The 72,089-nt window shown below is 44.4% G+C and overlaps 2 protein-coding genes across 2 annotated transcripts; one reads left to right on the top strand and one right to left on the bottom strand.

The window, feature by feature from the left end:
* Positions 1–37,969: 37,969 nt before the first annotated feature.
* LOC123406287 (very-long-chain 3-oxoacyl-CoA reductase 1) lies at positions 37,970–40,417 on the top strand. Its single transcript, XM_045099777.1, has 3 exons — positions 37,970–38,717; positions 39,172–39,241; positions 39,927–40,417. The coding sequence occupies exons 1-3, from the start codon at positions 38,068–38,070 to the stop codon at positions 40,182–40,184; spliced, it is 978 nt and encodes a 325-aa protein (XP_044955712.1). The 5' UTR covers positions 37,970–38,067; the 3' UTR covers positions 40,185–40,417.
* A 243-nt stretch (positions 40,418–40,660) lies between these two features.
* LOC123406286 (uncharacterized membrane protein At3g27390-like) lies at positions 40,661–46,128 on the bottom strand. The gene is made up of 10 exons (XM_045099774.1): positions 45,131–46,128; positions 44,158–44,266; positions 43,770–43,962; positions 43,323–43,459; positions 42,560–42,848; positions 42,342–42,448; positions 42,113–42,257; positions 41,608–41,806; positions 41,284–41,524; positions 40,661–41,194 (listed from the first exon to the last, which is right to left on the bottom strand). The coding sequence occupies exons 1-10, from the start codon at positions 45,222–45,224 to the stop codon at positions 40,945–40,947; spliced, it is 1,764 nt and encodes a 587-aa protein (XP_044955709.1). The 5' UTR covers positions 45,225–46,128; the 3' UTR covers positions 40,661–40,944.
* Between the last annotated feature and the right edge of the window lie 25,961 nt (positions 46,129–72,089).

Below are 72,089 nucleotides of genomic sequence, written 5' to 3'. Positions count from 1 at the left end.
TGGCCATCAACAATATTTATAAAGACAACTTATAGACTAAGTTCATGACAATTAAGTTCATTTAATCAAATTAAGTATGAACTCCCACTTAAATCGACATCCCTCTAGTCATCTAAGTGATACATGATCCATGTTGACTAACCCGTGTTCGATCATCACGTGAGACGGACTAGTCACCATGGTGAGCAACTTCATGCTGATCGTATTCAACCATACGACTCATGTTCTACCTTCGGTCTCTTGTATTCGAGGTCATGTCTGTACATGCTAAGCTCGTCGAGTCAACCTAGGTGTTTCGCGTGTGTAAATCTGGCTTACACCCGTTGTATGCGAACGTTAGAATCTATCACACCCGATCATCACGTGGTGCTTCGAGACAACGGACCTTCGCAACGGTGCACACTTAGGGGAATACGTTCTCGAAATTTTAAGAGGGATCATCTTATTATGCTACCTTCGTTCTAAGCAATAAGATGTAAAACATGATAAACATCACAATGCAATCATATAGTGACATGATATGGCCATTATCATCTTTGCTCTTTCGATCTCCATCTTCAGGCATCGCATGATCATCATCGTCACCGACGTGACACCATGATCTCCATCATCATGATCTCCATCATCGTGTCTCCGTGAAGTCGTCACGCCAACTACTATTTTCACTACTACTATAGCTAACCATTAGCAATGAAGTAAAAGTAATAAGCACATGGCGTTGCATCTCATACAATAAATTAAGACAACTCCTATGGCTCCTGCCGGTTGTCATACTCATCGACATGCAAGTCATGAAACCTATTACAATAACATGATCATCTCATACATCATACATGCAACATCACAACTTTGGCCATATCACATCACATGTCAAACCATGCAAAAACAAGTTAGACGTCCTCTAATTGTTGTTGCAAGTTTTACATGGCTGATTTGGGTTTCTAGCAAGAACGCCTTCTTACCTACGTGACAGCCACAATGATGATATGCCAAAGATATTTTCCCTTCATAAGGACCCTTTTCATCAAATCCAATCCGACTAGAGTAGGAGAGACAGACACCCGCTAGCCACCTTTATGCACGGTGTGCATGTCTGTCGGTGGAACCAGTCTCACGTAAGCGTACGTGTAAAGTCGGTCCGGGCCGCTTCATCCCACAATACCGCCGGAAAAGAATAAGACTAGTAGCGGAAAGCAAATTGACAAATCATCACCCACAACTTTTGTGTTCTACTCGTGCATAGAATCTACGCATAGAAAACCTGGCTCGGAAGCCACTGTTGGGTAACGTAGCATAAATTCAAAATTTTCCTACGCATATTCAGATCTTCCTATGGAGAGACCAGCAACGAGAGAGGGGTAAGAGCATCTTCATACCTTTGAAGATCTCTAAGCGGAAGCATTACTAGAACGCGGTTGATGGAGTCGTACTCCCAGCGATTCGGATCGCGGTGTGATTCCGGTCTAGTGCCGAACTACGGCACCTCCGCGTTCAACACACGTGCAGCCCGGTGACGTCTCCCGCACCTTGATCCAGCAAGGAGGAGGGAGAGGTTGGGGAAGAACTCCAGCAGCACGACGGCGTGGTGTCGATGGAGAGACGAGGTCTCCCGGCAGGGCTTCGCCAAGCACCGGCAGAGAGGAGGAGGAGGAAGGGCAGGGCAGCGCTGAGAGAGAGAGAAAACCGTGTGCCAAAACAGCCCCGAAACCTCAACTATATATAGGGGGAGGGGGAGGGAGCGCAGCCCTTGGGTTCCCACCCCCAAGGGGTGCGGCATCCCCAGATGGGAGAGAGGGCGGCGGCCAGGGCAGGGAGGAGGGGTGGTGCGCACCCCTGGTGGGCCATAGGCCCACCTGGCTTAGGGTTTGCCCCCCCTCCCTCTCCCCTGCGCATTCGGCTGAGTGGGGAGGCGCAAAAGCCCACCTAGGGGCTGGTTCCCTTCCCCACTTGGCCCATCTTACCTCCCGGGGTCGTTGCCCCCCTTCGGTGGACCGCCGGGGCCACCTCCGGTGGTCCTGGTGGTCCCGGTACATTACCCGTGATGCCCGAAACACATCCGGTGTACGAAACCATCCGTCCTATATATCAATCTTTACCTCCGGACCATTCCGGAGCTCCTCGTGACGTCTGGGATCTCATCCGGGACTCCGAACAACTTTCGGTAACCTCGTATAACAATTCCCTATAACCCTAGCGTCACCGAACCTTAAGTGTGTAGACCCTACGGGTTCGGGAGACAGGCAGACATGACCGAGACACCTCTCCGGCCAATAAACATCAGCGGGGTCTGGATACCCATGGTGGCTCCCACTTGCTCCACGATGATCTCATCGGATGAACCACGATGTTAAGGATTCAATCAATCCCGGATACGATTCCCTTTGTCTGTCGGTATAGAACTTGCCCGAGATTCGATCGTCGGTATACCTATACCTTGTTCAATCTCGTTACCGGTAAGTCTCTTTACTCATTCCGTAGCACGTCATCGTGTGACTAACTCCTTAGTCACATTGAGCTCATGATGATGTTCTACCAAGTGGGCCCAGAGATACCTCTCCGTCACACGGAGTGACAAATCCCGATCTCGATTCGTACCAACGCAACAGACACTTTCAGAGGTACCCGTAGTGCACCTTTATAGTCACCCAGTTACGTTGTGACGTTTGATACACCCAAAGCACTCCTACGGTATCCGGGAGTTGCACAATCTCACGGTCGAAGGAAAATATACTTGACATTAGAAAAGCTTTAGCATACGAACAATGCGATCTAGTGTTATGCTTAGGATTGGGTCTTGTCCGTCACATCATTCTCCCAATGATGTGATCCCGTTGTCAATGACATCTAATGCCCATGATCAGGAAACCATGATCATCTATTGACTAACGAGCTACCCAACTAGAGGCTTGCTAGGGACACATTGTGATCTATTTATTCACACATGTATTAATGTTTCGTGTTAATACAATTATAGCATGAACAATAGACGATTATCATGAACAAGGAAATATGATAATAACTATTTTATTATTGCCTCTAGGGCATATTTTCAACATCTTCTTCTTGCTCCAGCTTCAGATTTTCACCACGCCACCGTCGTCGCAGTCCCATCACCGGCGAGTCAGATCTAGGACCATCACACCGTGCGGCTTCACCTCCGTCATGTGAATCTCCTCTACCATCGTCAGCATCGTCAGGTAAGTTCTCTTCTGCCCATTAGATCTATCCATGAGCCATCTCCATTAATGGCGTTCATCAAAGTTCATCCTGTTCTTATCACCATCGTTGTCCTGTTTAGCGCTTTACTGAACCTCTTCCACAAGTAGATTGCGGTAGATATGGTGATTCGGTTTCATGCATAATATCATTTAGATGCTTCGTGAGATCTGTAGGTAGAACTGTCACCGCTTCCATACCTTGTAGTCTTCTAGGGTTACTGAATTTTTTCCCTTTCCGAATCATTTGTAGATCCAAATTTTTAGGCGATTAGATAGAAACATATTTATCCCACACTTGGTAGGAAATCTGAAATCTTCACCCATGTGCAAGCCGCCCTTACTTTATGCCGGCTTCTTAGATAGGATTGTAACCCACCCACTTTTGCAAGTCATCTATCCTTTAAATGGCGTATTACATTAAGGTGGCTTGAACTTCATAGGTTGTTTTTTCACTATAAATTAGAATCTCCCAAAGTAGTTTCCTCTAAGATCCCTTGTTCGTCACAAAACCTGTTTATCGTTTGAATAACCCACCAAATACACCTTTGCAACACCTTGAAATTCAAACTTGAAATCTCAAAAAGTCAAGTCCAAAGTAGCTACTATCTCAGAGTCAAGTCCATATTTAGCGCTAAAATCACAAAAAGTATTTGTTTCGGCAAAGGATTTAACGCAATCAAACTTGAAATTCATACCTGAGTCCTTACCTTCATCAAACTCCCAATCTTCAGAGTTGCGTTTAATTCTTTCCAATAAACTCCATTTGACGTCAGTATCTCTCTTCATAAAAGACCCGATACAAGAAGTGTCAAGCATGGTGCGATCATCATGAGAAAGCCGAGCATAGAAGTTCTGAATGATAATTTCTCTCGAGAGCTCATGGTTGGCGCATGAATATAACATTGTTTTAAGCCTCCCCCAAGCTTGAGCGATGCTTTATCTGTCACGAGGCCAAAAATTATAAATATAATCCCGATCACGATGTACTATATGCATAGGATAAAACTTTTGATGAAATTCCAATTTCAACTGGTTGTAGTTCCATGATCCAGTATCATCACATAGCCTATACCATGTCAACGCCTTATCCCTCAAAAATAAGAGAAAGACCTTCTTCTTGACCTCATCCTCAGGCAAACCTGCAAGCTGAAATAAACCACAAACTTCATCTACATAGATTAGATGCAAGTCTGGATGTGATGTTCCATCTCCTGTAAAAGGATTAGCCAGCAGTTTCTCAAGCATACCCGAAGGAAATTCATAGAAAATATTTTCAGTAGGTGCAGCAGGTTGAGGAGAAACTCTTTGTGCTTCCGTTCGAGGTGAAGATACCCCGAACAAGCTCCTCAAAGGATTAGTTTCCATAGTAACAAGTGACAATAAATTTCAGCACACTATATAAATGTTTCCTTACCAAAGGCGCTTCACTCCACGGCAACGACGCCACAAAGGAGTCTTGATGACCCACAAGTATAGGGGATCTGTCGTAGTCCTTTCCATAAGTAATATTGTCGAGCCCAACGAGGAGCACAAGGATCTGACAAGTGGTTTTCAGCAAGGTAATCTCTGCAAGCATTGAAATTATCGGTAACAGATAGTTGTGTGGTAAGATGATTCGTAGCAAGTAGCAAGTAACAATAGTAACAACGGTGCAGCAAAGTGGCCCAATCCCTTTTGTAGCAAGGGACAAACCTGGACAAACTCTTATAGGAGGTAAAGCGCTCCCGAGGACACATGGGAATTTCTGTCAAGCTAGTTTTCATCATGTTCAAATGATTCGCGTTTGCTACTTTGATAGTTTGATATGTGGGTGGACCGGTGCTTGGGTGCTGCCCTTGCTTGGACAAGCCTCCCACTTATGATTAACCCCTCTCGCAAGCATACGCAACTACGAAAGAAGAATTAAGACAAAGTCTAACCATAGCATTAAACTAGTGGATCCAAATCAGCCCCTTACGAAGGAACACATAAACTAGGGTTTAAGCTTCTGTCACTCTAGCAACCCATCATCTACTTACTACTTCCCAATGCCTTCCTCTAGGCCCAAATAATGGTGAAGTGTTATGTAGTCGATGTTCACATAACACCACTAGAGGAGAGACAACATACAACACATCAAAATATCGAACGAATACCAAATTCACATGACTACTTATAGCATGACTTATCCCATGTCCTCAGGAACAAAAGTGACTACACAAAGCATAATAATATTCATGACCAGAAAGGTATTGAATAGCATCAAGGGTCTGAAAATATAATCTTCCACCAAGTAATCTAACTAGCATCAACTACAAAGAGTAATTAACACTACCAGCAACCTTACAGGTACCAATCGGAGTCGCGAGGTGGAGATTGGTTACAAGAGATGAACTAGGGTTTGGAGATGAGATGGTGCTGATGAAGATGTTGATGGTGATGAGTCCCCTCCGATGAGAGGAGTGTTGGTGATGACGATGGCGACGTTTCCCTGTCCGGGTGGGAAGTTTCCCCGCCAGGACGACCCTGCCGGAGCTCTAGATTGGTTCTGCTCAAGTTCCGCCTCATGGCGGTGGCGATTCCTCCCGAAAGCCACCTCTTGATGTTTTCGGAACGAAACCCTCCTTATAGCAAAAGAGGGGGACTGAGGGCCAACAGGGATCCCACAAGCCCCCTAGGCGGCGCCAGGGGGGTAGGCCCCGCCTAGCAGGCTTGTGGCCTCCTGCTGGCTCTCCTCTGGTACTTCTTCGGCCTAGTATTTTTTATAAATTCCAAAATATATCCTCGTTGATTTTCACGGCTTTTGGTGTTGCGCAGAATAGGTATCTCAAACTTGCTCCTTTTTCAGGCCATAATTCCAGCTGCCGGCATTCTCCCTCTTCGTGTAAACCTTGCAAAATAAGAGAGAAAAGGCATAAGTATTGTACCGTGAAGTGTAATAACAACCCATAAAGCGATAAATATCAACATAAAAGCATGATGCAAAATGGACGTATCAACTCCCCCAAGCTTAGACCTTGCTTGCCTCAAGCGAAAGCCGAGATCAATAAATATGTCCACATATTTAGAGAGAGAGAGGTGTCGACAAAACAAGATACGGACATGCAGGCATCATGATCATAGTTAGAATAGCAATACCAATATATAATCTCTCATGCTAAAGTGATAATTCCTTCACAAAGTAAAGTAAGGATCAAGAACCTTACTGAGAATTAACAACCAATAGCCTATAGTCATTGAAGCAATTGTAATTTATCATAACATCGAAAAGAGCCACATAGGAGCTTGTAAAGCAAATCCACATACTCAATCATCCTTTCATCTTCTACAATTGCTACAACTAACGTGGTACTCATGAGATCAAAGTTTCAGTCGGACACAGAGAAAGATAGGGGCGTATAGTTTCGCCTCCCAACTGCTTACCTCAAGGGTAATGTCAACAATAATAATTCATGAATACTTACTTTCAAGTTGACATATGAATATAGATCTTTCCCTAGCATATGAAGTTAGCCAACATAAAGGCGAAGTAAGGAATTGGTGTAGATCACCATGACTCTTTCAAGGGCAAAAAGTAAAGGTACAAGATAGGCCCTTCGTAGAGGGAAGCAGAGGTTGTCATGCGCTTTTGAGGTTGGGACGTGTGTCCTCTTAGTGTGAAGGAACGTCACTTTATATTGCCTCCTGTGATAAAGAACTTTATTATGCAGTCTGTTGCTTTTATGTCTTCCTCATCACAGGTTCGTACAAAGCTTATTTTCCATGCACTAATAGATCATACATATTTAGGGAGCAATTTTTATTGCTTGCATCGATGACAACTTACTTGAGGGATCTTATTCAATCCATAGGTAGGTATGGTGGACTCTCATGGCACAACTAGGTTGAATGTTTATGGATGCACAAGTAGTATCTCTACTTGGTGCGGGAGTTTTGGCTGATATGGGGTGGAAGCAATCGTCACATGCTAAGGGATCTCTAGTCATATAATCATTGTTCGGAACCAAGCAAACATAATTCATTATGTTGTCTTCCTTGTTCAACATCTACTTCTAATCATGTAATAGTTTAGTGAGTGTTCACAATCATAGATGGTATCCCAGATGATATATTTATATGTGAACCTCTCATTCTTTATCACTTCCTATTAATTGCAACAATGACCAAGGTCTACGTTTGTCTACCCTCAACAAGTTTCAATCATCATTCTTTTTATATGTGAAGTCATCACTTCCCATAAGATCATTACATGATCTTTCATGCTTTTGTTCTTTTATCATTCTCTTCTTTCAGATCATGGCATGAAGCAAGGCCCTTAACTAAGAGACTCTTTATTATATGGCTCACGAGCTCGAATACATCGGGGGTGACACAAAGCAAAACTCAAGCCTAAAACACTAAGAACTTTATTCTACTAGAGAAAGATAAAACCAAAAAGGATCGAACTAAGAAAAGGTAAAGGCAAAAGATGTGATGGTGATACGATACCGGGGCAACTCCACCAAGCTTGGCACAAGCCAAGGGGATTGCCCATACCCATGCTTAGTTGTCTTCCTTTGGAGGTGATGGTGGTGGAGTTGTTGCAACCTGGGTTTGATCCTTCGTCTTCCAAGGCATAGGTGCTCCATCATGGAAAGATGACCGAGTCTCCGGAATCCTCAAATCTGTAGCCAACCGTATTAATTTAAATCTATACTCATACTCACAATTTTGGTTTTGCAGGTCATAGATCTGGGATTGGAGGTGATCAATTATGTCATAGAGCCTCGAGAGATGCTTCCCGATGTCATTGGCATCAATCTTGTGCTTGTTGGTGAACTCTGTGATCATCATGTGGTTGGCGTTGAGTCCACGCTCCACCATCCCTTGGCACTTGAATACTTGTTGCTCCATAGCTTCGAGCCTCGCCTCCATGCTTCCGGTCTTCTTGGGCCCCTCAACATCACGGATGTGCAGCATCCCCTCACGCATCTCGATAGATTGAGGGTGTTGCAGCACTCCCGTGAGGTAGGGATTGATGACCTTCTCGAAGATCTTGTCCTTCGGAGCTTTTGGGGATGCCATAGCAATCTAGATCTGCAGCAGAAACAGGCTCGAAACAAAAACAGAGGAAATTTGCGTGATACGAGGGTCAGACCTTTCGGGAGAATATATAATGATTTTTCCCAACCAGAAGGAGTACTCCGCAAGAAAATGGAGTCCGGGAGGCACACGAGGTGGTCACAAGCCCCCCAGGCGCGGCCAGGGGTGGCCCGCGCCTGGCAGGCTTGTCGCCTCCTCGTGCGCTTTCTGGACTACTTTAAATTTTTCTATTTTTCTAAAAATTCCAAAACGGAGAAAAATTCCTACTGGAAAAGTTTTGGAGTCGGTTTACTTACCGAATCACATACCTCTTCATTTTCGGAGTCTGAAACATGCTCATAAATATCCCTTATGTACTCCTCCGGAGTTATGGTATTGATAATATTGCTTTCAACATTTATGGGAGTACCTAAGATATAATGTTTGATTCTTTGCCCATTTACCACTCTCAGAAAATTACCTTCCGTGTTGTTGATCTTGATGGCACCAGAACAATATACTTCCTCAACAATGTAAGGACCTTCCCATTTAGAGAGAAGCTTGCCTACAAAAAATCTTAAACGTGAATTATATAGCAAGACATAATCACCTACATTAAACTCGCGTTTCTGTATCCTTTTATCATGCCACCTCTTAACCTTTTCTTTGAACAACTTGGCATTTTCATATGCCTGAGCTCTCCATTCATCAAGTGAGCTTATATCAAATAACCTCTTCTCACCAGCAAGTTTGAAATCAAAGTTGAGCTCTTTGATTGCCCAATAAGCCTTATGCTTTAGCTCAAGAGGTAAATGACATGCTTTATCGTAAATCATTTTGTACGGAGACATGCCCATGTGATTCTTATAAGCAGTTCTATAAGCCCACAATGCATCATCAAGCTTCTTAGACCAATTCTTTCTAGACCTATTGACAGTCTTTTGCAAAATTAGTTTAATCTCTCTATTGCTTAGCTCTACCTGACCACTGGACTGAGGATGATAGGGAGATGCAATTCTATGATTGACATCATACTTAGCAAGCGTTTTACGGGAAGTACCATGAGTGAAATGTGAACCACCATCAGTCATTAGATATCCAGGGACTCCAAATCTAGGGAAAATAACTTCTTTAAGCATCCTGATAGAAGTGTTATGATCAACACTACTAGTTGGGATAGCTTCTACCCACTTAGTAACGTAATCAACAGCAACTAGGATATGAGTATACCCGTTGGATTTTGGAAAAGGTCCCATATAATCAAAGCCCCAAACATCAAATGGTTCAATGACAAGTGAATAATTCAGAGGCATTTCCTGACGTTTACTGATATTACCTATCCTTTGACATTCGTCACAAGACAAGACAAACTTACGGGCATCCTTGAAGAGACTGGGCCAATAGAAACCTGATTGCAATACCTTGTGTGCAGTTCCATCTCCCGCATGGTGTCCTCCGTAAGCCTAGGAGTGACACTTCTGTAGGATCTGTCCCTGTTCATGTTCAGGTACACAACATCTAATAACACCATCTACTCCTTCCCTATAAAAGTGAGGATCATCCCAAAGTAATGTCTCAAATCAAAGAGGAATTTCTTCTTTTGCTGGTATGTGAAACTAGGTAGTATATATTTGGCGACGATATAGTTTGCATAATTAGCATACCACGATGTACTACGTGAAGTATTGATGACATTCAATCGCTCATCAGGAAAGCTATCATCAATAGGTTGTGGGTCATCAAGAACATTCTCCAACCTAGACAAGTTATCTTCTATGGGGTTATCGACAACATGCAAATCAAATTCTTGTAGCAAGAGAACCCATCTGATAAGTCTAGGTTTAGCGTCTTTCTTTTCCATGAGGTACTTAATAGCAGCGTGATCAGTGTGAATAGTGACTTTAGAATCAACTATGTAAGATCTGAACTTTTCACATGCAAACACGACTGCTAAAAATTCCTTTTCAGTAGTAGCATAGTTTCTTTGGGAACTGTCTAGAGTTTTACTAGCATAGTGAATAACATTCAACTTCTTATCAACTCTTTGTCCTAGGACAGCGCCAACAACATAATCACTAGCATCACACATAATTTCAAAAGGTAAGTTCCAATCAGGTGGTTGAACAATATGCTTAGTTATCAAGGTCTTCTTAAGTATTTCGAAGGCTTCCTCACAATCATCGTCAAAAACAAAAGGAATATCCTTTTGCAAGAGATTGGTAAGAGGCCTAGAAATCTTAGAGAAGTCTTTAATGAACCTTCTATAGAAACCAGCATGACCAAGGAAACTTCTTATACCTTTGATATCTGTGGGGCATGGCATTTTCTCGATTGCATCAACCTTAGCCTTATCGACTTCAATACCTCTTTCAGAAATTTTATGTCCTAAGACGATGCCTTCATTAACCATAAAGTGGCACTTCTCCCAATTCAAGACAAGATTGGTATCTTTACATCTCTGCAAGACTCGATCAAGGTTGCTGAGGCAATCATCAAAAGAAGGCCCGTAAACGGAGAAGTCATCCATGAAAACCTCAACAATCTTTTCCCAAAAGTCAGAGAATATAATCATCATACATCTTTGAAAGGTGGAAGGTGCATTACATAAGCCAAAAGGCATACGTCTGTAAGCAAAGGTACCAAAAGGGCAGGTGAAAGTGGTTTTCTCCTGATCAGATTGTGCAACAGGTATTTGGGAGAAACCATAATAACCATCTAGAAAGCAGAAGTGTGTGTGTTTAGACAGTCTTTCTAGCATTTGGTCGATAAAAGGCAAAGGGTAATGATCTTTCCTAGTGGCTTTATTCAATTTCCTAAAATCGATCACCATCCTATAGCCAGTAATAATCCTCTGTGGGATCAATTCATCTTTATCATTAGGGACAACGGTAATACCTCCCTTCTTAGGGATGCAATGCACCGGACTCACCCAATCACAATGAGCAACAGGATAGATAATACCCGCTTCCAGGAGCTTTAGTATTTGTTTTCGTACTACCTCTTTCATCTTAGGATTTACTCTCTGTTGATGATCGGCAACTGGTTTGGAATCAGGATCGGTTTTAATATTGTGCTGGCATAGAGTGGGACTAATGCCCTTAAGATCATCAAGAGTATATCCAATAGCAGCACGGTGCTTCCTCAGAGTTTTTAGTAACTTCTTTTCTTCATGCTCTGAGAGGCTACCACTAATTATAACAGGACATATCTCTTTTTCATCGAGATAAGCATACTTAAGAGTATCAGGCAACTATTTAAGCTCGAACACAGGATCACCCTTTGGTGGGGGTGGATCTCCAAGCAGTTCAACATGCAAATTATTCTTAAGGATAGGATATTGTTCAAAGATAACTCTATCTATCTCATCCCTTTCATCCATATGCATATCATTTTCATGCTCAAGAAAGTATTGCTCTAAGGGATCAGTAGGAGGCACGGCAATAGAAGCTAGGGCAATAAATTCATCCTTACTAGGCAAATCTTTTTCATGAGGTTGTCTACCAAACTTGGAGAAATTGAACTCATGTGACACACCTTCAAAGCCAACAGTGACAGTTTGCTTCTCACAGCAATATGAGCATTGACAGTATTGAGGAAGGGTCTGCCAAATATGATGGGACAAAAGCTATCTTTTGTGGTAGCAAGAACGAGAAAATCAGTAGGATACTTCGTTTTACCACACAAGACTTCAACATCCCTAACAATTCTCATGGGGCAGATAGTATCTCTATTGGCATCAATAGGTTCCATCTCAACAGGTGCAATCTCGTCTTTAATTTCATCATATAAAGATTGAGGTATTGCACTAACACTAGCACCCACGTCACATAAACCATGATAAGAATGATCTCCTATCTTAACAGAAACAACATGCGTGCCAACAACAGGCCTATGTTTGTCTCTAGCATGTGGTTTAGCAATTCTAGCAGCATCTTCACAGAAGTGAATATCATGGCCATCAACATTGTCGGACAGCAGATCTTTGATAATAGCAATGCTAGGTTCAACTCTAATTTGCTCAGTGGGTGTAGGTGTTCTAATGTAGCCCCTACGTATCCCAGTTGAAACTTTAGAATGATCCTTTATCCTAACAAGGAAAGGTGGTTTCTCAATGTAAGCACTGGGGACAATAGGATCATTATAAGCGATGAATTTCTCTTCAACTGGATTGGGTTTAAATACATTTACTTCTAAGGGAGGATGATATTTAAACCACTTCTCTTTAGGCAGATCAATATGAGCAGCAAATGATTCACACAATGAAGCTACTATCTCAGAGTCAAGTCCATATTTAGCGCTAAAATCACAAAAAGTATTTGTTTCGGCAAAGGATTTAACGCAATCAAACTTTAAATTCATACCTGACTCCTTACCTTCATCAAACTCCCAATCTTCAGAGTTGTGTTTAATTCTTTCCAATAAATTCCATTTGAAGTCAATATCTCTCTTCATAAAAGAATCGGTACAAGAAGTGTCAAGCATGGTGCGATCATCATGAGAAAGCCGAGCATAGAAGTTCTGAATGATAATTTCTCTCAAGAGCTCATGGTTGGGGCATGAATATAACATTGTTTTAAGCCTCCCCCAAGCTTGAGCGACTCTTTATCTGTCACGAGGCCAAAAATTATAAATATAATTCCGATCACGATGTACTAGATGCATAACATAAAACTTTTGATGAAATTCCAATTTCAACCGGTTGTAGTTCCATGATCTAGTATCATCACATAGCCTATACCATGTCAAAGCCTTATCCCTCAAAGATAAGGGAAAGACCTTCTTCTTGACCTCATCCTCGGGCAAACCTGCAAGCTTAAATAAACCACAAACTTCATCTACATAGATTAGATGCAAGTCTGGATGTGATGTTCCATCTCCTGTAAAAGGATTAGCCAGCAGTTTCTCAAGCATACTGATGTTTGCTGTGTACCCCTGGCGATTGTGCCAGAAACACTCCTACTACGGCAAGTTGGTATTCCCTCGAAGCGGAAAGGGTGATGTAGCACAGCGACGGTAAGTATTTCCCTCAGTTTGAGAACCAAGGTATCAGTCCGGTGGAAGAGTATCTCACCAACCTGCACAAACACAAAAGCTTGCACCCAATGCTATGAAGGGGTTGTCAATCCCTTATAGATTGTTTGCCAAGTGAGAATTGAAAGTAACAAAGTAACAAAGCAAAGTAAAAGCGGAGTTGTAAACGATGGATGTGAATAGACCCGGGGGTCGTAGTGTTTACTAGTGGCTTCTCTCATGAAAGCAAGTAGACGGTGGGTGAACAAATTACTGCCGAGCAATTGATAGAACTGTGCAGAGTCGTGACGATATCTATGCAATGATTATATCTATAGGCATCACGTCCGAAACAAGTAGACCGATACTTTCTGCATCTACTACTATTACTCCACACATCGACCGCTATCCAGTATGCATCTAGTGTATTAAGTCAATAAGAACAGAGTAACGCCTTAAGCAAGATGAAATGATGTAGAGGGATAATCTCAAACCAATGATAAAAACCCCATCTTTTTACCTTTGATGGCAACCGCTTGATGTGTGCCTTGTTGCCCCTACTATCACTGGGAAAGGTCACCACATGGCAGAACCCAAAACCAAGCACTTCTCCCATTGCAAGAATCATAGATCTAGTTGGCCAAACAAAACCCAAGACTCGGAGAAACTTACAAGGATATCAAATCATGCATATAAGTAATCAGCAAAGACTCAAATATGTATCATAGATAATCTGATCACAAGTCCACAATTCATCGGATCTCGACAAACACACCGCCAAAGAAGATTACATCGGATAGATCTCCATGAAGATTATGGAGAACTTTGTACTGAAGATCCAAGAGAGAGAAGAAGCCATTTAGCTACTAACTACGGACCCGTAGGTCTGAAGTGAACTACTCACGAGTCATTGGAGGGGCGATGATGATGATGAAGAAGCCCTCCACCTCCAAAATCCCCTCCGGCAGGGCACCGGGAAGGGTCTCCAGATGAGATCTCGCGGAAACGGAAGCTTGCGGCGGCGGAAAAGTATTTTCGAGGCTCCCCCGATTTTTTGCGGAATATTTGGGAATATATATGCGCAAAACCTAGGTCAGGAGGCGGCCAGGGAAGCCACAAGCTTGCCCACCGCCGCCTCCCCCCTGGTGGCGGAGTGGGCCCTTGTGGGCTCCCTGGGGCCCACCTGGCCTGGCCCAAAGTCTCCCTGGACTTCTTCCGTTTGGGAAAAAAATCATTTTGGGGTTTTTCTTCCGTTTGGACTCCGTTCCAAAATCAGATCTGAAAAGAGTCAAAAACACGGAAAAACAGGAACTGGCACTTGGCACTGAATCAATAAGTTAGTCCCCAAAAAGATATAAAAAGGTACATAAAACATACAAAGAAGAAAAGATAACAGCGTGAAACCATCAAAAATTATAGATACGTTTGAGACGTATCAAGCATCCCCAAGCTTAACTCCTGCTCGTCCTCGAGTAGGGAAGTGATAAGAATGAATTTTTGATGCTTTCATGCTACCTAGCATAGGTGTCCTTTGTAATTCCTCTTATGTGACGTGAATGTTCAGATCCATTAGTTTCAAAACAATAGTTTGCTATTGACGTGGAAACAATAATAATTCAAGCAAACTAGCAAAGTAATCATGAACTTTCAAAATAGCAAGGCCAAAAGAAAGTTATCGCTACAAAATCATATAGTCTCGCTATGCTCTATCATCATTGCACAACGAATTTAAATCATGCACAACCCTAGTATTGGCCAAGTAATTGTTTCACACCTTTACTTTCTCGAACATTTTCAACTCTCACGCAATACATGAGCGTGAGCCATGGTTATAGCACTATATATGGTGTGGAGTATGGTGGAGGTTACAAGACAAAAAGGAGAAGATGGTCACATTAACTAGGCATATCAATGAGTTGTGGAGATGCTCATCAATAGATATCAATGTGAGTGAGTAGGGACTGCCATACAAATGATGCACTAGAGCTACAAGTAAGTGAAAGCTCTTAAAGAAAACTAGTGGGTGTGCATCCAACTTGCTTGCTCACGAAGACCTAAGGCAATTTTTTTGAGGAAGCCTATCATTGGAATATACAAGCCAAGTTATATAATGAGAATTTTCCACTAGCTATATGGTGGTGACAAAACGAGAGACTCTCAATCATGAAGATTATGGTGCTCAAAATGCACAAGTGTGGAAAAAGTGGTAGCATTGTCCCTTCTCTCTTTTTCTCTCATTTTATTTATTTATTTTGGTGGGCTCTTTGGCCTCTTTTTTATGGGATTCTTTGGCCTCTTTTATTTCCTCACATGGGACAATGCTCCAATAATGATGATCATCACACTTTCAACTCAAAACTTAGAGCAATTATAACTCTATATGGAATGCCTTCGGTAGTGTACCATGGCAACGATCTAGCATGGCATGGACATCAATGGAAACATCATGCTAGCTATCTTACGATCATGCAAAGGCAAGTAGACGTGGTGGCACATGTCATGGTGGTAGTTGCATGGCAATATATCTCGGAATGGCTTTGAAAAAGCCATAGTAGGTAGGTATGGTGGTTGTTTTGAGGGAGGCTAATGGTGGGTTTTGTGCACCAGCGAAAGTTGCACGGCACTAAGAAGATAGTGATGGTGGAAGGTGAAAGTGCATCTAAACCATGGACTCAACATTAGTCATGAAGAACTCATATACTTGTTGCAAAAGTTTTATTAGTAATCGAAACAAAGCATTCAACGCATACTCCTAGGGGAAGGGTTGGTAGGTATAAACCATGGCGCGATCCCGACCGCCACGCAAAGGATGACAATCAATATACTAATCATGCTCAGATTTCATCACATAGCGTTTCACCATACGTGCATGCTACGGGAATCACTAACTTCAACACAAGTATTTCTAGATCCACAACACCTTACTAGCATGACTTCAATAGTACCATAACCACAACTCAAAACTAATTGAGATGAATCAAACTTCTCCAACTATTCAATGCACATGAAGGAGGAAGTTTTCGTATCCCTTTGGATAACTACCCCTTTTGAGACTACTTTCAAAGCATAGATCAACTACCAAGCCACGCACCGCTGCGCTCTAAAAGATATAAGTGAAGCACATAGAGCAAAAGTATCTAGCTCAAAAGATATAGGTGAAGCACATGTGAGCTGAATTGTCTACCAGAAGATATAAGTGAAGCTCGACAAAATCATGGCGTGTGCATGTCTCTCTCTAGGTGTGCAGCAAGGATGATTGTGACACAACAAAAATAAAAGACTCCTACAATACAGGACGCTCCAAGCAAAAATACATAACATGTGGTGAATAAAAATATAGCCCCAAGTAACGTTACTAATGGATTTAAGACGAGAGAGGGGATGCCTTCCCGGGGCATCCCCAAGCTTAGGATTTTACGGCATACTTGAATCTCTTGGGGTGCCTTGGGCATACCCAAGCTTGAGCTCTTGCCACTCTTTATCTTTTTGTCCATAAGAACTTCACCCAAAACTTGAAAACTTCACAACACGAAACTTAAACAGAAACTCGTGATAACATTAGTACAAGAAAGCAAACCACAACTTCCTTAGGTACTGTAGCAAACTTAAATTCTACTTGTGCTGATGTTGGGTTACTGTACTTTCAATCTTCCATGGCTAATACCCCCCGATACTATCCATAGTTTCATCAAAATAAGCAACCAACACAACAAAAACAGAATTTGTTAACAGCAGACCAGTCTATAGAAATCTGTATGTTTCGTATACCTCTAGTACTTCACAAATTATGAAAAATTACGACAGTCTGAAGAATTTGCGTAGCAATCGGCAGAAAAAAGAATAAACTCAAAAGATCTTACAGAAAAAAATGAAAATTCTTTTCGTGAGCAGAAAGTTTCTGTCTTTCCCAGCATGACCAAACGATCATCCTCAAGACTAATCATAACGGTTTTGCTTGGCACAAACACAAAAAGAAACACAAAAAATACAATCATAACAGAATTATGAAAGTGTGGAAAACACGAAACAGAAAGAAAAAGTATAGATTCGTTGGGTTGCCTCCCAACAAGCGCTTTTGTTTAACGCCCTTAGCTAGGCATTCAATGATGCTCTCACAAAAGACAAGAATCGAAGCACAACGAGAGCATCCTAAAGCATGTGAAAGTCACATCTAAGTCTAACATACTTCCTATGCATAGGCATTTTGTAGGAAAACAAATTGTCAAGACAACCAATAGTTGCCATATGCAAGGAAGAAGAAAGAGACAATAGCAATCTTAACATAACGAGAGGTAATTTCGTAACATGAAAGTTTCTACCAAAATATTTTCCTCTCTCATAGCAATTACATGTGGGATCATATTCAAATTCAACAATATAGCTATCCCATAGGATATTCTTTTCAAGGTCCACATGCATGCAAAGTTGATGCTCTTCAAAAATAGTGGGATTATCATCTAAAGTCATGACTTCTCCAAACCCACTTTCAATCTTGTTGCAAATATCATATTCATCATGAGGCTCAAAACAAATTTCAAGATCATAACGAAGATCATCACCCCAATCATGATTATTGCAACAAGTAGTGGACAAACCAAAACTAGCATCCCCAAGCTTAGGGTTTTGCATAATTTCAGCATGATTGTCACTAATAGAATTTATAGTGAAACCATTGCAATCATGCTTTTCATCCAAGGAACCCTCATGAATCACTTCATGAATTTCTGCCTCGCAATTTTCAGATTCACGCATCTTACGCAAAACTCCAAAGACATAGGCAATTTCCCTCAACTCAATAAAAATTTGTTCCACACGAGTGGGTCTCTTAAAGAGACTAGCAGGTGGATGAGGATCCATATCACAAGATTTTCAGCAAGCGAAGATGCAAGCATATTGAGGGCACATGGCACACAAGCGAACAGAAAGCAAGCGAGAGAAAAACGGCGAACGAAAAAGGCAAAAGAAAACGGCGAAGGAGAAAGGCAAATGAAAACGGCAAATGTGAAGTGGCGGAGAGGAAAAAGAGAGGCAACTCGCAACAAAAGTAAATGCAAGAGATGAGTTTGTGAGACCTACTTGGATAGATCTTGATTTCTCCTCCCCGGCAACGACGCCAGAAATAGGCGTGTTGTCGGGAGAATATCCTTCACGATCCTCCTCGGCAAGCGATCCTCTTCCTCGGCAACGGCGCCAGAAATACTTCTGATGTTTGTTGTGTACCCCTGGCAATTGTGCCAGAAATACTCCTACTACGGCACGTTGGTATTCCCTCGAAGCGGAAAGGGTGATGTAGCATAGCGACGGTAAGTATTTCCCTCAGTTTGAGAACCAATGTATCAATCCGGCGGAAGAGTATCTCACCAACCTGCACAAACACAAAAGCTTGCACCCAACGCTATGAAGGGGTTGTCAATCCCTTATAGATTGTTTGCCAAGTGAGAACTGAAAGTAACAAAGTAACAAAGCAAAGTAAAAGCGGAGTTGTAAACGATGGATGTGAATAGACCCGGGGGCCGTAATGTTTACTAGTGGCTTCTCTCATGAAAGCAAGTAGACGGTGGGTGAACAAATTACTGCTGAGCAATTGATAGAACTGTGCAGAGTCATGACGATATCTATGCAATGATTATTTCTATAGGCATCACGTCCGAAACAAGTAGACCGATACTTTCTGCATCTACTACTATTACTCCACACATCGACCGCTATCCAGCATGCATCTAGTGTATTAAGTCCATAAGAACAGAGTAACGCCTTAAGCAAGATGACATGATGTAGAGGGATAATCTCAAACCAATGATAAAAACCCCATCTTTTTACCCTTGATGGCAACTGCTTGATGTGTGCCTTGCTGCCCCTACTGTCACTGGGAAAGGTCACCACATGGCAGAACCCAAAACCAAGCACTTCTCCCATTGCAAGAATCATAGATCTAGTTGGCCAAATAAAACCAAAGACTCGGAGAGACTTACAAGGAGATCAAATTATGCATATCAGAAATCAACAAAGACTCAAATATATATCATAGATAATCTGACCACAAGTCCATAATTCATCGGATCTCGACAAACACACCGCCAAAGAAGATTACATCGGATAGATCTCCATGAAGATCATGGAGAACTTTGTATTGAAGATCCAAGAGAGAGAAGAAGCCATCTACCTACTAACTACGGACCCGTAGGTCTGAAGTGAACTACTCACGAGTCATTGGAGGGGCGATGATGATGATGAAGAAGCCCTCCACCTCCAAAATCCCCTCCGACAGGGCACCGGGAAGGGTCTCTAAATGAGATCTCGCGGAAACGGAAGCTTGCGGCGGCGGAAAAGTATTTTCGAGGCTCCCCCGATTTTTTGCGGAATATTTGGGAATATATAGGCGCAAAACCTAGGTCAGGAGGCGGCCAGGGAAGCCACAAGCTTGCCCACCGCCGCCTCCCCCTGGTGGTGGAGTGGGCCCTTGTGGGCTCCCTGGGGCCCAACTGGCCTGGCCCAAAGTCTCCCTAGACTTCTTCCGTTTGGGAAAAAATTACTTCGGCGTTTTTCTTCCGTTTGGACTCCGTTCCAAAATCAGATCTGAAAAGAGTCAAAAACACGGAAAAACAGGAACTGGCAATTGGCACTTAATCAATAAGTTAGTCCCCAAAAAGATATAAAAAGGTACATAAAACATACAAAGAAGACAAGATAACAGCGTGAAACCATCAAAAATTATAGATACATTTGAGACGTATCACATACCCGAAGGACATTCATAGCAAATATTTTCAGTAGGTGCAGCAGGTTGAGGAGCAACTCTTTGTGCTTCCGTTCGAGGTGAAGATACCCCGAACAAGCTCCTCAAAGGATTAGTTTCCATAGTAACAAGTGACAATAAATTTCAGCACACTATATAAATGTTTCCTTACCAAATTCCACTTACCAAAGGCGCTTCACTCCCCGGCAACGGCACCAGAAAAGAGTCTTGATGACCCACAAGTATAGGGGATCTATTGTAGTCCTTTCGATAAGTAAGAGTGTCGAACACAATGACGAGCAGAAGGATCTGACAAGTGGTTTTCATCAAGGTAATCTCTGCAAGCACTAAAATTATCGGTAACAAATAGTTGTGTGGTAAGATGATTCGTAGCAAGTAGCAAGTAACAATAGTAACAACGGTGCAGCAAAGTGGCCCAATCCCTTTTGTAGCAAGGGACAAACCTGGACAAACTCTTATAGGAGGTAAAGCGCTCCCGAGGACACATGGGAATTTCTGTCAAGCTAGTTTTCATCATGTTCAAATGATTCGCGTTTGCTACTTTGATAGTTTGATATGTGGGTGGACCGGTGCTTGGGTGCTGCCCTTGCTTGGACAAACCTCCCACTTATGATTAACCCCTCTCGCAAGCATCTGCAACTACGAAAGAAGAATTAAGACAAAGTCTAACCATAGCATTAAACTAGTGGATCCAAATCAGCCCCTTACGAAGCAACGCATAAACTAGGGTTTAAGCTTCTGTCACTCTAGGAACCCATCATCTACTTACTACTTCCCAATGCCTTCCTCTAGGCCCAAATAATGGTGAAGTGTTATGTAGTTGACGTTCACATAACACCACTAGAGGAGAGACAACATACAACGCATCAAAATATCAAACGAATACCAAATTCACATGACTACTTATAGCATGACTTATCCCATGTCCTCAGGAACAGAAGTGACTACTCACAAAGCATAATAATATTCATGACCAGAAAGGTATTGAATAGCATCAAATGTCTGAACATATAATCTTCCACCAAGTAATCCAACTAGCATCAACTACAAAGAGTAATTAACACTACTAGCAACCTTACACGTACCAATCGGAGTCGCGAGACAGAGATTGGTTACAAGAGATGAACTAGGGTTTGGAGATGTGATGGTGCTGATGAAGATGTTGATGGTGATGAGTCCCCTCCGATGAGAGGAGTGTTGGTGATGACGATGGCGACGATTTCCCTCTCCGGGAGGGATGTTTCCCTGACAGGACGACCCTGCTGGAGCTCTAGATTAGTTCTGCTCAAGTTCCGCCTCGTGGCGGTGGCGATTCCTCCCGAAAGCCTCCTCTTGATTTTTTTCAGAACGAAACCCTCCTTATAGCAAAAGAGGGGGGCAGAGGGCCAACAAGGAGCCCACAAGCCCCCTAGGCGCAGCCAGGGGGTAGGCCGCGCCTAGCAGTCTTGTGGCCTCCTGCTGGCTCCCATGTGACAGCCCGAGACCGACGTTCCAGAAGATTCCCCTTCTACTCCGTTTCCGTCGTGTGATTATTTTTATTTGTCGCATAATCATCGCATCATGCGCATCATCAGCATTTCATCGGCAACCTGTTGCCGCCAGTATTCAAAATTTGCATCCGTTGTTAGTTGCCGGTTCTCATCGTTGTTCGTTCTGAGCCCGACCGCACTCGCACGCGCCCGCGGCATCGTCGAAATCTTGTTTTTAAAAGTGAGCGTAATACTTTCTCTGATTGAGTTGAAACTTGACGTGCGGTCTTAATATAATATAGGTAGGCTGCGTGTCAAATTTCGTCGCAATCGGAGTCTGTCTGGTACCCGAACGGTCGACCGTAGCGGCACCATAGTCGGTCTATCGTCGGATGTCTTTTGATATTTTAAATCTTGTTGCCGGGTGCTGTTTCCCTCTCTTCTCTGGCTAACCTACTATACATGACCACTTAACCGTCCCCGCGTTCGAGACTGTCCGATTCCGACCGTGCGGTTGGATCCGGGACGAAATTTCGCTAAACCTAGCCCCCCGTTGTCTATAAATAGACCCCCCATGCTTTGTTTTAGACAGCCACCCAACTCCTCCTCGGGATCCGCGCCCGAGACCCTAACCCTAGCGCAACCACCTCTCTCTCTCCTCTCTCCTCCCCTCCTCCCGCGGTCCCGCCAGGCCCAGATCGGGCCCGGCCGAGCCCATCTGCCGCCGCCGCTCGTGAGCCTCTCCACTGCCTCCCCGCAGCCTCGCCTCCAACGCCTCCCCGCCGCCTCGTCAGGCCCTCACCGCACCTCCCCGTCGGAGCCGCCGCAGCCAGGCCCGGATCTGTCCGGAGTGCCGCCGCCGGGGAGCACCTCCCCAAGGCCGGTGCCGCCGCGTGCTCTCTCTCTCTTTCCCGCCGGTTACCTCTCCCTCTAACCTCTCTCCCTCGTTGACCAGACAAGAGCCTCCGTGGAGATCGTCGCCGCCTCCCGTCGCCGGCAAGGCACCGCCTCCTGCCGTCGCCCTCGGTCCCCGCGCAGGTAGGCCGCCTCCATCGCGAGTTGTGGCTGTCGCGCCCCTCGTTCTCGATCTGGATCGGGGGCCAGATCCGGGAGCATCCGTTGCTGCACCTCGCCTCGGTCGGGCTCCCTCCCTCGGCCAGATCGCCAGCTAGAGCCGGCCCAGCTCCCTGGTCCGCCTCGCCTCTCCTCCCGGCCAGGCAGGCCCATGCAGCCGAGGTGAGCACCCTCCTCCAGCCCGCCTATTTCCCGCCTAGGCACATTTTATTACCCTGCGCCCATGCCCCTGTGTAGCCCATTGGATATGGTTCCGGCCCGTTTAGTTTCGTTACGATTTTCGAAATTAATTTAATTCCACAAAAATGCCATATTTTAAAACGTCCGTAACTTTTAATCTGTATGTCGGATCGAAGCGAGTTGTATATGGTTCTTGTGTAGATTTTTGCATAGATTCATAATTTATAAATTGCATGCATGTTTGAAGTAGTTTGAACCGCCAAATGCCTAGTTTTGCGTGTTGTCCCAATAGGATTTGTTCTGTATTTATTTTCCGTGCGTGTCCGGATTGCTCAAACTCCGTAGATAAAATGTTCATGTTTTAGGAACCCTTTTGCCATGTATTTTAGAGTAGTCGTTGGTATTTTTGCATGTAAGGTTTAGTCGCTAGTTTATTATATCGCGTTTAGGACTTATTCCCGCATATACGTGTGGAGTTGTTTTTATTTTGCAACCCCTCATGTTATTATTGTTATATATGTTTGCGGGGTAGAAAAATCCATAGAATTTAACTCTGCATTTAGTTTTAGCTTTCGAGTAAGTTAGTTCACGTGATACTATGCCATGTTGCCCTTTTGTTTGTTTTGAGGGATTTAACCCGTGCTTGATATGAAGGAGTTGTCAACTAGAGAGTTGCTCTTGGATGTTTAGTCTAGCCTCTGGTAATTTTGGTTGCAATAGAAATCCATGTTTAGGTGTGGTTTTCTTGTTCTCTACTTGCTAGGAAATAGTACTGATTTGAAGATGCTGAAATATTTCTAAGCCTGAAATCTGTTATATTTTGTTGCTGTCTTTGCATGAGTTTATCTGGTGATCTATAGCTCTTTTGAGGTTGATGCAATGGAGTTAGTTGTAGACTTTAGGATTCTCTAGCATGCTGTCAATTTTCATGCCATTTGGAGTCCTGTAGCTTATGGTTTTGCTGCTGTCAATATGCCTTTAGATCGAAAATTGCACTGTCATAAACTGTGGATTTCACTAAGTCTGAAATAGTGTGTGAGATGCCATTTTGTGACTTCTTTTCATAGTGTTCCGTGCCTCCATGCTAGGTGTTGTTAGTTGTATGTTGTAGTGCTTCTTGCCTTCTATCGTGTCATGCCTTGGTTGAGTACATCGGATTTGTGTAGCTCGTAGTTGTGGGGTGTAGAAAATGCTATGTGGCTGTTTTTGGTAGTTTGTAGTGATTTCTTGTTTAGCTCGTAGTTGTTGATCCGTTGCTCCGTTTTGATTGTGTCCTATACGAAACTTGCTTAGAATCTCGTGCAGTTTCACATTATCTTTCTGGTTGTATGTTTTGAAATGCTTGTGACTGTCGTGGCACACATATTGCATTCATGCCATCATATCTTGTGGTGCTCGTATCTTTTGAACCGAAGCTCCGTTGGAGATGTTCTCTATGTGTAAATTTCTTGTAACGATGCGTAGAATCACGTGAACCTATTTGTTTTGCTGTTTAACAAACATTTAAACGTGTTAATTCATATCTGGACAGAATTGTAATTTAACATGTGAGGTCGTTTCGAAGATGCTATATGTCATTTCCGACCTCATTTAAAATGCCTAGATAGGTAGTTTATTTACGCTTCACCTCTTGCCATGTGTAACTACATTTAATATTGTCGTGTACCTAATCAGGATAGAACTAAATAACTCGTATGTGGAGTTTCGTCAATATGCAACTCGTTGCATATTGAACTTCACTTAATGTGTAGTATTTGGTTGTTGTGAATTGACATGCTGTGTCTTGCATTTATTCAGCCGTTCATGCATCATATGTGTTGTGCATCGTGTGGTGTATATCGTGTGTTGATTCCTGTTTTTCGGTTTCCTTCATCTCGATAGAGTTCCGCAAGCGTGTCGGAAAGTGAGGACACGTTCGACTACATCGGTTCGTCTGCTTCACGGAGTCATTCTTCTTCTCAGCGGGATCTCAGGCAAGATGACCATTTCCCCAGATACCATTACTATCATTGCCATGCTAGTATTATCGTTTCTGCCGTTATGTCTCGTTGCCTACCACATGTTAAATACCAGCCTCTCAACAATGCCATGAAAACCTTCAACATGTTCACAACCTAGCAAACCACTGATTGGCTATGTTACTGCTTGCTTAACCATGTGTTAGCATTGCTAGTTGCAGGTGCAGTTGCTTCCATGTGACAACATGGGTTCCTTGTTATATCATCCTATTATATGCTACTTAATTTAATGCACCTATATACTTGGTAAAAGGTGGAAGGCTCGGCCTTTCTAGCCTGGTGTTTTGTTCCACCTTTGCCCCCTTAGTTTCGACTACCGGTGTTATGTTCCATAATTGAGCGCTCCTAACACGATCGGGGTTGTTATGGGGACCCCCTTGATAATTCGTTTTAGATTAAAGCTGGTCTGGCAAGGCCCAACTTTGGTACTACATTTGCCTAAACACCTAATAAAACTGCATAGGGACTTTCCGGACCCCGAGGATAATTAATCAACCCCCGGGTCAGTGCTCCGCATGAGTGTTGGTCCAAACTGGCAGAGTACGGGGCCACCGCGGGGCAACCCGAGGTTTGGTTTCTCCTAGTGTGACCCATCCGTTGTGTCCTGAGAATGAGATACGCGGCTCCTATCGAGTTCGTCGACACGTCGGGCAGCCTTGCTGGATTAGTTTTACCTTTGACGAAATATCTTGTGCATCGGGATTCAGGTGATGCTTTGGGTAATCTCAGAGTTGAGGTTTTCCACTAAGGAGTCCAACGAGATTGCGAGCTTCGTGATCGAGGATTTCTATGCGGCTTGTGGTAATTTGTGATGGACTAGTTGAGCACCCCTGCAGAGTTAAATCTTTTCGGAAAGTCGTGCCCGCGGTTATGTGGCAACGTGGAAACTTTATTTAACATTGGTCCTAGATAACTTGAAGTTAACTTAATTAAAACATGCCAACTGTGTGCGTAACCGTGACTGTCTCTTTCGTGAGTTCCTTCTCCGATCGAGGACACGGTGGGGTTATGTTTGATGTAAGTAGGTGTTCAGGATCATTCATTTGATCATCAGTAGATCACGTCCGCTATGCGTAGATCATCCCCCTCTTTATTCTTGTACTCGTAAGTTAGCCACCAAATAAATGCTTAGCCGCTTGCTGCAACCTCACCATTTAACCATACCTCACCTATTAAGCTTTGCTAGTCTTGATACCTTTGGAAATGAGATTGCTGAGTCCCCTGTGGCTCACAGTTTACTACAACACTAGTTGCAGGTACAGGTTAAGGTTACTTGACGCGAGCGCGTTGATTGTTCATTTGGAGTTGCTTCTTCTTTTTCTTCTTCATCGATCTAGGATGGGTTCTAGGCCGGCAGCCTAGGATAGCAAGGATGGACGTCGTTCTTCTTTTCTCGTTTGTTTTCGTCCGTAGTCGGACCCTGCTCTTCTTCATGATGATTATGTATTGTACTGATGTGACTCTGATGTAGCTTGTGGCGAGTGTAAGCCAATTCCATATATCTCATCTTTTCAGTACATGTATGTAATGCCCCAAGAGTGTAACTTGCCTTATTTGGAACCTTCTGTATGTGGGTCCATCTTGTCATTGATATGAGAGTTATATGCATGTGTTATTTCATGTGATGCTTCCCTTGTCATGTTTCCCTTTGCATGCATGCATCCTTATAATTTCATGTCTTATGTTTGTTTCCTTGTGAATCCATGTGATGTAGGGTATGTGATGTGATGATATGTGTTGATAAGTGGAATGATGTGGAGTAGTGCATTTCAAAGTAAGGAGCACTATGTGGATTGTAATAGGATTCAAAACCTTCCCCTTCTCTATTTTCTCAAGCTCAAGATGCTCTTGCTCCATTCCTGTTTCAAAAATGCCCATGTTTTAGTATGATTGTGGTGGGTGTGATGCTATGAATTTGTTGTTTTGAAACTATGTTTTAGTGGTGCAAATATTCACAAAACAGATCAATTAAATTCTATTTTGTAAATATTTATATGCTCCAAAAATTCCTTTTCTATTTCATTTAAATAGGTCTTTATTCCTTATTGCCCAGGGTCATTTTGTTTTATTTTTCCTTAGTCCACAGATTTTCCTAGGGGTTTATTTGCTGTGACTTTGTTTTATATTGCAAAACCAGTAGGTTTTCCTCCTTTCTCTATTTGGCGCCAGCATGGGCCTCTTTCCCTCCCGAGGCCCATCTCTCCTCCCTGTTTTCCTAGCGGCAGCCCACCGTGTGCTCCACCTCCTTCCTACTGATGGTGTCGTCCCCGTGCATGCTTTCCGTCTGTTGCTGCAGAGAGAGAGAGAGCGAGGGAGTTGACGGCGTGCGTCCCATCCGCGGCCATATATCCTCGGCATGCGTGCCCTATCGCCTAGGGTTCCGCGTCCCCCCTCCTAGCGCCGCCACCTCTCCTCCATCTCCTTCTTCCTCCCCCAGGTAAGCTCGCTGTAGATCAGGTAGCATAGGGGTAGCAGTAGCGCGTCGCCGTCGTCCACCGCGCATCCCTCGCTTCCGGTGCCGGCAAGCATGTCCGGGAGCTCGGGGGAAGCCCCCGCGTTCCATTCCCGTCATCGTTGAGGTCGGGGCGCGACCACATCGACGGGCAGGACCTCGTCTCCGGCGTGATCCCGGCAGTCCCGTTCCCCTGCTTCGGTTCTCCATCCGATTTGCATCAGCTCGTCTTCAGGCTTCTTCCTCCGATCGACACCCTCTCCGCTCCTTCCTCTCGGTGAGCCTTGCTACTTCCTCCCTTCCCCTCCTTAGATGCGGCGTAGGAGCTCGTGGCCGTGCCTCTCTGATCGGAGATGAGCATGGAAGTGCATGTGTGTTCTTTGTGCGTGTGTGCCTGGGCTCGTTTGAAGCTTAGGGCATCGGTTTCCAGCAAAGCAGTATTGGTAGCCGTAGATGAACCCGCTGGCACAGCAGTAGAAGTAGGAGGCCGCTCCGGTGAGCGAGGCTGTCGGCATCTCTATGGAGAGCAGAGCAGGGCGATCCATGTTGTGGTGTGTGTTACCTAGTTAGACACCCCTGTTAGGCCAAGTAACGCAGAGTAGCAGAGTGGCAGCAGGCGATTTTGCCACTAGCACGACGTGGGTTCGAGTCCCAGCGGCGGAACCCCTTTTTAATTTGTGATTTTGGGCAGTAGCTCGACAGGGAGGACCTTCTTGCGCTATTCCCCTTCTCTGTCGAAGAAGGGTTGCTAGCCCAGTGGTTTTAGCTACTGGTGGTGAACACGGGCTCCTGGGTTCGATTCCCTCCCAAGCCCCTTTAATTTTTGCCTTTCCTTTTTTTACAGTTTTTCATTTGTTTGCTATGCTAATTGTTGTGGTCTGCTAGGACAACATGTGTGATAATTTTTCTTGCCTCCTACCAGTAGGTGTCCCTAGTTATTTTGCTAGCATGTAGTGATGCATGTGTAGTGATTTGAGTTCATGTGGTGTGATATGCATGTGTAGGTGATATTAGTATTTGTTGTGCTATCAACTATATGCATGTGATTATGCTTGTTGTGTGTAGGTGATATTGTAGGTGTGCATGTGTATATAGGGGGTGCAACTCTCATGAGGTGTGCTTGTGTGGTGCAAGCACCCTAGTGCATATGTGATGTAGTTTGTATGTGTAGGTGTGAGGGTGAGCTCACTAGCATGTGGTGTTGTGTGTGAGTGTGTGTGCATGTGTGTGGTGACACCCACATGCCAAGGCATGGTGTGCCTTGATAAGCACCTATGTGCAAGTTAGTATGTGTAGGTGTAGAAATGCATGATGTGAGTGTAAGTAGTGTGTGTGTTCCAACTAGCATGTGTAGGTGCTTGTTTTATGTTGTGCTTGATGTAAGTGTGTGTGTGTGGTAGTGTGCTAAGGCACATGAACATGAGGTCTACCCCTCATGTGCACCATTGGATATGTGAGTATGTGCAAATGCATGTGTAGGTGATGATCTAGTGAGAAGCATGTGATATAGCACTATTCACCTATATGTGATTCCATGTAGATTTTCTTTTCAAGTTTGTGCCCATTTGTTCTATGCAAGTGCCTATGTATTATATATGTTTTGGGGGTAGAATCATCCCAGGATTCCAATGGTGGGATCATATTCCACTTTGGAACACTTTCTAGGAATGTGATATTTTTGTTTTGTTCAATGCTTAGAGCTTGGTTCCATGTGATGTGATGAGCCCAAGAGGTTGATTCCTTGTTGTGGCAGTAGAGGGTGAACCCCTCTATAGCATGGTGGTGGTGTTTCATGTTTAGGAGTTCACATGTGCAAGTTGTGCCTAGTCAAAGTAGGCATGTGGCTGAAAATTTCAGCTTAGTGAAAATCTGTGATTTTCACTAAGTCTGAGAAACTGCTGATATTTTCTTCCCTTGTAGTTGTGCTTGCAAAAGTTCATGTGTTGGGAATCATCCCCTGCAATCAACTGAGAAGTTATAGCTTTTGTGTTTGTCTAGCTCTTGTCAATTTTCATTCCATGTGGCTTCCCATAGATATTGTTTTGGGTGCTGTCAAAATGCTTCAGAGCATAAACAGCTAGTGAGAATCTGAGATTTTCACTAAGTCCCTGAAAACTGATATTTTTGTCCAAGTTAGCAGCTGTAGATCTTTCTGTGTGAAACTCCTTTGTATTATCTTTTTGCTCATGCTTGTAGTGCTTTGGAATAGCTTCTGCCACATATCTTATTTGGAACATTTGGGTGGCTGTAGGTGCTTTGCATGTAGCTCCCAAACTGCTATGTTGCTGTTTGTGACAGATTGTATAGTTTTGATGTTTTGATGCTTGTGAGTGCATAGATGATGGTGTGGTGAGATTCTTTGCACCACCCCGTCCATACTTGTTTGTTTGGTGATTTGGCAACCTGGGAATACCAGGAGTATGCCATTGGAGTGTGTTGTGATGGATTTGATCCGGAGGACTCCATTTCTTGTTTCGTTGTTTCCGGTTGATCCGTAGCTCTGTTCGTAACGTTGTTTATATGTTTTTGCATCGTTTTCGCATGACGCATCTGTTCATGTCATCCTCGTGCATGTCAAGATAGCTTAGAGTGTAGTTCTATCCAGAAGCTTGTATTTTCTTCTCATGCATGTGCAAGTGACTAGAATAGACATGCATGTTCATTTTCATCTCATGCATCATGTGCTTGTTGCATCTTGTTGTGATGTTGTTCATTGGATGCTATTTTTATGTTGGGTAGCACGGGGATCGGAGAGCGATTACGTGGATCCGGGAGAGTATGTGCAGGACGAACAAGAGCAGTTCCAAGCTGAGGACATCACAGGCAAGATGATATGACCTTGATTCCATCTCTAGACTTGTTATGCTAGATTCACGTTTCCTTCGTCATATGCTCGCTGCCTACCACTGAAATAATTGCCTCCTGATTTTGCCATGAAACCCAAACACTTTTCCCCTCCTAGCAAATATTGAATGGCTAATTAGGCTTGCTCAGCTTCTAATGTTAGCGTTGCTAGTTGCAGGTGCATTGTCTCATGTGATAACATGAGTTTGATATCATTATGTTAAATATGTTATTTAGTTAATGCACCTATATACTTGGTAAATAACGGAAGGCCTAGCCTTTTGCCGGGTGTTTTGTTCCGTTATTGCCGCCATAGTTTCCGGCTACCGGTGTTTGATTCCATAACTGATCGCTCCTAACACGTCTGGAGTTGTTATGGGGACCCCCTTGATAAATCGTGTAGTGTTAAGACTTGTCCCGCAGGACCCAACATTGGTGTTAATTTGCTAATCACTTAATAATAATCTGCATAGGGAATAGCTACCCCGAGGAATTAATCAACAACCCGGGCCAGTGCTCCTCATGAGTGTTGGTCCAACCTGGTCTGCATGCGGGGCCACCACAAGGAAACTTGTGGTTTGGTTCTCGTAGCTAGTTCCATTCGTCGTGTCCTGAGACTGGGATACACCGCTCTTATCAGGGTCGTCGACACGATGGGAGGTCCTGCTAGTCTTGTCTTACCTTAGCGATATATCTTGCGTATAGGAATCCCGGTGAAGCTTTGGTTCTCCCCAGAGTAGAGATTTTCCTCTAAGGAATCTGACGAGATCACAAGTTTCGTGATAGAGGATTACTTTGCGGCCCGTGACCGTTTGTGATGGACCAGTTGGAGCACCCCTGCAGGGTTTAATCTTTTGGAAAGCCGTGCCCGCGGTTATGTGGCAACTTGGAATATTTGTTAACATCCGGTTATAGATAACTTGAACCTAATCTAATAAAATTGCCAACTATGTGCGTAACCGTGACTCTCCCCTTCGAAGACCTTTCTTCGATCGGGAACACGGTGGGGTTATGATTGACGTAATTAGGTGTTCAGGATCACTTATTGATCAGTTAGTATTCGCCCACTAGTATAGACCACCATTAATAACTTGTTCTACGTAAGTTAGCCACCATAAATGCTTAGGATGCTGCAACCTAAACACCGAACCTTCCTAACCTAATAACTTGACTAGTTCTCGCACCGAGGTCATCGATTGCTGAGTCCCTGTGGCTCACATATTACTTGAACACCCCAACAGGTACAGGAACGCCCGACACAGGTGATCCCGATGGCACGCAGCTGGCATGGCAGTACGATGAGGAGAACGACCGCTTGTACGTGAACCATCCACAAGACTGGGGCGTGGTCGTGATCGTGGGCAAGCATGCAGGGTAGCATAGCCTTTTCTCATGTTATGTAGTTCGTAGCGGAACTACATTGTGTGAATAAATGTGTGATGTAAACTCTGATATTATCTATGAGATGGCAGATGATTCCCTATTTGTCATTCTATTATTATGTATGTGCTATGTTATCGTGCTTGCGAAACGCTTAGATGCGCTTCTTTCCATTTTGGGGCCACGTTCCCTAAATCGGAAAGGACCGCATCTTAGTCGTTACAATGTACTTGTAACGATATCCATTCTTGCGAAACAACGAGATGCGCTTCTATCCCTGACGCGGCCCTCGTGCCAAATTGAGGATAGGATCGCATCTTGGGCGTTACATCCCCTCTGGTACTTCTTCGGCCCAGTATTTTTTATAAATTCCAAAATAAATCCTCGTTGATTTTCATGGCTGTTGGAGTTGCGCAGAATAGGTAGAGTGGCGGATCATGCCCCTGGGTAGAGATACCTATTCTGCGCAACTCCTTGATGTGTGAATATGATGGCGACTTGAACAATGCGCAACGCTTAAATAACATTTTGCTTGATCCGAATGAAGTCAACAAAATTGTAAATAAGCTATCAGGTGAACCAAAAGACGTCTGCAATAAATTTAGACTAAACCGTTCTATACTCAGAACCCGGCTCCTGAGGTAAATATCCTTTAACATCTTTCTGCTTTGCTCATGCTTTATTTTAGTGCTTCACAACTCGTCTTTTATTTTGTCAATGCTATTGCAGAAGAAATCGTCCTTTTGTAAACGAAGGCTACAAAAGGTGACGGTCAAGAAAACCAAATCCACCCCAAAAAAGAAGAAGAACAAGGCAGCCGTTGAAGAGTCATCGGCCATGGGCGAGTTACAAATCATTGATGACCAGTGTGAGCTAGACCTTTATCTTTACTCTCTTTCTAACTTATACTCCCTTCGTCCCAAAATTCTTGTCTTAAATTTGTCTAGATATGAATGTATCTAGTCACGTTTTAGTATTTAGATACATCCATTTTTAGACAAACCTAAGACAAGAATTTCGGGACGGAGGGAGTACTTACTAATCACTTCTTTAGTCTCATGATGATGATGTTGATAGCCAGGCGAAGATGCTGAGGTAATTTCAATCTCCTCCAATTCAGATCTCTCCTTTCCAAGGCCACCAAGGCGGGTTGTTGGGAAAATTCCTTTGTCTCACCCGGAAGCTCATTTGGCTCCCGATTTCCTTTTGAAGAAGAATTTATTTTCCCCAAGGCGCTAGACACGAAGCTCTTCCAGTGAGCTTGCGGCGGGTTTGCCTGACAAAACCTCCACTCGTAAACGTCGAAGAGAGCTACCTGATAACCCATCTTTTTTCTTTTTAAGGTAATCCTCATTCAACAGCCTCTTGAATCTTTTGTCTGAATTTACCAGGACCCTCCAACTTCATCCGACGTCTCAACCGTGTCAAAACTGCCACCTTTTGTCTGCCTTCTAGGGTAAATTTTGCTTTTTTGTGTCTAATACTTGCTTTAGCACTCTTAATCCATTGTATATGCCTTAACTTCTACTCTTCAGGGACAAGGCCAAAGGCAAGAAGAGGAAAATTGGCATGTCAACACATAATTCTGAAGCATCTAAACAGGAAGAATTAGACTTTTCTATTCCCGAGGCTCATGTTGAGTCGGTTGACACACATGTTGATCTTCCTAAAACTCCTCAAGACGCCGTCGGTGATCTTGCTGATGTTCGTGCAGACCCGGCGGGTGTTGATGACACAGCCATGGAGACAACTCCGAAGGGCAACCCTGACCTGCCTAGTCCTCTGAAAACAACCAACAACACTACATATGACGAATAAAGGGTTGTTATCACTCGAACGGGTTACACAAAGCCAGCCTTCACTGTGTTGGCTAAGCATACTGCCAAAGGTGCAAAACGTGACGTAGAGAAAGGGAAAGCTAAACTTGAGCTTCACAATATTGAAAAACTTAACTTTGAAGAACTGCACTCCAGATATCTAAGTCGCCTCAACACTAGCTGGGATATGGAAGCTAGCCTGGTTGGTATGATGTAGAAAAGATATGAGGTATGTTGAACTCAATCATGTACTCCACATATCCTTACGTAGCCCCCAAGGGCAGGGTCATGTTCTTGAAGATGAGCTGGGTCTTGACAAATTTATATAAAAGCATCCTATAACCCCCAAGGGTCGAGTTATCTTCTTGAAGATGAGTCGGGTCTTGATGAATTTATAGAAAAGCATCATGTAGCCCCCAAGGGCCGAGTCATCTTCTTGAAGGTGAGTCGGGTCTTCATCACTCTGATGTTGCAATTTCGACATGTATCCCCAAGGGCCGAGACATCTTTTTTGAAGATGAGTCGAGTCTTCATGTAATATACATGGTTCAAAGAACTGATAGGCATTATCCCCCAAGTGTCAGGTATATTAATTGCAATCTGCTTGAGACCTGATAATATCTACCTTGGCGACTCAGAGCTTTGACCAATATCCACCTTGTTGAGATCAGTGTAATAGATACACATGCGGAAGGTGTCGTTCTTTTTCAGAACCAAAACCGGGTTAGCCAACCACTCAGGATGGAAAATCTCGATGATGAACCCGGCAGCTAGGAGCCGGGCAACTTCTTCCCCAATAGCTTTGCGTCTCTCCTTGTTAAAACAATGGAGGTATTGCTGAACCGGTTTCATCTTTGGATCCACGTTAAGGTGGTGCTCAGCGAATTCTCTTGATACTCCTGACATGTCAGAAGGTACTCCCGACATGTCAGAAGGATTCCATGCATGTCAGAAGGCTTCAACATTATGTTGGCGGCTTGTTCACCATCAAGGCTGTTATGGGTGACAAAGAACCAGTGAAGTTCATCAGTGACATGTTGAGGCGTCTCTCAACCATGCCTAAGCAAATTGAAGTGGTGAAGAAATCAGCTGCTCGTAAAGGAGTAATCACTGCACTGAGCTGGGCTCTGGCTTGTACACGAGAACTCAACCTGAGGAGATAGCTCGCATGTTTCCTGAATATAAGCACAATGGATCATAGTTCACCCAGGAAGACTACGACCGTTGCATGAGGGCGGCTCGTCTACCAGCTAGTCAGCTAGCTGAAGGTGCTGATCTAACGAAATATCAGGCGGCTTATGATGAGAACAACAAGCGTGTGCCGCCACCCACATTTGAACCAGTGGATCTTACTCCTCAGCACCTTAAGCATATTTTTGCCCCTGATGTTGACCCGTCGCCCATCTTGAATGAAGAAGCTGAATTCCACACTTTAATCCATTGCAACTGGGATATGGGCGACCTCTAGATCCAGGATCTAGAAGGCTCGGCGGAGGATAACCCGGAGGTGTCTTGATCAAGGTGTCTGCCCAAGACTGACCCGGAAGATTCTAACCCGGAGGAACTGTCCACCGGTTGATTTATTGAAAAACTTTGGCCTTCTATAGCCATGTAATTCCTTTATATGTAAAGACTGCTATTTTGTGTCATGCCTTCATGCATGCTGATTTTTTTTGCATCACCTTAATATAAGCCGCCTTTCTGAAATTTTTCGTCTTGCAATTTGATTTTTTCCTTTGTAAGGTAATGGCTTCTTAGCCAAAATTCTCTCCATAAGCCGGTAAGAATATGAATCCTTCCCTAGAAAAATAGTACCATAATATTGCATCAGGTTGTTATCAACAAGCCGGCTCAATGAGTCGTGGCAGGCAGACAAGTTTGAAAGGCTCTAGTCATACCCTAAGATAGGTTTTTGCAATAACCTTTATAATTTAGACTAGCGGATCAGGCTCAAGTCACGCTTCAGTAAAGCGAGTTCTATGAACCCATGGTTTGTCTATTTTCCATATGCCGGCTCTCCACGACACCTTAATGTTTTAACCTTGCTAAGTTCAGGGCCCACAATGGATTGACTCGCCAAGAGTACACGGGGCCAATAAGGGGAGTCGCTCAAACATACAGTCCAGTATAACCATTGTAATGCATTAATTTTTTGCAGACCAAGAGGGTGAGAAAGCTAAACTGAGTGAGTTGGAAGCCCCCAAATGATCTATGATCACGAAAAAGCCGAGCATAGTATTGCAGAAGACAATGCTATTACTGCTAAACAATCTGGGGACTAGTAGCCCCAAATAAGCCGGCTTGATACTCCTGACCACCATAGGTGCCTATGTTTGAACCATGCATCGTGGCAATTGGTCCTCTTTGGCTTATCAACATCCACGTTTGAACGATCGCAGCGTGGCGGCTCGTCCTCTTTGATATTAATAGCGTTCATGTTTGGATGACCTACTCACGGCGGTTCATCCTCTTGGGCGGCTTAGGAAAAACAATAAAGGCTCGTGCTTATCACATAGGCTGAAACGGCAAATACCCCGAATTTCGTGGGTGCCGGCTTTATTGTATTTAAATAAAAAAAGGTACAATTTTTTGAACTATGTACATGGATAAGGAGCTAGTGGCTCTAAGTATAATAAGGCCGGGGATGAGCAATGTTCCATGGTCGGGTTGTCTCCTCCTCCGAAGTTGGCTTGTCTGGACGAAGGTCTACCAGATAATATGAGCCATTGTGAAGACTTTTGCTGATGATGAACGGACCTTCCCATGGTGGTCACAACTTATGCATGACTGTATGATCCTGAATTAGTCGCTAAGTCGCCCTCCTGAAAGACCCGAGTTTCAACCCTACGGTTGTGATTGCGACGCAGGTCTTGTTGATATATAGTCGATCGCGCTGTTGCCAAATCACGCTCTTCCTCTAAAGCGCCCAAGGAGTCCTGACATGCCTAATCGTTGTCTGCTTCAACATAAGCGGAGACTCGAGGTGAATCATGTCGTATACCACTTGGTAAAACTGCCTCAGCTCCATAAATGAGGAAAAAGGGTGTGTAACCAGTGGATGTGTTTGTTGTCGTCCTGATGCTCCAAAGTACTGCAGGGAGCTCCTCAACCTAGCAACCGAGAGTATGCTGTAAGGGAACCATGAGCCGGGGCTTGATCCCGCGCAAAATCTCCTGATTAGCTCGCTCGGCCTGTCCATTGGACTGTGGATGCGCTACTGCGGACACATCAAGTCGGATATGCTCCTGCTAGAAGAACTGCTTCATGGCGCCTTGTGATAAATTTGTGCCATTATCAGTGATGATACTGTGGGGAACGGATCAACTGACTGATTTCCCGAAGAAATCAGTCGGGTCCTGGGCCATCACATCCGGCGCTTATCACTCGTTAGATGCGGTCAACGTAATCTCGCGGGGTCGTCCCCTCCTCCGCAGCACTCCGTCGGTGCAGCCTCTCACCACAACACACCTATGCTCCACCGTCGATGACTCTTCACTGCAGCATCCACACCGACGTGGTCGGCACTGCATCCCAACGCTCGACGCCGTAGGAGATGCTTCACAACAACACCGTCGTCGGCGTGGCCGCGCTCCATCGCTGCTCCATCGCAACAACCGAAGACCGCCAGCGATGTTTCACTGCAGCGCGCAGCAGGCACGGCGAGTTCCATCGCAGCAGACAACGACCGCCGGCGTTTTTTGAGTGCAGTACGCAACCGGCATGGCGAGTTCCATCGCAGTAGCCGACACCCGTCGGAGATGTTTCACTACAGCATGCAGTCGGCGCGACGAGTTCCATCACATCACCCCGATAGCCTCCAATGAAGTTTCACTGCAGCGCTACCGTCGCGCGGCGGTGCTCCGTCGCTGCACTAACCACCTCGTTGAAGCTCCATCGCAGCACTCGGGCCAATGGCGAAGCTTCCCTGCAGCGGGAGAGGATGCAATCGGCGGTGATCTAAGGAAGACGAATGGGACGAGAGGATAAGGTAGGTGCCATGGTGGGGATAAGAATGAGGGAAGGGGTGTACGCGCAGGCACTCGGTACACGTGTCGCACATTCGATGCGGTTTATGACGGAGACAATTTAGTTGGTTGATTTTAAACAATTTTCAGAAAGTAAACTGAACTGAATTTCAAAAAAAAAATCAAGAGTACACTGAAATCGGGCTTTTTTTGTTGAAACCGAAATGGGACTTGTTAGAACTGGGTCTGAGTCCAACTAAAGAAGAAGAAGAAGAAGAAGAACTGGGTCCGATCCTAGTGACACGAGGTTTTTTTCACTGTTCTGACCCATGAGACAAAAGTAATGCACAAAATAAACTCGATCTGAAACTATTTCACGATCTGACCCTTTTAGAAACACCAGAACCCGTGGCGTTGCTGATGTACATAGAAACGCCAGTCTAGTTCGCGTTACAGATCACGTAGAAACGTCAGTCTAGTTCGCGTTACAGATCTCGTAGAAACGCCACCCTCACTGGCGTTTCTTACCCATTTTGTGCATTACTTTTGTCTCATGGGTTAGAACAGTAAAAATCAAGAGTACACTGAAATCGGACTTTTTTTTTGTTGAAACCGAAATGGGACTTGTTAGAACTGGGTCTGAGTCCAACTAAAGAAGAAGAAGAAGAACTGGGTCCGATCCTAGTGACACGACGGGCAACTGTCCTTTTTATGGCCGAGACTGGTGCACCGGCTCCACCAACCCCATCAAAGATCCAGCCGCCCCGCCCCGCCCCGCTACGCTATAACTCGCCGCTCCCTACCGCGGATCGAGCCAACTCACCCCCAAACCCAGCAAGCACGATGGCCGGCACGTGCGCCCACGTCGAGTTCCTCCGCGCGCAGCCGGCGTGGGCGCTGGCCCTCGCGGCCGTCGGCCTCCTCGTCGCCGCCCGCGCCGCCCTTCGCCTCGCCCTCTGGGTCTACGCCGCCTTCCTCCGCCCCGGCAAGCACCTGCGCCGCCGCTACGGGCCCTGGGCCGTCGTCACCGGCGCCACCGACGGCATCGGCCGCGCCATCGCCTTCCGCCTCGCCGCCTCCGGCCTCGGCCTCGTGCTCGTCGGCCGCAACCCGGACAAGCTCGCCGCCGTCTCCCAGGAGATCAGGGCCAAGTACCCCAAGACCGAGGTCCGCACCTTCGTGCTCGACTTCGCCTCCGAGGGGCTCGCCGCCGGGGTGGAGGCGCTCAAGGACTCCATCCGGGGCCTCGACGTCGGCGTGCTCGTCAACAACGCCGGGGTCTCGTACCCGTACGCCCGCTACTTCCACGAGGTGGACGAGGAGCTCATGCGGAGCCTCATCCGGGTCAACGTCGAGGGCGTAACGCGGGTCACCCACGCCGTGCTCCCGGGCATGGTCGACAGGAAGCGTGGCGCAATCGTCAACATCGGCTCCGGTGCTGCCTCTGTCGTGCCGTCCGATCCACTCTACTCCGTCTACGCCGCCACCAAAGCGTGAGTACTACTAACCTTCTTCTTCTTCTTCTTCTTCTCGATTGAAATTACTACAGTACTTAATTTGCTCTGCGCGTACTGCATACTATGCCATGCCAATTGTTAAATGTTCGTGCTCGTTAGCGGAAGCAACCCTGCGAACAGAGGGCACTACTTTCTTGCCTACCTCTACTTGATTTAGCAATTTTAGATGTTTGTTAGGATCCGGAAGGAGCTTTCTAGGAAATCGAACAAGCACTTTCGGTGTGACTTGTTAGCTCCCGTGTCATACTCATGCCAGATTCTGGTGCCAGTCTTGGGAGTTAGATGTGTAACAAACTGTTAGGATAATTTGCTTGATGTATGTCTTCAGACCATGTCCAGATCGGTTACGAAAATGTTTTAATGAACCACCATTCACAACTTATGACTAGATTGACAGCAGAGACGATGCTAATTTGTATTTTTTTTTCAGGTACGTTGACCAGTTCTCAAGATGCCTCTATGTTGAGTACAAGGGTAAGGGCATCGATGTACAATGCCAGGTAACAACTAGTCTCTCGTTCTCTTTATCTTTCTGTTATCTGCTTTCTTTAACTCAGTTACTGGTCTTTCGTGGTTCGATCAAATGAATAATAGTTTGTATAAAACGAAAGTAGCTGGGTTATCTAATTTAGCTAATTTGCTTCTCTTGTCTTTCACATAGTTGTATGTCTGGACAACTGTAATTTCACTTGAAACAACAAAACACATCACCTAATATGTAATCAATCAAATGCAATAAAATCAGGTTCTGAATTTGTTCGGATGGGGATATGCTATGTGTTACAATAGATCGGACTAGATAACAGACAAGGCTTTGCCAAAAAAAATCACCATGTCCCATCTTCAACTGAACTAATGAAGCATGTATTTCTATCTTATATCATGCTATACCTTACCTTTTGCCGCTGCTTGTTGATCATTTGAGAATTCAGTCCCTAAGTGTTCCGTCCTTGCTCAAAGAGATGTGTTGATAGATTGTGCATGCAATGAGAAATGAGTTAAATATCAGTATCATGATGATGTTAGCATGTAATTCAGATTTGTAGTTCCTTGGAGGATCCTTGAAAGTCTACCGAAAACTAGTCATTTGAACAGTTTTGCCCTGTCTACTGTTTTCAGGATATTGTTCTCATTTTTTTTATACAAATTGCTGACCTCTTAACTTAACTCCTGTGATATATTCAGGTGCCCTTGTACGTGGCAACAAAGATGGCATCAATCAGGAGGTCTTCCTTCCTTGTGCCATCCGCGGACACCTATGCTCGTGCTGCTATTCGCCACATTGGCTATGAGCCGAGGTGCACACCGTACTGGCCACACTCTGTTCTGTGGTTCTTGATCTCCCTTCTCCCAGAGTCGCTGGTGGACAGTACGCGCCTCAGCATGTGCATCAAAATCCGCAAGAAGGGGCAGGCTAAGGATGCCAAGAAGAAAGCGCAGTGATGATTCATTGTTGAGATCTGCCATGTTTGTTCGTCATGTGTAACGAATCAGTATTTGTAGCTCTGTTGTCGGCATTTCAACATCATTACCTTCGCATCACACTTGATTGAGACTGTTGTTGTTCCTACCACGGTTATGAAGCACAAATCTGTAATACCTTATCTCCAACTGAATGTAACGCCAGCTGCACTCAAGGTGAAATGATACTAACTAAACTTTTTGCTGGCTTCTAATTATTTTACATCTTTGTTTGGCTGGTTGTCTTGCAAATGGGAGTATAATTTTCTTCCAAATGGTGTATTTAATTTGTAAAAAATTGCTATGCAACCTAGGCTAGGTCTTCACTTCTTTGTTCATATTTAGTCAGTCTCATTACTGCAGCAAATCATGAAGTAAAAAAAAATAACAACTAGATATTCCTATTCACAATTCATTTAATGCAACCTAGGCTAGATCTTCATGTGAAGGCACCAAAATAACACAAACTCCAACGAGTGATTCTCAAATTTAGTTGGAGACTCCTCATAGTTTCACTGTAACACCATTTTGATGGATAATGTAACTCAGTTGGCTAGCTAATAAAATCCGTATTTTTGAGGGGAAAAAACAAGGCGAACTTTGCTTTCTGAAACATGGAGCATTGCAAGTTTGCAATATACAACCCATACACCAGGGTCAGCTCTATGTACAAAGTTAGTGAAAACAACTGAGGAAACACATATGGACAACGCAATCTTCTCTTCACCGCTTTTTTGAAATATTATGCAGCGCTTGCGTTGCTGTTGAGCTGCGCCTCTTGATCATATCCTCGGATGCTTGTTGTCTTCCCCATCGATCTCTGGCTAAGCATTCTAACAAGGCCGCTTTTGAGCTTCTGAAACTGTGATCCTCTGACAGACCGGCTGCCGCCCATTGCCCTCTCAAGCTCCTCGGAAAGCGCTTTGACAAGGTCATCGAAACGGCGCTTGGATGTAGGGTACCTTGATATCGACTTTGTGATCCCTTGCAACCTAGCACAAGATCGCAAGAATGGAAAACTGAATAAAAAATTGGTGCATTTCCCTTCTGCAAATGGGGGAGTGGTGGTGAGCAGAAGTACCTCCGAGCAAATGCGTCTATTTCTGCTTGTTTTCGCTCATTCAGGGATGGCAAATGTGGAAGAGTCGCCTTGAGGCGCTTCGGGTCGCTGATCAACAATACGCGTTTCTGAAGGTACGCCTCCTCCTCTTCTGTAAAATTCTCGGCTTTGATTTGATCCTTGATGACCATCAGAGGGTCAAAGAACCAATCAAATAGTGTATTCTTAGGCCTGTTGTCAGATGTTATTTCACAGCCATCTCCTGCAAATTTGACAAGGCAAGTCAAGCTAAGCCATAACGACGCCTCTTGATCTTGAATGGAGAAGAAGACCATTTTTACTCACTCAGAAGCAGGCCATTAGAATCAGCCTTTGCAGATCGTAGGAGTGCATTGAGAATAACATATGCTGGCAAACCAACATTAAGTACTCCGCTGCCGCCTTTGCCTGACTTTGTTTCTTCAATATCTTTCGGTGTTATCACTCCTTCAGCAACCAGAGCCTCGCCACGGTGCTGACACTCTTCGAATAGGTGATCTAGCAACTATACAACATTATGAATTGTTAAACTGCACAATTTTAAGCCAATAGAATTGTAGCCTGCCTTGCAAAATAAATTTGAAATGGCAAGATTAATTAGCACAATGTAACCTTTAAAAGTCTAAAACGGGCACCATTCACAACATATTAGAATACATGGAAGGTACTTCCTCTGTAAACAAATATAAGATGTTTTAGATCACCAAATAAAACATCTTATATTTGTTTGCGGAGGGAGTATGTATCAACCAAACGGCAGCAACAAGTGAACACAGCGGAAAGAAAACTGTCAAAGCCAGGAAAAATTCACCTTAAATGGATTGAACTCATCAAAGCTACTCTTAAATGATGTAATCCGTGCTGGGGCTTTCTTTCCATCTTGCTTATCCCTGAATGAGGCAGGCCTTGAGAGCGGTCCACTTTCCACGGAAGCTTGATTCTTCCGGTATACAAACCTAGGCATGATTTTCTTGTTACTCGATTTATTCAGAAGGGACAACGCAAGGAGAATAATACAATATGGAATTCATCATTTGTACCTAGGAAAGCAAGATCCTGGTGCCATGTCAAGTACATCATTTGTATACTCATCGAAGATGGATACTGATGATATTGCATAAGATAGTCCCATGAAAAGCGATGATTCCTGGCACATCAACAAGACTGCAGGAGTAAGCTCCGTGGCTTCACCGTTGATACGGCAATGCAGCTAATGCTTGACGTTGGAAGTAAAAATGTTTTTGTTTCCTACTTATACCTGATAAACCACAATGGCAGCATATGCGCCTAGAGGAACACTGGAGATCATGGAGGCTAGGAAGGCTCCTAAAACAGCAAATGGCCAGAGAAGAATAGCCAGACCAGCAAATGGCACACACACTGTCTCAAGAAAAGGTCCTTCTCTGCCAACTAGATCTTCAATAAGCCGCTTCCATCCTTTGAAAAGCATCACAGGGAACTTGTACAAGGCAATTACTGTGAACATTATCCCATCCATTAGGAGTCCACATGCAGCAGCGAGTACTGCGCCAGGAATATCAAGCACTCTGGGAAAATGCAGAATTAACTGTTTGAATTTGTTCAACATAATTCTTCAAGAAAAATAAGATACATAGGGTATTTAAATATAGCATGGTGGAATTTCATTTGACAAGGAAAATTTCACATATAAGTTATTCCGAACTTCATGGCAATCCTGAAATGCTTGTCCATAGCAAAAACAAATGCATCATATAACAAAAGAACATAACAATAATTACAGTGACACATATAGTGCTATTAGCATCCTATATGAAGGTTCCATGATTCCACGTTTACAATGACATAGTATATAATATGATTGCACTACTCGAGTTAGTCCTAGTAACTCATGGAGTTTTGTCCAAGTATCAGATGGAAAAGCTAGCACAAAGAAACTTGCAACCTTCTTTGATACTCCCTCCGTCCCAAAATAACTGTCAGTTATTTTGGGACGGAGGGAGTAGTAGATAAATAGCTAAAAATAAAAGAAGCAAGCAAACCTTATTTCAAATGGTTTTCCGCCAGGAGGTTCGTGGAACCGTAGATCATCCATATATGCAAGATATGAATGTAATAGCATGTCTTTCATGTCCCTGACTACTGTACAGCCTCCTGTGATAGTGCTCCATGTTCCATCCTGCATTTCAATTTAGCTACTCATGTAAAACAAGCACTCCCTTGTTTTTTATGTCGGAAATATTTTGACCGTCCAATTTTGTAATTTGAGCATGAGTTTATTGTACAATATTTTGTTAATAGATACAAAATTACAAGCATAATAAATTGATTTTGAACAATAACCCAACAGCACTAACTTGCGTAAAATAATCAACATATCATTGGATTAATTGTTGTCCCCAACATGGATTTTGACACTTCAAAGTTTGAGAAGTGCATAAACAGCATAATTTCAAAGTAGCATTATAAAAATAAAATCATGAATATACCACAAAGCAATGAACGAGTGGCCTTTCTTTTCCTTCACCGAGTGCATCAAATGTGGCCATTACTGGTGCTAGAAAGCCGTATGCTAACCCAGCAAGTACACTTCCAAGGACGCCAACTATTAGCCACATGACTAAAACCCCAGATACAGAAATAAGAAGCAGCAGCTTCACAACAGGTCCCACCAGCTTGGTTCTGCCTTCATAGAAAGGGGATCACTGGTCAGCAACTCAGCATATCTATGTACATAGAGCCATCACATGATATTTTCTTTTCAGATAGATTTGTACTCCCTCTGTACCTAAATAATTGTAGTTTGGAAGAACTAGTCTAGTTCTCCCAAACTACAATTATTTAGGTACAGAGGGAGTACAAAACTGTGAACGCTACCTGATGATGCAGTAGTATGTCCAAATCACATGCATAGGCCATAATCCCAGAACGAGTGCAGATATTCCGATCGCCATAATAAACCAGGCCCATGGGCCAAACAGAACACCTGGATAGGCAAAATCAGAAAAGAACAGAGGACTGCAAATCAGACTATGAAACAAAACATGAGTACCAAAATGGCAACTCTGATTTCTGGAAGTAACAAATTTCGATCACCCTTGCGGTCATTTACTTTCAATACCACAGTTACATATCTTTCCTTGGATACCACTTGAGTTTTCAGTTGCAATGACCAGTAGTGGTCAGTTATATCGCACATACAAAGGTTGAAGCAGCAAAAATGGCTCAAAATCCAAAATGTTCATGACCGTTTTCAGAAAAAAGAAAGAAAACTCATTATCTTATACTCCCTCACACAAGTCTCTAATAATTCTTATATGTGTGAACAGAGGGAGTACTACAGTCTACAGAAGACCTGTGAATCTAGCCAGCTGATGTGTCATTTCAGAGAACGTGCCTACACCCAGCTAATATGAACTCTGTTCCTTTTCTAAAAATATGAACTCTGTTAGTTCCATCACTGATGAAACAAAAAGTACTCCCACATATGGAATCTGTACAAAAAGTACTCACTTGTAGATTCTATAATGAGAAATTGTGGAATGCTCCAAGAAAGTAAAAGAGCAAAGCCTATTGATACAAGATAACAGGGTGATCAACACAAGCAAGCAACCACATGATGGAATGAAGCCCAAATACTTCAGACAAATACCTGTTTAATCAGTCATTCTGCATTTTTAAACTAATAAACGCATCAAACATAGACAAGTAGGTACTGATGTGTAAATTTTTCATCACATGGTTCTGTAGAAAATAATCATCTGATGCAATTCTAATCCATAGTACTTTCTTAGGACAGCAAAGAGAAGCAAAGGGAACTAATATAGACAGGAGCAGGCGTTGTGATCACCTTTGATGATCCCCAGGAGAAGAAGGCCACAGAAGAAGGGCAAAAACTTGAAGCAGCTCCAGACAGAGGCCCGGAACCCAGTCAATGGCTCCATGACAAGCCCGGTCAACCCAAGACTCTGCTCAATCCCTTCCTGAAGGAAAGTTCCTCCCCTTCGAGAGCAAGAGCAAGCAACGTTATCCAACCCCACGAACTTGGCAAGACGGCAGCAGAAGAATGAGAAAACTAAAACAGAGCTTGCTTCCAGGAAGAATTTTCAAGAACCGTTAGCAATCAATCCCAAGGCCGAAGAGACAAAGATAGGCAGGAGAAAGCGGGTCCTGCTGACTGCTGCGGGTGGTTGGGGTTTGGCAAGAGCAGGCGGCGGCCTGGGGATTGGCGGTGGGTACGGGCGGTTAACTAACTAAACAAGAACAAGCACCAAAGGGGAAGCGAGAAAACTAGCAATAAATCGAGAAAAAGTGGGACTGGCTTCGCAGCCGCCCTGTGCTGTCACTGCTGTTTTGGCTGTGCCCTGAGGCTGAGAGAGGGAATCTGATGCTAAGCCACTGGCTGGGAGGAGCAGAGGTTTCTTGCTCTTGGGGCTAGGGGTTTCAGATTGTTAGTTTAATACGGAGATTTGGAAAAGGAAAGGAGCTCGGTTTGCTGGTGGGGTGCAGGTTGCAAGGGGGAATGAAGACGAAAGGGACGGGACAACGAATGGTCACACAGATTCGTGCGTACTTCTGGCGCAAACACACGAGGGATACCTGACAGGAGGGGCCGAGGGATCATGTCAAATTAATTGCTGCTAAGTTTGTACTACGGGATTGAGATGATTATCCCTTTGAATCACACTTGCTCTTGTCCTTGTATCTTTATTCTAATACTAAAACGGCTATTATTTCAGTCGAAAAACCCGTTGCGGCACGTTTATAAAAACGTCCCTGCAGTTTTATGTATTCAACCTGCAGTCCCTATGTGAGTGGATTTAGAAAAACGTTTCGATTTTGCAAATTAACCCCTGCGTTTTGTAATAATTCCGCCCGTGCTCCTTATCCACTGGCAGAGAAGGGGGAGGGGGGGGGAGGGGGGGGGGGGGGGGGGGGGGAAGGTCCATGTCGACGCAAGGGGCGTTTGGCCATCCATGGCGGCCTCCCTGAAACGAAGGACGAGAAGGCGGACGTCGTGCGCACGTGCTCACATAAGGGAGGCCACCCTTGCTGCGCTCGTGGGCGTTGATGGAGGGTGGAAGGGGGACATATTTGGGTGGGTACGCTGGCCGCCGGTATCTGCCGACGAGGAAGACGGGCGAATCCGGGCTCGGCATCGAAGGATCTGTCGGCTTCCTCCACTGACCGCGGCGCCCTCCTCATCCAAAGAAAGATAGGGAGTAGGGTGTGAGCGTGAGAGGACACAAAAGAAGAAAGGAAAAGGAGAAGGAGAAACTGAGGGACGTGGTCGCCGACGGTGGCGACTTCGGTGACCGGCCGAGGCGTTGGGCGACAAGCTCCTGTTCACGCAGCGGTAGAGGGCGCCTTCGCGGCGACCAACAATCAGTTCATCCGAAAAAGAGAGGCTCCAACAGGCCGGATTTAGCACTCGCTCTCTCCCCCAAGGTTGAGGAGGCTGAATGTGATGGCAGCCACCGTTCCCCTGTGTCGCCCATGCAAGAGAAACGTGGCCGCGGACGCCCCAGCGAAGTGGCTCGCCTCCCCACCGCCGCTTGGGATCCACACTCCGTGTGGCCACCCACGTTGAGTCTTATCCCCCTTGAAACCTAACCGTGGATGCTCACCTAAGTACGATGGAAGCTTTTTCCCTTTGTCACCATGGATAGCAGACAGTAAATGGGGTCAAGGGAAGTTGGTCAGGCTCGAGCAGTACATGTTTACCATTGCTGGCTGTTGCCGGGAGAGGTACGTTGGTTTGATTTTTTTCAAGACCCCGAACTGAAACAAGTCACTTGCGCCATTTCAATGATGCAAAGTTTTAGTGTCTTTGCCGAGGAAATTGTGTGCAGAGAAGCAGCCTTGATCTTACATGTTAAACCTATTTTTGCAGAACCAAATACTGACAATAAGAGATCGTATATGCTTAGTTGCATGGTGAATTTGATTGAAATCTAATTAGTATGGATGGTAAACAACACTTTTATGCAACATATCAGTCAAGATACAAAGGAACAAGATCTGCCTTAAGGTGCGTCGGGTCGGCGATGGGTTTGTGTTAGACATGAACCGAGCTATCTATAAGTGATAGAAAATGCATGGTTGCTTGTGCGCTCCCTTTATGCTAAGCAATGGACAAATATGCCAACTTATTTTTCCTTTTGTGATTGCCTTTTTTCTTAGTGGCTAATCTATAACTGCCCTGTAATAATCACTTTCTCTTTTTACATCAGCATGATTTAGTCGATGGAGTCCCGCTGCTAAAGGACGTGAGAGGCAGTGCTATCGTTGGAAGTTTACTTTTCTAATCACAAGGATCCGGGAGTACAAGAGTACATACTTTACTGAATTCTATAGCTCTATTTTTTGACATGCCGGTTGATTAATTTTATGTTAAATCAAAGTTGTTATCGGAAAAATACTTACCTACTTAAAGAAGGTCCTAATATAAAAAATGTTGGCATAGTTTTCAGGCATCCTATCATTCAAATCTACTTCGGACACGAGATGACACATCAACATTTTGATGCCTCAAGTGATAGCTGGAGAACAAGGGTACCAAAATAAATTCACGGTCTCTTTGCTCAATTCTATGCTTCTCAAAATGCTTTATTTTATGCCCATAATATCATAGTATGAATTGTTCTAGGAGCAGTTTGCTTTGTCGACCATCAGTAATAGTAATTCATTCGTACATATAATATATGTTCCGCATTTATGTCTGAAATAGTGGTATGTTTGGCTTTGGCAATTGGAAACCCCATGTGTGTAGTTTTTTCAGTTGATATAATTCGCTTATGCTCAAGGCAAGATATACATCATGGTTGCTTCATGTAGCTTAAAGGGTTTGGGGCAGTGTCAAGAGGCTCTTGAAGTAAGAAGAAGACATGCCTACATATTATACACAACAGGCTTCTGACTTCTGTGGTTCTTCAGGCCTTGCGTCTGTGAAACATCTATGCTAGGTGGCCACACTTTAGCCACCTTCATTTGATGAGGTACATTCAGATTCAATTTTTTTATTAATTAATGGATGATTATCTTCTCATTACAGTGCTGGAAAATTTGATGAAAAATTATCTTCTCTTTGATTGTCAAGTTTCTAGAGTTCATTGCTATGAAAGAAGGCATAGATTGTCTTGTGGAATTGCGAGTAGAATGGCAGTTAAAAATCTACGACATGCAATACATTTTTTTGGAGCTACATGGAAACCAAAGTAAGCACATGTATCCCTCCTCTTTTCATATGCTGATGGTATGCCACTGTAAGTATGGTCCATTTTGGAAGCCACAATATGTCAGCATATAACTGGTCAATGTACTATGCGATTGTGCTGTTATGTGAAAAATGATGCTGCGCTGCAAAAAGAAATCGTTCCACACAATTATTTCATTGTGCTTTGCTTTTGAAATGTTTCCAAGTTCCAAGTGTAATGATATTATATTAATCATAAGAGCGATTTTGAAATTGAGTGCTATTTGGCTGCAATCGCCACACGATTTTCATGCAGTACAAAATCGCAGGAGACGGCGGTAGATCATGTCGACTTAGGCTACAATGTCGCTGCAAATCTGGCTACCGCTAAATCCTTTCTGGCGCAATTTTAATCAATGATTATGAGTAACAGTACTAAATTTTAAATTGTAAGTGCATCTAGTGCCCCTTAGTGATTTTGGTGGTTTGAAGACTTATAGGTTAAGTATCTAATGTGTTTATGAGTGTACACAGGATCTATAAGCCACTGAGGAGTTTGAAATATTTGATGAATATCGACCCCTAAAAATATATATCTTCGGTTGAAGAAATTGGTCTGAAGCTGAAGAATTGAATCGCGAAGAATCTGTGATAAAATTGATATTCCTCATGAAGATATTGAATTTGAGGAATTCGGTATGTCCTGAAGAAAATCATTCTGAAGACTTTGAAGCATGGGGATTTACTCTTTCTGTTTTGTTTTCTTCACACTTGAGTAATAGGAACACCGTACTATTAAAGGGGGTCGAAGTTACACTTTGGAATGAATTTCCTCATGATGCTCAACCCAAGCCTAATCCTACCAAAAGCCTCAAGTGAGGAATATGAGTGACATGAGGACTCTCACAGTTGAGGGTCCCGACCGTTTCGATAGCCACGCCACATCATTGGTCTTATCCACACCAACGGTCATATTATTTAAGGGCATTAGTGTCAAATCATGTCGGGATGCTCCCAGGCTATAAATAGCCGCCCCCCACAACCATTAGCTGGTTGGATGCTCCGTTAGAAACTGACACTTGTCATAAGAGCAACCCAATTCCTCAGAGTCTTCGAGAGTAAATCATCAGTGAGGAAATACCCCAAACACCAAACCATAAACCTAGAACCAAGTGATTGAGCATCACTGAAGAAGTTGTTCCTGTGTGGGACTGAATCCTTTTTCCTTTGAGGACTGTGCATCCTCCAGACGGTTAGGCGTCATGGTCTAGAGCAATCCAGCAGTCAATTGTGGATCGCCGGGTGACCAAGTTTGTGAGGGTTTGTGTCACGCACAAGATGCGATCCTATCCTCAATTTGGCACGAAGGGCTCGTCAAGGATAGAAGCGCATCTCGTCGTGTCGCAAGAATGGATATCGTTACAAGCACATGTACTGAAAAGAAGAGATATATATATATATATATAGTTGGCTTACACTCGCCACAAGCTACATCAGAGTCACAACAGTACAATACATAAACATCATGAAGAAGAGCAGGGTCCAACTACGGACAAAAACAAACGAAAAAAGAAGAACGACGTCCATCCTTGCTATCCCAGGCTGTCGGCCTGGAACCCATCCTAGATCGATGATGAAGAAGAAGAAGCAACTTCAAATGATCAATCAACGCGCTCGCGTCAAGTAACCTTTACCTGTACCTGCAACTGGTGTTGTAGTAATCTGTGAGCCACAGGGGACTCAGCAATCTCATTTCCAAAGGTATCAAGACTAGCAAAGCTTAATGGGTGAGACATGGTTAAGTGGTGAGGTTGCAGCAGCGGTTAAGCATATATATATATGGTGGCTAACTTACGAGTACAAGAATAAAGAGGGGGAAGATCTACGCATAGCGGACGTGAACTACTGATGATCAACTGAATGATCCTCAACACCTACCTACGTCAGACATAACCCCACCATGTCCTCGATCGAAGAAGTAACTCACGAAAGAGACAGTCACAGTTACACACACAGTTGGCATATTTAAATTAAGTTAACTTCATGTTATCTAGAACCAGTGTTAAACAAAGTTTCCACGTTGCCACATAACCGCGGGCACGGCTTTCCGAAAAGATTTAACCCTGCAGGGGTGCTCCAACTAGTCCATCACAAATTACCACAAGCCGCATAGAAATCCTCAATCACGAAGCTCGCGATCTCGTCGGATTCCCTAGTGGAAAACCTCAACTCTGAGATTACCCAAAGCATCACCGGAATCCCGATGCACAAGATATTCCGTCAAAGGTAAAACTAATCCAGCAAGGCCACCCGATGTGTCGACGAACCCGATAGGAGCCGCGTATCTCGTTCTCAGGACACACCGTCTATGCAAAGTGGACGGGAACCAAACCTCGAGTTACCCCGTGGTGGCACCGCCGACTGCTAGGTGGGTGGACCAACACTCATGAGGAGCACTGGCCCGGGGTTAACTTCCTCGGGTTAATTACTCCCTATGAAGTTCATTAGTTGTTAGGCAAATGTAGTACCAAAGTTGGGCCTTGCCAGACCAGCTTTAATCTAAAACGAATTATCAAGGGGGTCCCCATAACAACCCCGATCGTGTTAGGAGCGCTCATTTATGGAACATAACACCGGTAGTAGGAAACTAAGGGGGCAAAGGTGGAACAAAACACCAGGCTAGAAAGGCCGAGCCTTCCACCTTTTACCAAGTATATAGGTGCATTAAATTAAATAACATTTAAATAGGGTGATATAACAAGGAACCCATGTTATCACATGGAAGCAACTGCACCTGCAACTAGCAACGCTAACAACATGGATAAGCAAGCAGTAACATAGCCAATCAGTGGTTTGCTAGGTTGAACAGGTTGAAGGTTTTCGTGGCATTGTTGAGAGGCTGATTTATAACATGTGGTAGGCAACGAGACATAATCGATAGAAGCGATAAAACTAGCATGGCAATGATAGTAATGGTATCTGGGGAAATGGTCATCTTGCCTGAGATCCCGCTTGGAAGAAGAATGACTCCGTGAGGCGAACCAATGTAGTCGAACGGGTCCTCACATTCCGACACGCTTACGGAACTCTATCGACACGGGCAAACCGGAAACAAACATCAACACAGATATTCACCACGGCAAATGCAAGACATGATGCACACCCTACTATGATGCATGATCAGTTCAACATGCAAGGCATGGCATGGCAACTCACCTTACGCAAACACTACACATTAAGTGAAGCTCGATATGCAACGGGTTGCATATCGAGGAAACTCCATGTTTAATTATTAGTTCACTCCCGTTAATTTACACGGCAATATTAAATTGTTGTTAACATGGCAAGGGGTGAAGCGATGAACCTACATGACATCCTAGTCGTTTAACGCGTGGAGCAAAGAACGGAGCTACGGCACAAGAGACATGCAACACACGATATGCCATGAATGCGTCATGCATGCAAGTTTAAACACGGGCAAGAAGGGGAAGAAATAGGTGTCGCCACGACGAACGAGAGGGAACCATGGCGGCAAAACGAAAACGATGCCACGGCAATGTTCCTATCCCGATAACTCAACGGGGTATCGGAGCCAACAAATAGGGAGCGTGTGCGGGAACGGTAAATAAAGATGGGGTGATCCCGGTTACCGGGTTCCCATGTGTCGGGGCTCAACGAAAGAACACGTCCAACGGCAACATAAGGCGCAAACATTCATTCAACTCATACAACACATGCATTCGGTCACGACATGTCCCATTGGTATACCTTCGAAGCGTGCAATCGGAGCGGTTCAGTTCGGTGAAGGGGAACAACGATCGTCGTTGATGTTGTGGAAGTCGTGGTACCGTCTCGTCGATGGTAGTCGTTCGCTCGGTGTCGTGGTTCTCGGCCTTCGGCGATGGTAGTCGTTCACGAATCCGTAGATGTCCGGGGGTCGTCGGGGACGTCCTGGTACTCGTCGAATTTGTCGATGACTCACGGCAGGCAGGGATGGTGCACGCGGCGACGACATCTAGCAGGCAACAGCTAGCAAAATCTACCTAGCAGTAGCAAAGCAAGCAACCAACTAGCAGCAACACGCAAGCAAGCATAACACAGCCAAGCAAGCTAGCTAAGCGGCATGCAATAGCAGCTAACAGCAAAAGCTGCCAACAACTACTAGCTAACAAAGCAGTAGCATCTACAACAGCCTAACAGCAAAAGCTACAGGCAACACAGCTACGGCAACGACAAACTAGCAACCGGCTCGGCAGGCTATGCAGCAGCACGCGGCAACAGCAACAAGCAGCTATGGCAAGCTAGCAGGCAGCAAGGCAGGAGCTACTAGCAGCAGCTAGCAGCCTAGCACTAAGCAACAAGCTACAGCCAACGCAACAGCAAGCATCGCTAGCTAGCACAGCAACAGCAAGGCAATAGCAAGGCAAATCGCACGCAGTAGCAAGCTGGCAGCAACATGCATCAGCCACAACACCTATAGCAAGCGACAACAACAGGCGCAGCAAGGCAGGCAGGCACAGCGGTAGCAACAAAACGGCATCGCGGCGCGGGGGATCGGTGAGCAGCAGCAGGGGCTGCTGGAGGCGAGCACGACGAGCTGTTGGCGGCGCAGGGGACCCGCAGGCGGGGCGGCTGCACCGGCGAGCAGCAGCAGCAGAGGCCGGCGGCGACGTGCAGGGGCGGGAGCCAGCTCGGCAGCGCGGCAAGACGAGAGGGCGGCTCGGCCGGCGACCAAGGGCGAGCACGTGGCGAGGGCGAGGGAGGTGCCACGGCGGGCGGCGCGGCACCGGCGCGGGCGGCATGGTGACGGGGCGGCGAGCTCGCGAGGGAGAGGGACGAAGGAAGGCCGCGGCACGGGACGAGGGCGGCGATGCAGGAGACGGCCATGGCGGGCGGCCTCGCGGGGACGGGCACCGGTGGGGCTGGCAGCGACCACGGGCTGCGCGCAGGGCCGAGGTGGAGGGGATCGGGCGAGGGACAGGGAGGAGGATCGAGGCGAGGGGGAGGACGGCGCGAGGGGGAGATGGGAATTGGCTGAGCCTCCCTCGCTCGCTAAGGTTAGCAGGGGCCTAGGTGGGCCTGGGCTCGCTCTCCTCTCTTCCTCTTGTTTTTTTTATAAAACAGCAAACCCACTCACACGAAAAGGATTAACAAAAGAAATAAAATAAAAAATAAAGAAAATATCCTTTTAACTACTTAAAAACATACCCCAACTATAAGAAATAGTTTGGGCATTTTTTTAAAGAATAAAAATGAAACCTTTTTTAAAAGAATAAAATAAAACCCCTTTTACAAAATAATAAAAAATAAGATCTCTTTTAAATAAGAAAAAAAATGATACTCTGTTTTGAAAATAAACAAGAGGAGTAATAAAAGATAAAGAAAAAACCAAGGGTTGCCCCCACATTTAATAAAAGGATCTTTTAAAAGAAGACGGATCTTTTGACGGGGGTTAAAACTGAACTTCAGCAAAACCACAAAAAACGAAATAAGAGGGGGAGAGGAGGGGGGAGTTACTATCGCACTAAGACTCGGTGAGCACTCGAAGCACACACTCTCAAAACACCACACGCGACAGACGATGCAAGATGCCATGCATGATACGACGATGCAAACTAAATGATGATGCAACAAATAAAACTAATCACACGACGGAAACGGAAATAAAGGGGGAATCTTCTGGGGCGTCGGTCTCGGGCTGTCACAACTCTCCTACACTACAAGAGGATCTCGCCCCGAGATCCAAGAATGAAAGGGGAGAGGATGAGAAAGAACAAGAGGTAAAACTTAGTCGCTTCTTTGACAAACGAGTGAAACCAACGATCCTTGAAGGTTGCAAAGAGATGATGAATGTTATGAGCAACAAGAAAGAATTCAAGGAAAATTTCGGCAGCACTTCGGTAGGAAAATGGGACAAAAAATTCGATAAGAAGAGAGAATTAGACAATATACATGACAAAATACTAAATAGAACAAGGGAACACCATGATCTTGATAGAACAACATGATAGACCCAAAAGAGCAACACCACAATGCCTCCTGAACAATAGAATAGGAACTAGCTCAAGCGGAAGAAGAGAATGAAGAAAGAATGCCAACTATCATCACAATAGAATTGAAGAGCCTCCGGACAGAGAATTGACGTAGTGGTTGGAAAACCAACAACGAAAAGAACAAGATATTAGTGGGCTTATGAAGATCATCTCAACATATATGAGGTGACAACCAACCACTAAAAGAAACAACGATAGATTTGGAGAAACAAGATATGAACAATTTCTTACACCAAAAGGATACCTTGAGAACTAGGATTAATGAGAAGCACCATGATAGCACAATCCATAGGAAAAGCGTTAGGTGAAGTCCAAACCAAGATAGCTCAATGAAGAAATCATGGGTTGAAAATATCTCATGATCATAGAATTGGTGGATTTAATTATCTCATTCCTGAAAGGAAAACTCTTCGAGGCTCCTACACTAACAAGAATGCTATAATACCACCTCAAAGGATAAAGGAAGAACAATTGCACATACGAATGCAAGAGAAAGGATACTTGAGGTACTCCAACAGGAATCTTGAAGAACACTTGAGAATGGATTGAAACCTTGATGAACCACCATGAAGGACCTCCGTATACAAATGAATGATGCAAAGATATGAAGGTAGAAAAGAATAAGATTATGACCTTGCCAAGATTTAGATGAAGCTTCACAAAGAGATACTTGAGAAAACTTGGAACTCCGGAAAGAAAAGATAAGAACACTTGAGAAAAAAGAATTGATATCATGAGCCACTCCGAAAGAAAGATTGAAATCACTATGAAACATGAATAAGAATTATGTTATGCTTATCCTTCATCAAGTTTAATTGATGACAAGCAACGGATTAGCGTAGCACTTATTCTTGAAAGAATCTTGAAGAGGCAGAGAGATAAGCACCATTTGAGGAAAAATTGAAGGAAGCACCGGTAATAATTCACAAATAAATGGGAACACCGTGAATTAATGGAGATACATGAGAATGAAGAGATCACGAGCCACCCGAGAGAAAGCTAGAACAAGGCACCAGATAAACGAGAGACGAACGAAGAAACAACAGTGGAGAAGAATTAGAGAACGAAAGCTGCAAGCTGAGAACGAAGAAGTCTTCTGAAATGATGGCCTTCGGAGGAACGAGAAATAAAAACAACTCAGAAATGCACCGAATAGCTAGAAAGGGATTACTCATGACTGGAACAAATAAGATGACGACACCAAGCTCAAATGAAATCTTCAAGAGAACGGACCAAGATGCGAGAAAACACTCCTTCACACTGGAAGCTGAGAATGATGACGAGAACAACACCAAGAATTACTGAGACACTCCGGAATAAAGAAGAATGAAAGGTTGAGCCAAAGAATGAATTAATTCAAATAGATCTTGAAGAAGGGATATGACTGATGAAAATCATACTTACGTCATAGTTGAAAAGATTTAGAGGTCTCTGGAAAAGATTAAAAGAGCCAGGTAAGATCCTGGGAAAACCTGTGGGTTATGGGCCCACTCAAAGAAACCATCGTTAGAAAAGATTGCTTAGAAGAGATATATTGCACCGGTATGAAGAGAACTATATGAGGTTGAGAACCTCGAAATAATTTAAAAGACTGAAAGAAGAACTAGAGAGATAACTTCAATGCTCCGGATCGAAAGAGAGAGGAATAAATGAACAACATAGGCTGAAAAGAATCTCCAACATGGGAAATAATTACGAGGAAGAATAGGATATGATGAACACGGATAACTGCATTGAATTCACCGGAAAAGATAACACGACTGAATAAGGATGAACACGAAGCTCCTGAGAATCTTCACAATGAAACACCGGGTAAGAGAGAAAAGAACAGACATCGGAAGCACAAAGAAAAGAAAACTCCTGGATGAAAAATTGAATCACTGAAGAAAAAGGGTGGGAGGGCGGGGAAAAACAAAGACACTTGGGACAGATGAGATGAACTCCAGAAAGAATTGAAAGATTGATCTTGCAAAATTGGAGAGGATGGAATTCAGTTGAAGAGAAACACACTGGTTGAATGGAATTGATACGATGACTCCGGTTGAAAAGGAATTGACATGATAATTGATAGATCAAAAGATTTAATACTCTCATGAAAATATGAGAACACCTCTTAGGAAAGATCTGAAATCACCACTTGACATCAAAGCAACACGAATTTGTTGGAAGATCGTCCTATAAGTAACTACTTGAATTCCCACCTATGAATTCCCGAAATATCTGGTCATGCAATCTGGTACACGGATACAAGGAGTAAGACTCACACAACTCCTATACTAACCCCTCACCTGTATCACATCCGTCAACACACAACCAGATTCTCGGACCTTCATCTACAACAGACACTCGTGATCACAACGATACAAAGTATGGCAGTACTCCCGAACAATCTGCACCAGTACTGGGGACATCGGGGTTATCTCGCCACTACTAGTATTGAAGCAATTACGAACATCCTTCGTTCTGAGATACTAAGAAATCTGAATGATAACGATGTGCTCAAGAATCCCCTGGAGCTCAACTCCCCTGAAACTCAAAGCAGATAGGAGGCACCAAGACAGAACTCCGTCACACCGGCATCATATAGATTCCAAAAATATCCGCATGATCCAAATTTTTTTTGAGTGAGAAGAGGAGTAGAATTAAATTATTACGTCAAGATTCCTCACCAGAGCATAGAAGAGGACAAAAAAAGAATCCTACTCTCCGATATATAACTAGACTCAAAGCAGTTTTTTCACTAGACTCGACTCGGCCAAGTTCGATCAATCAAGGGGGCTCCTAGGTCGGTACTGGTCTGATACCATCTTGTCACGCCCAAAATGCGACCCTATCCTCATTTTGCCACGAAGGCCTCGTCAAGGATTGAAGCGCATCTCGTCGTGTCGCAAGAATGCATATCGTTACAAGTACATGTACTGAAAATAAGAGATATATATATAGAGTTGGCTTACACTCGCCACAAGCTACATCAGAGTCACAACAGTACAGTACATAAACATCATGAAGAAGAGCAGGGTACGACTACGGACGAAAACAAACGACAAAAGAAGAACGACGTCCATCCTTGCTATCCCAGGCTGCCGGCCTGGAACCCATCCTAGATCGATGAAGAAGAAGAAGAAGAAGCAACTTCAAATGATCAATCAACGCGCTCGCGTCAAGTAACCTTTACCTGTACCTGCAACTGGTGTTGTAGTAATCTGTGAGCCACAGGGGACTTAGCAATCTCATTTCCAAAGGTATCAAGACTAGCAAAGCTTAATGGGTGAGACATGGTTAAGTGGTGAGGTTGCAGCTGCGGCTAAGCATATATATATATGGTGGCTAACTTACGAGTACAAGAATAAAGAGGGGGAAGATCTACGCATGGCGGACGTGAACTACTGATGATCAACTGAATGATCCTGAACACCTACCTACGTCAGACATAACCCCACTGTGTCCTCGATCGGAGAAGGAACTCACGAAAGAGACAGTCACGGTTACGCACACAGTTGGCATATTTAAATTAAGTTAACTTCATGTTATCTAGAACCAGTGTTAAACAAAGTTTCCACGTTGCCACATAACCGCATGCACGGCTTTCCGAAAAGATTTAACCCTGCAGGGGTGCTCCAACTAGTCCATCACAAATTACCACAAGCCGCATAAAAATCCTCAATCACGAAGCTCGCGATCTCGTCGGATTCCCTAGTGGAAAACCTCAACTCTGAGATTACCCAAAGCATCACCGGAATCCCGATGCACAAGATATTCCGTCAAAGGTAAAACTAATCCAGCAAGGCCACCCGGTGTGTCGACGAACCCGATAGGAGCCGCGTATCTCGTTCTCAGGACACACCGTCTATGCAAAGTGGACGGGAACCAAACCTCGAGTTGCCCCGTGGTGGCACCGCCGACTGCTAGGTGGGTGGACCAACACTCATGAGGAGCACTGGCCCGGGGGTTGATTAAATTTCCTCGGGTTAATTACTCCCTATGCAGTTCATTAGTTGTTAGGCAAATGTAGTACCAAAGTTGGGCCTTGCCAGACCAGCTTTAATCTAAAACGAATTATCAAGGGGGTCCCCATAACAACCCCGATCGTGTTAGGAGCGCTCGTTTATGGAACATAACACTGGTAGCCGGAAACTAAGGGGGCAAAGGTGGAACAAAACACCAGGCTAGAAAGGCCGAGCCTTCCACCTTTTACCAAGTATATAGGTGCATTAAATTAAATAGCATTTAAATAGGGTGATATAACAAGGAACCCATGTTATCACATGGAAGCAACTGCACCTGCAACTAGCAACGCTAACAACATGGATAAGCAAGCAGTAACATAGCCAATCAGTGGTTTGCTAGGTTGAACAAGTTGAAGGTTTTCATGGCATTGTTGAGAGACTGATTTATAACATGTGGTAGGCAACGAGACATAATCGATAGAAGCGATAAAACTAGCATGGCAATGATAGTAATGGTATCTGGGGAAATGGTCATCTTGCCTAAGATCCCGCTTGGAAGAAGAATGACTCCCTGAAGTCGGCGAACCAATGTAGTCGAACGGGTCCTCACATTCCGACACGCTTGCGGAACTCTATCGAGACGGGCAAACCGGAAACAAACATCAATACAGATATTCACCACGGCAAATGAAAGACATGATGCACACCCTACTATGATGCATGATTAGTTCAACATGCAAGGCATGGCATGGCAACTCACCTCACGCAAACACTACACATTTGCATATCGACGAAACTCCACGTTTAATTATTAGTTCACTCCCGTTAATTTACATGGCAATATTAAATTGTTGTTAACATGGCAAGGGGTGAAGCGATGAACCTACATGACATCCTAGTCGTTTAACGCGCGGAGCAAAGAACGGAGCTACGACACAAGACACATGCAACACACGATATGCCATGAATGCGTCATGCATGCAAGTTTAAACACATGCAAGAAGGGGAAGAAATAGGTGTCGCCACGGCGAGCGAGAGGGAACCATGGTGGCAAAATGAAAACGATGTCACGGCAACGTTCCTATCCCGATAACTCAACGGGGTATCGGAGCCAACGAATCGGGAGCGTGTGCTGGAACGGTAAATAAAGATGGGGCGATCCCGGTTACCGGGTTCCCATGTGTTGGGGCTCAATGAAAGAACACGTGCAACGGCAACATAAGGCACAAACATTCATTCAACTCATACAACACATGCTTTCGGTCACGACACGTCCCATCGGTATACCTTCGAAGCATGCAATCGGAGCGGTTCGGTTCGGTGAAGGCGAACAACGGTCGTCGTGGACGTCGTGGTACCGATCTCATCGACGGTAGTCGTTCGCTCGGCGTCGTGGTTCTCGGACTTCGGCGACGGTAGTCGTTCACGAATCCGTAGATGTCCGGGGGTCGTCGGGGACGTCCTGGTACTCGTCGAATTTGTTGATGACTCACGGCAGGCAGGGATGGTGCACGCGGCGACGGCATCTAGCAGGCAACAGTTAGCAAAATCTACATAGCAGCAGCAAAGCAAGCAACCAACTAGCAGCAACACGCAAGCAAGCATAACGCAGCCAAGAAGCTAGCAAAGCAAGCTAGCTATGCGGCATGCAATAGCAGCTAACAGCAAAAGCTGCCAACAACTACTAGCTAGCAAAGCAGCAGCATCTACAGCAGCCTAACAACAAAAGCTACAGGCAACACAACTATGGCAACGGCAAACTAGCAACCGGCTCGGCAGGCTACGCAGCAGCACGCGGCAACAGCAACAAGCAACTATGACAAGCTAGCAGGCAGCAAGGCAGGAGCTACTAGCAGCAGCTAGCAGCGTAGCACTAAGGAGCAAGCTACAACCAACGCAACAGCAAGCATCGCTAGCTAGCACAACAACAACAAGGCAATAGCAAGGCAAATCGCACGCAGCAGCAAGCTGGCAGCAACATGCATCAGCCACGACACCTACAACAAGCGACAACAACAGGCGCAGCAAGGCAGGCAGGCACATCGGCAGCAACAAAACGACATCGCGGCGCGGGGGATCGGCGAGCAGCAGCAGGGGCTGCCGGAGGCGAGCATGACGAGCTGCTGGCGGCGCAGGGGACCCGCACGCGGGGCGGCTGCACCGGCGAGCAGCAGCAGCAGAGGCCGGCGGCGATGCGTAGGGGCGGGAGCCAGCTCGGCAGCGCGGCAAGACGAGAGGGCGGCTCGGCCGGCAACCAAGGGCGAGCACGGGGTGAGGGCGAGGGAGGTGCCACGGCGGGTGGCGCGGCACCGACGCGGGCGGCATGGCGACGGGGCGGCGAGCTCGCGTGGGCGAGGGACGAAGGGAGGCCGCGGCATGGGACGAGGGCGGCGATGCAGGAGACGGCCATGGCGGGCGGCCTCGCGGGGACAGGCACCTGCGGGGCTGGCGGCGACCACGGGCTGCGTGCGGGGCCGAGGTGGAGGGGATCGGGCGAGGGACAGGGAGGAGGATCGAGGTGAGGGGGAGGATGGCGCGAGGGGGAGATGGGAATCGGCTGAGCCTCCCTGGCTCGCTAGGTTAGCACGGGCCTTGGTGGGCCTGGGCCGGCTCTCCTCTCTCCCTCTTGTCTTTTTTTTATAAAACAACAAACCCACTCACACGAAAAGGATGAACAAAAGAAATAAAATAAAAAAGTAAAGAAAATATCCTTTTAACTACTTAAAAACATACCCCAACAATAAGAAATAGCTTGGGCATTTTTTAAAAGAATAAAAATGAAACCTTTTTTTAAAAGAATAAAATAAAACCCCTTTTACAAAAGAATAAAAAATAAAAGTTCTTTGAAATATGAAAAGAAAATGATACTCTGTTTTGGAAATAAACAAGAGGAGTAATAAAAGAAAAAGAAAAAAAAACCAAGGGTTGCCCCCACATTTAATAAAAGGATATTTTAAAAGAAGACGAATATTTTGACGGGGATTAAAACTGAACTTTAGCAAAACCACAAAAACGAAATAAGAGGGGAGAGGAGGGGGGTGTTACTATCGCACTAAGACTCGGTGAGCACTCGAAGCACACACTCTCAAAACACCACACGCGACAGACGATGCAAGATACCATGCATGATGCGATGATGCAAACTAAATGATGATGCAACAAATAAAACTAATCACACGACGGAAATGGAAATAAAGGGGGAATCTTTTGGGGCGTCGGTCTCGGGCTGTCACAGTTTGGAACTGTGCCCTGAAGACTTACCACGAGTGTTGGGCGAGGACTGTGTGTTATTAGCCCAAGGAGAATACGGTAGGGACTGTGTGTCCCGGGACTGTGTGTCTTTTGGTTTCAATACCAAGCCGCTCCAAACCAGATGTACGACTGTCACAACAGTTGGAACTGGGTCATCAACTACTCTCTTCGCTGTGAAACAGGTTCTAATTCCTCAACGCTTTACATTCCTCAGATTATGTGTTGATGACTTTCACTACGAGTGTTTGAAGAATTTGCTGAAGACTTTCTCTGAAATTCCTCAACCCCAAATTCTTCACGCTAGTTAATCCTCATCTGTTTTCTGCGTGCCTGCTCACTGTGCAATCTGTTTTCACATTCCTCACACTGAAAAACTGTTGTTGTGAAACTTTGCACTTCTGATCCTTTATTGTTTCCGCTGTAAGTTAGTCATTAGTGAGGAATTTCCTCAAAAGGAATTTCCTCAGTGATGAAATTCTAATAATCTCCTTTTCACCCCCCTCTAGTCGATATAACGGACTTTCAATTGGTATCAGAGCTAGGTACTCCCTTGTTATGTGTGATTTTGGTTTAACCACCTGGAGTTTTAGTTATGTTGACTGCAGGCATGTTTAAGGTTACTGCAGCATGTCCTACTTTCGAAGGAAAGAACTTTCCCTTCTGGAAGAACAAGATGCAAATGCATCTACAAGCTATTGATAATGATCTCTGGTATATTGTGGAACATGGCGTCCCCATCATCTCTGCTAGTGTCCCTGCTGCTGATGTGAAGAAATTCAAGCAACTTGATTCTCAAGCGAAGAATATCATCTGTGGCCATCTGAGCCCAGACCAGTTTGGAAGAATGAGTGCTTTGGGCTCTGCAACACTTATGTGGGAGAGACTGTGCAAAGTAAATGAAGGAGTATCAACCCAGCGTGACTCTCATGTTGATATTCTTCGCAATCTCTTCAATCGCTTCAAGTGGCAGGACAATGAAAGCTGCCAAGACACCTTTGATCGCCTCACTGACATATCAAATGAACTGCAAGCACTGGAGCTCGAGACATTACTGATCACGAAGTTGTGAAGAAACTGCTAAGATCTTTGGATTCTTCATTTGATACTTTAGTTCTAATGATTCAAGAAAGACCAGACTACAAGATGCTTGATCCAGCTGATATACTCGAAAGACTCAATACTCATGAATTCCAGCTAGAAGAAAAGAAAGATCTATATGGACCAAGCTATTCTAGACCACGTGCTCTGAAGGCTAGAGCAATTTCCTCATCAGAAGAAGAAGATTCAGATGACAGCATTGGTGACCCTGAAGAATTTGGACAGGAGTTTGCAATGCTCGTGAGAAAATTCCAGAGGTTTACACAACGTGGCCAGTTCGGTAAATCTTCAAGAAGAGACATGAGGAAATCAGAATCTTCATCTGAGGACTACAAGAAGAGAACCTGCCACAAATGCAAGAAATCAGGTCATTACATTGCTGATTGTCCCCGTTGGGGATAGGAATCAAAGAAGAAGAAATACAAGGATGACAGTTCTGATGACTCGAAGAAGAAGAAGAAATCTTCAAAATCCTCATCTTCAAAGCCCTCATCGCACAAGAAGACTAGTTTCAGAAAGGCTCGGGCACTTATTGGCAAGGAAATGGATTCCGAGGTAGAATCAGAGGAATGTGATGAAGAAGAGGGTTCTGATGAAGACTTAGAATCCGGACAGGCCAGTCTTGCACTTGCAACCACCTTCGTCAGCAAGTCAATCTTCAACCTTGAAGAAGATGATCACACCATCCACACTGATGACTATGCTGATGACTTCGCTCCAACCTATTGCTTCATGGCAAAAGGTTCAAAGGTACCAAATGATGCTTTCTCCTCTGATTCAAGTGACTGTGAACCTGATGATTATAAAAAACCCAGTTACAGTAAACTTGCTATCATTGCCACTAAACAACAAACTGCCCTGGAAAAGCTTCAGAAACTGCTAGATAGAAGTGATGATTTGTTGAATGACGAAATGAATCTGTCCCAAATCCTCTCTGAAGATGTGAAAATTCTTCAGTCTAGATTTGATAATCTTCAAGATCGTTATGATACACTCCTCGCTGATCATGAGAAACTTTCCTATGAATTTCTTCAAAGGAAGCTTAATCTAGAGAAGCTGAGGATTTCTCATGATGATCTTCAGATGGAAAGTGATTCATTACTAGCTCAATAGATCAGCGCTGCTCAAGCTGAATTCATTCCTCCATATCTTAAATGCATTGAACGCGAAACTGCTAATTCTTCACCAGAATCATCAAATGCTTCTATTGCTACAAATTCTTCAACTGCTCCTGTAGTGTCAATTTCCTCACTTGAGGAAAACACAAATGTTACTGATGAAAATGCAGGGCTGAAGAAATTGTATGTGACAGGCATATACAAAAGCCTCAAAGGACATCAAACCCTTTGTGATGTGCTCAAAAAGCAGATCTTGAACAAGAACCCGAGGAAAGAAGGAATTGCCTTTGAGAGGAAATTGAATGCTGATGGATCTTATTGGAAACCTGAGCAGTATCCCAAAACCTCATGGGTTGCTGCTAGTGGGCCTCCTTTTGATCCATCCAATCTAACTGGCTTTTCATGTGAATTATCCTATTCCTCAGATGAGTCATTTGACTCCAACTATAAACTGTTCAAAAATCAATCTAGTGAAGTATTTGCTCGATATGTTGGAACTAACTGCAGGAATGGCCCTCCTTTGAGGAAAATATGGGTCCCCAAAAGTTGTCTTGAAAATCTTCAGGTGAATGTCCCCATGACACCACCAATGAAGAATCTGAACCCTAGATCAAAATCCTCAGGAGGACCAAATTCTTCAAGAGGATCAAAATCCTCAACTGGTCAAAATTATGCTCATTCCCGTGCTAATACTTCTAACATGCAGGGAAACTACAAGGAATATGAATATGAGTGTTACTCTTCAAATCATTATGTTCATAAGTCCTCAAACCAGTTCTCTGCATATTCATATGAGTACTTTAACCCCCCTACTATTAAGAGAAGTGCATTAGCTTCAATGCCACCTTTTTCATATGGTGCTCGCGGGATGATGAATGCTTTACCACCCCTTCAGATGTGGGTGGTGAAGAAATCGAACTAATCACTTCTGCAGGTCAGGTCTCCAGATGAAAATCATCATGTGAAGAATTTGCTGGAGACCTGAGGAAATGCTTGATAGGATGCAAGCTAATATTGATGAAATAGAAATATTTCACACGTCCTTTTAATTCTGTTATGATGAAATTCTTATCTGATGAAATTGATATCATATTCTTCAAATCTGAAGCATATGAGATGGTAAGCTCTACTAATTCATCTGTAGGATGACAAACCCAAGAATACTGAGTGGGTTCTCGATAGTGGCTGCACACATCACATGACTGGTGATAAAAGCTTGCTGATGAATATGCCATTAACTCCATCACCTCTGAAGCAAATCACATATGCTGACAAAGGTAAAAGCAAGGTATTGGGACTTGGCAAAGTGGCTATTTCCAAGGATAGGCATATGGACAAAGTGATGCTTGTTGAATCCCTTGGTTTTAACCTCATGTCAGTGTCGATGCTTTGTGATCTTGATATGATTGTTATCTTTGGTAGATATAGATGTGTAGTCATCATGGAATCTGACAGATCCAAAGTCTTCGAAGGTGTAAGAAGAGGGGATTTGTACATTGTTGATTTCTCTACAGGTCCTCAACCAGCCACTTGCTTACTAGCAAAGACCTCAGAAGGATGGCTGTGGCACCAAAGACTAGGTCATGCAGGCATGAGGAATTTGCTCACACTCGCGAAGAAGAAGCATTTTATCGACATCGAATCAGTCAAATTCCTCAAGAATCATCTCTGCGGTGCATGTGAATCTGGGAAAATGACCAGATCCAAGCATCCCTCGAAGACTATCATGACCACTACACGTCCCTTCGAATTGCTTCATATGGATCTATTTGGACCTACTCACTATGCCACACTAACCAATGCAGCATCTTTATATGGCTTCGTCATAGTTGATGATTATTCCAGATACGCATGGGTGCATATCATCGTATATAAAACTGAAGTGCATGAAATCTTCAAACGATTTTCTTCAAGGGCCTCGACGAACTTTGGCATCAAGATCAAACATATCAGGAGTGATAATGGAACAGAGTTCAAAAACACTGGTCTTGATGATTATCTTGATGAACTTGGTATTACTCACGAATTATCTGCTCCTTATACTCCTCAGCAGAACGGTGTCGTCGAAAGGAAGAACAGGACTGTGGTTGAGATGGCAAGAACTATGCTTGAAGAATATCAGACTCCTCGTCGCTTTTGGCCTGAAGCAATCAACGCTGCATGCCACATCATCAACAGGGTATATCTTCACAAATTCCTCAAGAAAACCTCATATGAACTCCTCACTGATAAGAAACCCAACGTAAGTTATTTCAAAGTCTTCGGTGCAAAATGTTGGATTATAGATCCTCACCATAGCTCAAAATTTGCACCTAAGGCACATGAGGGTTTTATGCTCGGTTATGGAAAGGACTCGCACACCTACAGAGTCTTCAACAACTATCACAACAAAGTTGTTGAGACTGTAGATGTGCGGTTCGATGAAACTAATGGCTCGCAAAGAGAGCAATTGCCTTCTGATCCAGATAAGTTGTCTCCTGAGGAAGCAATAAAGCTCAAGCCTACTGAAGACATTGTTCCCACTAAGGAAATTGATGAAGAAACTATCTCCATCACTGATGAAAATCAAGAAGGTGCTCCTGAGGAAATTGCTCCAGAACCACTTCCTCAGCCCAGACGAAATCCTCAACCAGCTCATCCAAGGATTGCAAATGAAGTAGAACTTGACAAAATCCTCAATGACATCAACGCGCCAGGTCCTCTCACTCGCTCAAACTTCACATTTAGTTAAATTTTGTGGGCATTTCTCCTTTGCATCTATCACAGAACCCTCAAAAGTTGCTGAGGCTTTCCTGGAACCGGAGTGGATCCAAGCCATGCAAGACGAACTTCTTCAATTCAAGCTGAATGACGTATGGGAGCTCGTCAAACGACCAGATCCTCGCAAGCACAACATCATCGGTACCAAGTGGACTTTCCGAAACAAGCAATATGAGGATGGTCAAGTGGTGAGGAATAAGGCACGCCTTGTAGCCCAAGGCTACACCCAGGTTGAAGGAATAGATTTCGATGAAACTTTTGCACCTGTTGCTAGACTTGAAGCTATTCGAATACTACTTGCTTATGCTAATCATCATAACATCATGTTTTTTTTGATAATTATCATAACATCATCTTATATCAAATGGATGTGAAAAGTGCATTCCTCAATGGTAAGCTTGAGGAAGAAGTATATGTTGCTCAGCCCCCAGGTTTTGAGGATCCAAAGAATCCAGACAAAGTCTTCAGACTCAAAAAGGCGCTCTATGGTCTCAAGCAAGCCCCTCGGGCGTGGTATGATACATTGAAGGAATTCCTCATGAAGAAAGGCTTCAAACCTGGTTCACTCGATCCAATTCTTTTCACTAAATCTTATGATAATGAGCTATTTGTGTGCCAGATATATGTCGATGATATTATATTTGGCTGTACCGACAAACGATACAGTGATGAATTTGCTTACATGATGAGTGAAGAATATCAGATGTCTATGATGGGGGAGCTAAAATTCTTCTTAGGTCTTCAAATTCGTCAACAACGCAATGGAATCTTCATATCACAGGAGAAATACCTCAAGGACGTTCTGAGGAAATTCGACATGCATGAATGCAAAGGTGCCAAGACTCCAATGCCTACAAACGGCCACCTCGACACTGATGAGAATGGTAAAGAATTCAATTAGCAGATATATCACTCTATGATTGGTTCTTTATTGTATCTATGTGCATCTAGGCCAGATATATTGCTTAGTGTTTGCATGTGTGCACGTTTTCAAGCAAAACTGAAGGAATCACACCATAAGGTTGTGAAGCATATTCTTCGATACTTAGCTCACACACCAACACTAGGATTATGGTATCCCAAGGGCTCAAATCTTCATCTGGTAGGGTATTCTGATTCTGACTATGCTGGTGATCGTGTGGATCGCAAGTCAACTTCTGGTACATGTCATTTCCTTGGAAGATCACTAGTTTGCTGGTCCTCAAAGAAGCAGAACTGCGTATCACTCTCCACTGCTGAAGCTGAGTACATTGCTACTGGTTCATGCTATGCTCAATTACTATGGATGAAGCAAACCCTCAAGGACTACGACATCAACATGAGGAATGTGCCTCTCTACTACGACAATGAGAGTGCAATCAAGATTGCATACAACCCAGTACATCACTCGAAGACCAAGCACATCCAGATTCGTCATCATTTTCTTCGGGACCATGTCCTCAAGGGCAATATACTCATCGACCATGTGAAGACTGATGATCAACTGGCAGATATCTTCACTAAGCCCTTGGATGAGAAAAGGTTTTGCAAGTTGCGGTGTGAGCTAAATATCTTAGAATCTTCAAATGTTTTGTAAAAACATGCACACATCCTAACACTTATGCAAAATTGATGACTTAGATGTGCAACACATGAGGAATCGATTTTCTTCAACTGATGAAGAATATCACTCTGAATGTGAAGAAATCAACGAAGAAATTGATTCTCAGGGCCCTACGACAATTGTACGCGGCGTCTGTAATCAACATTCTTATATGGTGGGTCACGCCACTGCCCAACATGAAATTCCTCAAGTCGATTCTCTTCAATGTTCCATTTCCTCAAAATGTGTTTTTCTTCAAAACAGTTGTTCTTCATTGTGACGATTTATCACAAAATCCTCAAGTTAGTCAAATCTTCAAAAACACTTGAAGACTTTCATTGAACTAGATAGATTGTGATCTCAAGTCCTCAACAACATTCACCTATAGCTAATTCTTCAAGTTGATATTTCATCTAAGTGAATGTGATCAGACCCTACTTTCCCTCTATGCTATTCTCATCCAGTCTATTCGATTCTTCATATGCGTTCTACTTGAAACTTTGTTCAAAATCCTCACTGCGTCCTTGTCAGCTGATGATTTTGTAACAAAATCCTCAACTCTTCAAAAATGTTTCTTTAATGCACAGTAACTGAACCCCACTTCCCACGTTCGGATAACCACGATCTCCACTATCTCCACCGCCTTGCTCGGGAGCTACACGTGTCCTGCGGAGACGTAGAGGCAGGGTCTGTTTGGTACGAATTCTTCGCGCCAACTGTAACTGCCTGGCTATAAATATGTCCTTATCCCCCTCGGCAAACACTTCTTCACTCCATCGTCTCCTGCTACAACAAAAGCCCCGAACCCTAGCGCCACCGCTGGAAGTCTCGTCGCCGGCGAAGAAGAGCTTCACTGCCTCGACTTCTCCGTCGCCAGAACCACGCCGGAGTCGGACCATCTTCGTCCGCCTCCGCCATAGACGTCCTTTGCTGCCGGGTTAGGGTGCATTGGACACACACCGAAGAGCTACTCTCTGCAACACTTCTCTGTTCTTCGTGCGCGCCATCTAGGGTAAATAAAAACCCTATTTTTACAGCAAGTTAGATCTACTATTTTACATCTGAGGTGTGAAATCTGTTTTTCCTCAAGAATCCATATGCATCTGATTCCTCAAACACTGCCTATCACCACACTATTGATGAACTTCACTAAGCATCTAAGATTTTCACGAGATTCCTCAATTGTGCGAATTTTCGGATCTGTACAACTCTGGAACCCGAGAACAATATGCTTAGGCAAATTCCTCAACCACTGGTTAAATTCCTCAACTGTCAAACTTTTTCATTTTCTTCAAATCTGAGAACGCATATGACCTCTCCAAATTCCTCGCAACTATACTCTGTTCACAGGTACACACATGTCAGCTGATGAATCTCTCGGTTCTCATCACATTAAGTCATTTGCAGCGTTTCTTGAAGAAAATCTTCAAGTCTCATCAGAATCCTCAAGAGTTCAATCTCATCAGCAAAATCCTCAGCTGAAGAAAATGGAGGATGACAGGAAATAGAAGGGAGGCAAGAAACTTGAGCAGAATACAGCTTTGGATATCCCTGATGATATTTACTTGGACTATTGCACACCTGGTGAATCTGAAACAATGGCCAAGAGAAAGATTCGGCTTCAGAAGATAGAACACCGATGGGCAAAGGAGTGGAAGGAATACAGATTTGTCACTCCCAAGTATGCGAAGAAATTCGCTCTGAAGCCTCCTGGCAAACAGGCTCCACTTGAGGCACATCAAGTAGCACATCCCTCAAGCCTCAAGACCCTTGATGACTATCCTGATGAAAAGGATAAGCACTTGGCTAAGCTTAAGAAGCAGGCAGATGCTGCCCTGAGGAAATACAGTGAATCATCTTCTGCAGCTTCAACTGCAGCTACTTCCTCTGCAGAGACCTCTGGTCGACAGTTCCTCAACAGAAGTCTGTGCCGTCAAAACCAAAGGCTTCAAAGCCTCAAGAGAAATCAGCTCTGGCATCAGCTACAAAACCGTCAGTGCCAAAACCATCAGCGCCAAAATCCTCAGCGTCACCACAGGTTTCAAAACCGGAATTGAAGCCAGTCATGAAGCCACTGCCCGCTACCTCCAGCTCCTCACTCCCAGCTGCAACCAGCTCGGAGACAAAGTCTTCACCACCTCCTATGAAGACTCAGGTGTCTGCTGAAAGAGGAACACAACCAAGCCCCAACAAAATCATCACAGTCTCATCTGCATCAGAGGGTAGTGATGAATATGATGATGAAACCCTGCAAGCTATAATCAGAAACAAGCAGGAGAGGGTAGCTCAAGCTTCTGGTAGCGCCATTCCTCTGGCCATGGATCCCAAGGTCCTCCTAGACTACATAAACATCTGGTATGAGGACCCCAACACTCCGCTTGATGATTTGAAACTTCCCCCTGGCATCAGCCACATGGTGGCCACATTCATCAACGAGGCCAAGTGGAAGGAGCAGCAAGCCAAGCAAGCCAAGGTTGCTAAGCTCAAAAAGGAGAAATTCCTCAAGCAGAATCTCCTCAACTTGACGCTTGATGCACTGTTGTCAACACAGGCTGAGTTGAAGACTTTGAGAGTTAAGTACTCCAAGCTATCTGATCGTCAGAGTCTCAAGAGCAGTTTCATAAAATTTGCCACTAAAGCTGTTGACAACTACAACAAGAAGGCTGCCCCTCCAGTACCAACTCCTCAGCCTCTGATTGAAGAGCCAACCGATGAATCTCCTCAAGCTGAGGAAATACCACAAGATAGCCGTGTGGATGTACCGGCCATTGAAGAAATCACCACGGAAAATTCAGCTGATGAATCTGCTACAGCTGGTGAGACTGCCCCTGATCCAGCTGCTGCATCAAAGCAAGCTGATGACTCTGCTCCAGCTGGTTCCTCAAAGCCAGCTAATGAATCTGTCGAGAGAACCCCTTCACCAAAAGCTTCAAAGGTGAAGAAGATGACTTCGTCTGCATCAGACGTGAAGAAGACCAGGGCTGCTGAGAAGGAAGCCAAAAACAGAAAGGCCTCCTCAGCAGAAGAAAACACTGAGGCAAAGCGCCTCAAAGCGCTTGAAGATAATGCTCCACTGGACCCTGTGCCCCTCAACGTCGCTCCATCTTATGAAATGGTCACCTTTGAAGACCAAGAGAAAGGGCCAGATGAGGAAATGAAGGATGCTGCATCTGAGGAACACACTGACGAAGAAATTCGCATTGACGACAGTCCTCAGCCCTCCGTTCCTCAGACAACAACTACACAAGGATCAGCTGCACCAGCTGATGATTCTGGCTCGGTCACCAAGCAAGCTGAGGAAGAGCAAAGAGAAAATTCTCAAGCTGATGAAATTCAGAGTCCTAAGAAAAATCCTCCAGTTGAGGATCAGGCTGACCCAACTCCTCCTCCTGAGCAAGATCTTCTCACTAAGGCTCAGAATGAACCTATTCCTTCTCCGGAGCAGAACCCTCAACAGGATGTTCCAGTTGATGAAATTCCTCAGCCGGATGCCCAGCCAGATCCCGTTCCTCAACCTGAAGCACAACACGAGCATGCTCCTCAACCTGACGCCCAAGCTGATGAAATTCCTCACCCTGAGGATAATGCTGAGGAAAATGCACCTGACCAAGATAATGCTTTCGTCGTGTTCAACCCTGAGACTGCAATTGTTGTCTCCGCTCCAGTTCCTCAACAAAATCTTCAGCCAATGCAGCGTCAGCCATTCTCCAAGCGTCCAAAGTTTCAAAAGGAGAACTTCTTTGAAGAACGCATGTACTTCATTGGAGAAAATCCCTATGACAAGCCTCAAATGAGACATCTGAA

This window comes from Hordeum vulgare, chromosome 6H (assembly GCF_904849725.1).
Source record: "Hordeum vulgare subsp. vulgare chromosome 6H, MorexV3_pseudomolecules_assembly, whole genome shotgun sequence".
Taxonomy (NCBI): Eukaryota; Viridiplantae; Streptophyta; class Magnoliopsida; order Poales; family Poaceae; genus Hordeum; species Hordeum vulgare.
The sequence above is the reverse complement of the archived record's forward strand: the minus strand, read 5'-3'. Positions and strand labels throughout refer to the sequence as shown.

Bases quoted from the DNA above. Each gene is read 5' to 3' on its own strand.
- LOC123406287 (XM_045099777.1), top strand. From the start codon at position 38,068: ATGGCCGGCACGTGCGCCCACGTCGAGTTCCTCCGCGCGCAGCCGGCG. The intron at 38,718-39,171 runs GTGAGTACTACT...TTTTTTTTTCAG, and splicing joins GTCTACGCCGCCACCAAAGC to GTACGTTGACCAGTTCTCAA. The intron at 39,242-39,926 runs GTAACAACTAGT...TGATATATTCAG, and splicing joins GCATCGATGTACAATGCCAG to GTGCCCTTGTACGTGGCAAC.
- LOC123406286 (XM_045099774.1), bottom strand. From the start codon at position 45,224: ATGGAGCCATTGACTGGGTTCCGGGCCTCTGTCTGGAGCTGCTTCAAG. The intron at 42,449-42,559 runs GTATAAGTAGGA...TTGATGTGCCAG, and splicing joins CTGCCATTGTGGTTTATCAG to GAATCATCGCTTTTCATGGG. The intron at 41,807-42,112 runs GTGAATTTTTCC...AATGTTGTATAG, and splicing joins ATGAGTTCAATCCATTTAAG to TTGCTAGATCACCTATTCGA.